This window comes from Melospiza melodia, chromosome 17 (assembly GCF_035770615.1).
Source record: "Melospiza melodia melodia isolate bMelMel2 chromosome 17, bMelMel2.pri, whole genome shotgun sequence".
NCBI lineage: Eukaryota > Metazoa > Chordata > Aves > Passeriformes > Passerellidae > Melospiza > Melospiza melodia.
Window position 1 is genome coordinate 5,864,390 of NC_086210.1, and position 71,892 is coordinate 5,936,281.

The window sequence follows — 71,892 nt, forward strand, 5'->3', positions numbered from 1 at the left end:
TGGGGACCCTGCCTGGGCGCTGCCAGCCCTTGTGGCTCCACTCAGGAGATCCGGGAGGGGCGAATGCAGAGAGGGCTGGGGGATCCCAGGAGTTTCATCACTGGGAGGGAGTGAGCTGTACTGGGATCATACTGTGATCATATAGACAGTGACTGGATTTACCCTGGGTTTGTGTTGACATCATACTGGGATCATACTGGGAGCAGCTGGACTCCTGCTGGTGGAGACTGTGATCACAATGGTGATCACACTGTGAGGTGAATGGGATCATAGTGGATCATACTGGGACTGAGTAGGGGCCTGCTGGGTGCAATTGTGGCCCTGTTGAGGCAAATGGGATATACTGGGAGCAAGTGGGATCATGCCAGGAGCGAGTGGGAGGAACTGGGATCATGCTGGGTGCACACTGGGGGTCATTAGAAGCAACTGGCCTTCCACTGGCATGAACTCAGATTGTGCCAGGAGTGACTGGGAATATGCTGGAAGGAACTGGGATATATTGGGAGAGACTGGAACAAAAGTCAGGCTGAAAGGGAGAAACTGGAACCATGTGGGGCACAAGTGGTTCATACTGGCAGCAACTGGGACCACAGTGGGCTCATCTCTGCATTGTACTGGGACTGACTGGATTAACACTGGGAGTTTCTGAGAGTGACTGGGAACACTCCATGCACATCATCCCTGGACTGGGGGTGACTGGGAGCAACTGGGAGCACACTGGGAGCAACTGGCATAATCCTGGGACTGACTGGGTTGATCTAGCTGCAGGTAACTGGGACCATCCTGGGAGTGCTTGAAAGTAACTGGGATTATTCTGGGACCATACTGGGAATGCTGGCATGTCACAAAGATCATACTAATACATAAAATTTCAATAGTCAATGCGAATTTTATTTCTATATCTTTGATTTGAAAGAAGGTGAGCAAGCAGCCTGGGGTAGCCGAGGAGTCACTGCTCCACTCATGGCACACACTACTTACAAATTCAGTAAAGTATATATACTGTTTTTAAGCTTATAAAGCATTTTCCAATGTGCTTGGTTAATACAAATGAGTTAATATCAGTAAGCTGGAATCAGCAATTTCATCATCTTTCCAGGTGGTTGTTGGCTTCCTGTCCTTCTTGTGCTCGTCTGGAGGGAGGCCCCTTCACCACTGACCACTACAATATTTTGTTAAGCTTTTTATTATACATAAGAATTTAGACACATTGCAGTCCCCTTAGCTTTACAACAAGTTCCTCTATTTTATTCTAAGCATCAGCCATCTTTCTACCTCATCTCTTTACAATACTTCCCCTATTTCAAAGCTTTATTTGGCCATAGAAAGTTTCAAAACCCTTCCTTGTATCTATCCCAAGGAATGCATCCATTTTCCACACAGCAGATACAAGCATTTGCTGATTCCATTGCAGATTGACACAAATCACAAAAACATTTTTCACAATATTTGCTCACCAAATTGACGATGTGGCGATCTGCTTCCCTTTGCTCTAGGGCATGTAGAATGTGCTGCTGGCTTATGGTGTCAAAAGCCTTGGTGATGTCCACAAATACAACACCACACCCAGGGTGTTCTCCTTTTGTGACCGAATAATGATTTGCGGGAGTTTCAGGTTTTCAGAGCATCCCACTGCTCTTATAAAGCCTCTTTGCCTTGGACTGAGGGTCAAGCCTTGGTAAGTGTGGCTGTTAAAATCCTGGAGAACAGTCTTAACAAGATGGAACTGATTGGGATAAGTCTCCAGTTATTAATTTCCTTGAGGCGATCTGGTTTGGTTGACTTAGGAATCAAAAGAGTCCTGCAATCCCTCACTGTTGTGTTGGGTCTGTATAAGTTGGACTGTTCTGTTCCCCCCTATCTTGTAATGGTTCTGCCCTGGTTCTCCCCTCCCTCCCTTGTGCTGCCAGTTATCCCAGCTCCTCCCCTGTCGCCTTGGAGATAAATGTACCCTGTCTCAAATCCCTCCCCGGTGCCCTGTCCGTCACTTGGTGCTCCCACCCTTCTCTCTGGAACTCTCTAGAAACATCTAACTAGAGCGTCAAGTGATTGGCTCAGGGGCCGAGGCTCCACCCTCAAGTTATTCCCATTGGTGTTCTCCCTAAGTCAATCTTTGGTATCCCACTCCCCTCTGAAACCATATTCATCCAAGGACTGACTCCTCCCCTGTGTCCCTCCCTCCTTATAAGCTGTTGCAACTTCCACCTCTTCCTCTTCGGTTGTCGGTTTCCCCTGGGATTCAATAAACCTGCATTCTCCACAGCTGGAGAGTGCTCTCTTCTTATTTCTGCTGACTGTAGCCATAAGCCATGCCATGTCCTACCACAAGGTACTGCTACTGTTATAGCACAGAGCGTTTGACTTAGGTGCTGTCCTGAACCACGGAGATTGGGATAGTGCCCACCTACTGCTAGCGGTGCTGGAAAGCTGGCTGGGACATCCAAGAAGGACCATTTTTCTCCAGCTGGACCACTTCAGTTGTGGTGCCCAACGTTCCCCACTGCCTCTGTGCTGGGGCAGAGATCGATTGGGTTACATTACACAGGGTATCCAGCAGGACCATGAGGAGGTGCAATCTCTGCAGCAATGCCCAGTTTGTAACTATACTCTCAAAAACTGCCTTAGGAGAGTCATAGTCGCACCTGCCATTTGCTTGCACTTCATTGAATTTCTTCACTTCGATATTCAGAGAACTCGGCAGAAATCACATTGCATCAACACCCACCTCAGGCCTTTGTGATGTTTTGTTTCAATTAAACAGTCGGATTCCCCTGGTTTGCACCAGTTCTAAGCTGGCTGCTGGATGCTGGCCCAGGTGGGGCACCCACCTGGGGACCCCCCTGGTGACCTTCCCCATGTGAACCACTCAGCCGACACCTTTTCACAGCAGTTGACAGCAGGACATGGAGCGACAGATACGGCTTGATGGTAGCCAGGTGTTCCACAGCAGCTGGGAGTCTCACAGCCAGGGATAGCTTGGCAACAGGCACGGGCAGCTCCATAGCAGCCAGGAATGGCTCCACAGCCAGGCCCCCCCATACAGTGCCAGCTTGCTCTCCCGCCGGGGCCCGGCACTGTCTCGCCGTGGCTGGGCACAGCTGTAGGGGCGCTTCCAGTCACAGCAAAGCACAGAGAGGTGGTTCCACCGCAGGCAGAGATGGCTACAGGGGCAGCCGCATGGCACAGAGGAGCTGGAATCTCACAGGGGCTGGGCACTGCTTCTGCGATCTCAGCTAGCTGGTACGGCAGGCCTGGTGGAGGGGCAGCAAACGCCGCTCCATGGCCAGGCACTGTCCTGCAGGAGCAAGGCATCTCACAGTGGTGGCAGCTGGGTGCCTTGCAGCGGCTGCAGGGGCAAAGAGCCTCCCTGCTGCTACCAAGTGCTGCTTCTGGGGTTCCAGCTGTGGCAGCAGGGCACAGCAGAGTGGCAGAGTACCTGTTCAATGTGACTCTGCAGCATGACATCTCTCCACCCTCTGGATCGGCAGCAGCGCGCTCCATTGACCACCCGCGCTGCTCTTGGGCGGTTGCGGCAGTTTCTGCCAGCAGGGCAGAACAAGGGGCAGCAGAGGGCACAGCTGCACAGCAGCCAGTCCTTTCAGGAGTCTTGGCAGCCACGGCAGGGCACAGAGGGGCTGCAGGGTGCTCATTTAACACAGCCAGGCTGCTCGGGGCACCTCCAGCACTGAGCCCAGAGACGGCACACTCAGCTGACATCGCCCTCCTGCCTGGGGCAGTGGCACGGCCCCGGGTGACCAGGGGACATCCCGCTGGGCAATAACCTCGGCCAAGGGTGGCAGCACAGTCCTGGGTGGCAGCAGGGCACACCCCGGGCAGGTCACCCTCACCTGGGGAGGCTCCACGGCTCTGCCTGGTGGCCTCCTGGTGGGCTGTGCCTTCTGCATTCATCCTCTTCCCTCGTTCACCCAGCACAGCGTCTGCTCTCCCTGCTGCCTCCCCCAGTGCCCTGCTTTCACCGTTAGCCTTGGTGGAGAGCCAGTGAATGCCCCATCCTTGGAAACATTCCAGCTTGGATGGGCTCTGAGCAACATAATGGAGTGAAAGATGCCTCTGCCCGCACCCCACAGGAGGCTCTGTGGTGTCAGCTACTGGAGTGGTTGGGGTCTCCTGTAGGATGCAATTCCCCCAGAGAGCACAGAGAGAACACAAAGCACCATAGCTGGCAAGAAAACCCTCCATGGAGATGGGAATATTCTGGATCAACAGGCTCAAGCTGCAGAGTTTTGCCCCCTTGTAGATGGACACAAGTTTCAGAAGTGACTGAGAGCCAGGAGGCCCCACAGTGTCTCTGAGTCCTCTTGGTTTCCTGAGATCACACAGTGTCCCAGTGTCCCTTTGGTTCCATGAGGCCCCACAATGTCACAAGGATCCCTGGACACCACAAGGTTCTGGGAGATCCCAATGGATTGTTGGTTCCAACTGGCCTCACTGAGTCACAAGGGCCTCTGGATTCCATGAGACACCACAGTGTCACAGTGTGCCTTTGGTTCCACAAGCCACAGTGTCACAACGGTTCCTGAGCATCTTTAGGCACCAGAGTCTCAGAGCATCCCCTCAGTTTCATGAACTCCACAGTGTCACAATGTCCCCTTGGTTCCATTTATTTCTGCAGTGTCACAAGGATTCCTGGAAAGAATGAGGCCCTGAGGTATCACAATGTACGGTTCCATGAAGTCCCAGAGTTTCAGTCTCCTCTTGGTTCCATGGATTCTACAAGACCCTGGAGTGTCACAGGGCCCCTATAGTCCCATTGTCACAATGTGACAATGTCCCCAGGAGGCACTGCAGTGTCACAGAGGAGCAGCACTGGAGTGGGCACAGCACCAGGGGAGGTTTGGCAGTGTTCCCATATCTGTGACACAACAGTGGTGGCAACACCAACGTTCCCCTCTCTATGATACCACAGATGTTCAAGATCGAGCATTGCCCTGTCAGTGACATCCCAGTGGTGGCAACCTCAAAGTTCCCCTGTCTGTGACATGACAGCAGTGGCAATACCAATGTCCCCCTGTCTATGACACCAAAGAAATTGCAACCCCAGCGTTCCCCTCTCTGTGACACCACAGAGGTGGCACCCGCATCGTTTTCCTCTCTATGACAGCACCACAGTGGCAACCCCTATATTGCCCTCTCAGTAACACCACAGGGGTGGCAGCCCCAAATGCTCCCCTTGTGACACCACAGTAGTGACTCCCCCACATTCCCCTCTCTGTGATACCACTGAGTTGGCAGTTCCAACATTGACTTCTGTAGGAAACCACAGGGGTAGCAGCCCCAAGATTACCCTGTCTTTGAGCCCACAAGGATGGCAGCCCAAACATTCCCCTCTCTATGATACCGCAGCAGTGGGAGCTCCAGAAATCCCCTGTCTGTGGAACCCTAGCAGTGTCAGCCCCAACATTTCCCTCTCTGTGACACCATAGTTGTGGCAGCCCCAAGTCCCCCTCTCTGTGACACCACAGCAGTGGAAGTCCCAGAGTCCCCTGTCTGTGACACCGCAGCTTTGGCAGCCCCAACATTCTCCTCTCTATAACTCTACAGCAGAGGCAGCCCCAATGTTCTCCTCTCTATGACTCCACAGCAGAGGCAGCCCCAGCATTCTCATGTGTATGATACCACTGTGGTGGCAGCCACAATGTTCCCCTCACTGTGACACCTCAGTGGTGGCAGCCCCAGTTGTACCTTCTATGACACTACAGCAGCAGCCGCCCCAACATTCCCCTCTCCATGACACCAATGCTGTGGCAGTCCTGTTGTCCCAGTCTCTGTGACACCACAGTGGTTGCTACCCGAAGATCCCCTCTCTGTGACACCACAGCTGTGGCAGCAGCGCTAGAACACAAGCAGCAGCCGTGGAACAGCAGGGGAGCAGGGGAGGAGCAGAGAAGGAGCAGTGGAACAGTGGTAGATGAGCAGTGTTGGAGCAGCAGTGGAGCAGTGGTGCAGGAGCTGAGGAACCATGCTGAAACAGCACAGCACAGCTTTTGAGCAGCAGTGGAGTGAGCATGGAAAAAGCAGAACAGTGGTGGTACAGGAGCTCCAGCCATGGAAGAGTGGTGGCACAGGAGCTACAGCCATGGAACAGTGGTGGCACAGGAGCTACAGCCACGGAGGAGTGGTGGCACAGGAGCTACAGCCATGGAACAGTGGTGGCACAGGTGCTACAGCCATGGAACAGTGGTGGCACAGGAGCTACAGCCATGGAACACCGTGGCACAGGAGCTACAGCCGTGGAACCGTGGTGGCACAGGAACTGCAGCCATGCAACAGTGGTGGCACAGCCCCGCAGCTGTGGAGCGGCGCCTGAGATGCCGAAGCTGTGGGACACAGAGCAGCTCCCAGCGCTGTGTCCTGCAGGAGCCGGCCCCGCACACACCAGAGCGATGCCCCTCAGGCTGAGCCAGAGCTGAGGGCAGAGGCAGGAATTGCTTCCGGGCTGTGGAAGGCGTGGATCGAGTGCATTTAATGGTGACCTGGGGATTTGATTCTGCTCATTGCGGCTGCTTTTGTGCTGTTGGGACCATTCCAGTTCATGTGAAGTCATGAACTCAGGAGAAACTTGGGACAAAAGGAATCAAAGTGCCTTCTGTCCTGCTGTCTTGGTTTGGAAAGACAGGTGCCTGCTAAGGAAGTCAGGAGCCTCCCATAAAATGGAGAATGTGAACCCTCCCCCTCTGAATTGTTATGATTTTAAATTAAGGGGCTCTCAGGCAAAAAATAAAAAGTATGGGAGCAGGAAATAACCGTTATTTCATAGGGAAGAAAATAAAAGGATAAAATAAACAATGCAGTTAATTAAAACAACACTGACAGAGTCAGAACACAACCTGACACCCTGTTGGTCAGGGTGCTGGTAGCAATCCAACTGGAAATGTGGCTGCAGTCCTCCTTGAGTGTCAGGTTCTGTTGGAGCAGGGCTCCTGTAGAAAAGGGTGTAGTCTTTCTCTGAAGATCCAGTGGAAAAAGAGGCAGCTGCTGTTCCTCTGGGAAATCCAGGGGAGAAGTTGTGCTGCTATTCCAGAATCTCCAGGTTCTATCTGGCTAGAATGCTTAGCTGTTCCCTCTGGGCGGAGCATCTCCCAATGGGATGCTGTAGTTCTTATCAGCCATGCAGTGACATTCAATAGCCTGTTATCAGCAGGTGTCCCCCCAGGAGGGAGGAGTGGTTGTGGAAGAGATAAGGAAAACTGCCATACAGATGGCAAATAGAATCCATCTTGCCTTGCAGTCTGGGACACCTGCAGAGGAAGACAACTTGGTAGAAGTTGAATGATTTCTGATTTGGGAAATAATTAAAAAAAAAGTGGGTCAGTTATTGGCCTGTGGTTTGTTCTCATCCAGAAAAATGTTCCAAAGTACTGCAATTTGGCATTAAAAACCAGGAACGTGCCTCTTCATCTGGATATTGCGCATGGACTACAGAGCTATTTGTGGTCATTGTGATAGGAAAACAACTGGAGATCCTTTCCCAATGTAACTCTTTCTTCCTGTCTCTGGGATTAGGCCTCCAACACCCGATGTTAGAGTCTTCTTTCCATAATCTGCTCCTTTGGAGTTGGGATGTGACAAATCAGTGGGAGGAGGGAGAGACCTTTACAACTGCAAACTTTGTTTTTATAGTCTCTGGATTTCCAATGCTTAGAAACTGTCATGTTTTCAACTGTCTGAACAAATCCCACATTTGTCACTTTTTCCCTGGCAGAAAACCTTCCTTTGGCCCTATTTAGGAACTGACCCTGGGAAACACCTCATTCCAGATGCTTTTTTGTTGGTTTTACTAAAAGATGCCAAGAAAATCAGCAAACGGGGCAGGGATGAGAGAAAGGGAAGAAACAATTCCTTTGTTTTCCTTGTGGGAACTCTCCTCTAGAGGTTGTGCTTCAGCCAGAGACTTCCCAGGCCAAGGGCTGAAGGAAGCAATTCAGCTGAGGCAGTTGAGGCATCTCCTCCCTGGTCTGTAGCCTTGGGGCTGGGTAGGGACACGGTGCCCCCCTTGCACCGCCTGGAATGGGGGATTCCTCCTGCCTCTGCCAGGTGCTCCTGATCCTGGCATTAGCCCTGGCCTGGCTGCTCCTGCTCTGAGCTCCCTGCCTCGGGCATTGCTGGTGCTGGAGGGCAGGAGGGAGAGATTCAGTGCAAACCTGGGAGGTGCCAGTGGGCTCAGAGATGTGTGGAGGTGACAGTGACAGAGTGACACAGGGAGGAGCCGAGGGACACAGGGACAAGACAAAACCCCAGGGAAAACCTCTTGGAAATCTGGGGGACTTTGAGTGTAAAATGCACACAGACACAGAGACACAGAATGCTGCAAAGCATTTTCCAGCTGTCTTAGGTTGGACATGGGGCGTGTATTCTATTCCTATCTGATGGGGCAGTTACCTTCTGTGAATTGGGCAGTTTTCTTTATCTCTTCCACAACCCATCCTCCCTCCTGGGAGATATCTTCTGTTAAGGGGCCATTGAGTGCCACTGCATGACTGATAAAATTCCATCATCCCATTGTGAGAAGCTCCGCCCAGAGGGAGGAGCCAAGCATTCCTACCTGGATACAATCAGAGGGCTGGAAGACCAGAGTCAGCCTTTTCCACTGGATTCCCGGAGGAAGATCAGGCCCAATACCACCACCACTAGATCTTCAGAGGAACACTCCACCCTCCTACAGGATCCCTGCATCAACAGAGCCACACCAGTCACTGCAGGCGGACTGTAGCCACCGTTTATTGGGACTGCCACCACCACTGTGCCCCACATGGTGTCAGGTCGTATTCTGAATATGTCAGTGTTTTTTCTTTGTACTATTGCATTTATATTTTAATTTTCCTGCTACAGAACTGTTATTCCTAGTCCCATATCTTTTGCACTAGAGCCCCATAATTTCAAAATTATAAGAGTTCGGAAGGAGGTTGTTTACATTTTTCCATTTTAAGGGAGGTTCTTGCCTTCCTTTGCAGACACCTGTCTATTCAAACTGAGACAATATCCCCAGACACCCAAGTGAGGAGGAAGTCAGTGCCCCTTTCCCCCTCTCTTCTGCTCCATCTCCCAGCCCAGCATGGCCCCCGGCTGCAGGACAACCCCACTGCCAACGCCATCCTGCCGGGGATGCACTGGGGGAATCTCCTTCCCCCTCCCTGTGGCACAGAGGCAAAACTCATCCAGTCCTTGTCCTTCCACCCGCAGGCAAGAAGCTGAGGATGGAGACCAGGGAGGAGAAATCCCCACAGCAGAACCTCATGGAAGAGGCCACTTTGAGCGGCTCTACTGTGCAGCAATCCAATGGAGTGGAAAAGTCCCAGAGGTCCCTCAGGAGGAGGGGCACCAAACTCAGCCTGGATTGCTATGAGGAGGAAAGACCCACCCTGGGCCAGGATGGTGGACAGAGCTTCAGCCACATCTTGGAGCTGGTGGTGCATGAGCAGCTTCACAATGGGGAGAATCCCTACAAGTGCTTGGAGTGTAGGAAGGTCTTCAGGTGCAGGTCTGAGCTCGTCACCCACCAACGCATCCACACCAGGGAACGGCCTTACAAGTGCCTTGAGTGTCCAGAAATGTTTCACACCACCTCCATTCTCGTCAGGCACCAGTGGATTCACACAGAGGAGAGGCCCTTCAACTGCCCTGAGTGCTGGAAGGGCTTTAGAGAAAACATCAGCCTTGTTACCCACTGGTGCATCCACACCAGGGTGAGGCCCTACGAGTGTCCCAAGTGTGGGAAGAGCTTCAACCAGAGCTCTCATTTGACCAAACACCAACTGAGGCACTGGTAAGGGAAGCCCTGCAAATGCCCCCACTGCAGAAAAAGCTTCTTGCACTGCTCCAGCTTTATCCCCCATTGGAGGATCCCCTTTGGGAAGAGCCCTGGTTATCCATGTTCCCTGTCATTAATGCTTGGAAGACACCTGTCCCTCTTCCTGGCCCTGCCAGTAAACTGACCAGAGCAACAGGGGGCTGGGGAGGGTTGCCATGGAAACTGTCCAGAGCAATGGGTTCTGGTGATGGGTGCCTGCTAAGGAACTGAGTTGCCACAGGCACTCAGAGGGGTTCCATGGGAGGCGCCCTGATGTTTTAAGATTTTCTAAGATATTGACATTCTTGTAGCGAACTTTCTCACACACTTGCTGTAAATAACTCATTGTTTTGCATTCCTTTATGGAGGAGGAGAAAGTTGATGGAGTCTTGGTTTGTCCAGGGTCATTGGAGAGGTGGCACTGTCACCCTCCAATCCACTGTCACTCTTGGGAAACTATAAATGTTGGAGTCAGAAAATTAACTTCCCTTTTTTTTTCACCATGACAACAGCGATGTGTGCTTGTGTTCTTTCATGTCCCATAGCAACACATGGGTGTCGCAGACATTTTTCCACAGAAATCCTTTCTTTCAGATTTCTGTGTCTTCTGGAAGGCAGAGGCCTCAGAAGGGAAGGGAAACAATTGTTATCAGCTGCTGTGGAATGCAATAGGATTCACCTTGATTGGCTCATTTTCTATGTTTATAATTAAGGGCCAATCACCAGTGCAAGTTAGGGGACTGAGTCCCTGGACACAACTTTGTTTGGGATTCTTTCTATCTATTCTTAGCTTAGCTAGCAGCTCTGCAAACCTCTCTCTATATTCTATTTAGTATAGTCATAATGTATTATATATCATATCTTAATAAATCAAGCCTTCTGATCAAGATACAAGATTCACCGTCTCTCTATCACCAGCTGCGACCCACACAGGCGTGGCAATACATGGGGACATTCCAAGAGTCTCCAGGATGTTCAAGACCTGGAATGTCCCACACAGAGACAGGAGCTCCATGGAGACCTCCCAGGGCTTTCTGGGGATGGTAAAGAGCCCTGTGGTCAGAGGCAGTCACAGCCATTCCATGGTGACATCCCAGGGCACCTTGGGCTGCAAAGGCACCGATCTGTCACAGGAACTCACGGGGGCTCCACGGTGACATCCCAGGAGTCCCCAGGCTGCCAAAGAGCCAGGATGTCCTGGACACTCACAGGGGTTCCTGTCATGGGCACAGTGGGAGCTGCAGGCAAAAGCTTTGTTTCTTTCTTGAAGAAACTCCTGCTGAGTCATGGGATGGAGAAATGACCCACAGCAGCCACCATAGAACCCATAAAACACTCCAGAACCCCTAGACTTCTAAAATTTCTTCTCAGAGAGGAGACTGGGAGTGGCTGGATCCAATCCCAGCCCCAGACATTGAGAAAGGTGCAAAAGATTGGACAGGGGGAATTGAACTTGTCCCACAGGATTCATGATGGAATACCTGAGAGATTTCTAGAAATACAGCTCTGATTGATTCTGATCATGATTAGACAGAAAGATCTTGATCAGAGTTATTTCCTCCACAGCACTGGAGCTCTAACAATTAGAATATTCTGCTCTAGGCAGCAATTTTGAAGTCAACAGGGCCTTGCTGGAGTTGTTGGAGCCCATTGCAGGCAGAGCCTCCTGCTCCAGCAGGAGCTGCCTTTCCTGTGCCATGAGCAGGGCAGGTCCCGCTGCAGGAAAAGCCCCGGGTCAGCCCCAGCACAGGGAAGGGCTCGGGCACAAGGGCAGAGCGCCGTGCTGGGAGCTGTGCCAGGGAGAGCCTGAGGCACCAAAGGCACCTTGGCAGCAGCAGCTGCTTGCAGGCCATGGCCAGAAGCCTCCCTTGGCAGCCTGGCCTGGTGGCCACCACTGCAGAGCTGCTGCCTCAGGGCTCATTCCTGGCTGGGCTTGAAAAGCCACTTCTGCTCCAGAAGCCTGAATGGGAAGCCATTGGCCCCAGCACCTTGAGGACAAGATATTAATGACAAAACTCTTCATGCCAGCAGAGCCAAGGCAGGGGCAGAGGAAAGGGGATAGCCAGGCCCAGGGGACACGGCTGCCATGGTGATGGCTGTGAGGCCACTGCCCCTGCAGCAGCCTGGCTGCCCTCAGCAAACATTCTGGCCAGAAGCCTTGTGAGGGCACCCAGCACAGCAGAGAACACACACTACGGGAATTCTGTTCTTGGGGTGGGGAGGGTTTCACTGGGTCAGGCTGCACAAAGCTCCTGCTCTTGGACAATTCCTGGGATAGGGCATCCAATTCTCTAGAAAAACAGCTGCAGTTTCATGCCACTTTCATAATTGTAGAATATTTCTTCCTTCTAACAAATGTAAATCCACCCTCATTCAGTTTAAAGATATTGACCCTTTTTCTGTCATGGCATGGCAAGATTTGGGAGAAAATAACTTTGACCACAATTTTTCCATTTTCACAGACCTTATTTTTTTTCCAAAAATCTCCCAGGATGGGGTTTTGGAGGCCTCACCACAAAACCAGCAGGGGTAGTCTGCAGGCTCTGGGCTCAGTGGTGTGGAGACTGAGGAGAGAACAGGAGTAGCCTGGGAGGGATGGAAGGCTGGTTTCAGAGGGGCTGGAGCTTTTCTTCATAGTGGGAATGAGCCTGAAAAAGACATAATAGCACCAAGAGCAGCTGGGGAGGTGCAGAGTGGACACCAGGAGAAAGGAATTTCCCTCTCAGGGCAGGGCTGTGGTGCAACACGTCCCCAGCTGTAGCCTGGAGCAGCCCAAGGCTCTGTGTGGGCAGGCAGGGGCAGGCAGGAGGCAGAGCTGTCAGCAAAGGAAGGGCCCAGCCAGGTGGGGCAGCCGGGGGATGCCGACAGCCTGCAGGGACAGAGGTGCAGGGCAGGGACAACCTGGGCTGCACAGGGATGGGCAGCAGCTGCAAGACAGCCCTGCCAGAGCCAACTCCTGCAGCACTTTGGCCATGGCTGCTGGCCCTGGGCCTGAGGCCATGTGAGAGTCTGTCCAAAATATCCTTCATTTTTGCCTCACGGTTGCCATGAAGAGAGACCACCGAAAAATTAAAAACTGCTGAACCAGTGGGGAGGGAAAATCATGTGCCTCTCAGCTCACTGTTCCTAGAGGTGTTGTTTTCTATACGCGACACTGAACTCGAAGGAGCACCATGCCCTTTTTCCTGAACAATGGTCCTGGAATTTCTCTCTGCCTCCTGGCCTGGCTGGTTTGAGCTTTAGCGTGGTCCCTCCTCTAAGAGAAGACCCCTCTAGCCTGTTCCCAACCATCGTGATAGACAAGTAGAGATGTAGGCCTCTTCATCAAGGACCCGAGACATGAAACCCCTGTGTGAGAAGGCCCCCTCTCACCTTCTTCCAGAGACTGGGACTGAAACCCTCCCAACTTGGGGGAGATGTGCAGGAGGCGGGGAGGAAAGCTGCCCAGAGCAAGCACAGGTGCAGGCACTGGGCCATGAAAACAATGGTTCTCGCTTGCTGCCTGGCTCAATTTTGTGTACCCCTGAACAAATACTATTCTTTCCCCCTGAAGACCTTTGTTTCGCTTGTGAAATTCATTCCCCCTTCCCCCAACGAAAAATAGTATAACTTGGGGTTCAGATGAACTGTGCCTCCAAGATCTCCCTGGATGTGGCCTGGCAGACTCCATCGACTGGATCCCGAAGGATAACGCAGCACCATGTTTGGTAGCTATAACGCACCCCTCCTCTTTCTCCCTCTTTTCCTTATTTTCTCCTTTGTTCCCCTGGCTCCCCTCACCAATGCTTTTCTGTTGTGGTTATTTCAATAAAATTGCACTTGTTGATTGTTACTGCAAATCCCCTGTGCCGTGTTGGTGTTTTTTGCACCCTGAGATCACCCCTACGAACCATCACATCATCCATTCACTAGGACGGATCATGACAAATGGTCTCCATGATTCCATGGGGCCTTGCAATGTCACAATGATCTCCATGGATCCATGGTGTCCCTCAGGATCACAACGGCTCTTTGGCTCCACGAGGCCCTGAAATGCAGCAATGGCCTCTTGGTTCCACAAAGCCCCGCTGCTTCACACTGGCCCCTTGGGACCATGCAGCCCAACAGAGCCGCAATGATGTCCTTGTTTCCACGAGGCCCCACAGTGTCACAATGGTCCCTTGGATCCATGGTACTCTGCAGTGTCACAATTGCCCCTGCATGTCACAAGGCTCAAAAAAGTCACAATGGTCTCCATGTTTCCTCAAGACCCCACAGTGTCACAATGGCCCCATGGATTCCATGGTACTCACAGTGTCACAATGATCTCCTTGGTTCCACAAGTTCCTACAGTGTAACAGGCTCCACAAGGGCTTGCAGTGTCACTATGGCCCTTTGGCTCCACAACGCCCCGCAGTGTCACAATGGTCTCCATAGGAAGGAAACAAGTGAGCCCCAATGTGCAGGGGCAGATGAGAGGCAGTGACCAGAGGCCAAGGCTAGCCAGACTTGACTGTATTAGCAGATTTTATCTGGGAGCAACCCGTGGATATAGGGAATTTTAGAGGTGGAATCCTAATTTCAGCCATGGGAGGCTAGACAAGAAAGACAGTTCTTTTCCATAGGAATAAAAGCACAGAGCCCCAGTGCCTCATGGTCAGATGGGAAGTGGCCCTTGGCATGGCTAATTCAGTGGGACCTGTCAGACAGCCCCCAGGAGGCCAAACCAGGCAGACCTGTTCCATGTTCCCCTGATTTCATGGAGTCCCATACTGTCACAATGGTCCCCTTGATTCCATGAGGTCTTGCAATGTCACAATGGTTTCTTGGTTTCATGAGGCCTACATGGCTCCATGCGGTCCTGCTGTGTCACATTGGCTCCTTGTTCCTATGGGCCCCACAGTTTGATCGTTGACCCTTGCTTCTATAGGGCCTCTGAGGTGTACAATGGTCTCCTTGATTCCATGAGGTTCCATAGTCTCACCGTGGTGATCTTGGACCCACATTGTCACAACTGACCCATGGTTTCATGAGGTTCCGTAGTGTCACCATGGTCGCTGTCAGAGGCTGGATGATGGATTGATGTCCCGAGACACCTTGGGATGCTCGGAATGCCCGTGTGGGGCCAGGGCCGGGTCAGGCCTTGGTTTGTGGTGGGACAGAGCCCCGCTCCCAGCCCTGGCCTGGCAGAGCTGTCAATCACACAGCAGGGGGGGGGTGATGTTGACCCAGCTCTGCTTAGCCCAGCTGTTAATCAATCAATCACACACTAGCAGCTGGTGCTACCCTGGCTCTGATTGGACAAGCAACTGGCAGTCCCACCCCAGGGGCGGGCCCATGAGCGCCCAGGGCCTTAAAAGCCAGCGCACAAGGCCAGGCCAGGATGTGGATCCTGCCTGTTTCTGGGGTTTTCTGTGTTAGTGATGCTGGAACCTGAGCAGTTGGTACCTATGTGCATGTCCTTTACCTTCTATGGATCTTCTGTCTTTCTGTTGTTTCCTATTTCTTTTTCTAATCCTACTTAGCTGGAACATTTTTGGGTAACTTAACATCTTAAGGGATAAAGGTTTTTAGATTCAATTTGCTAAGTTATTGAATTTAATGCTATGATAAGGGTTTCATATTGAAGTGGATGTTGTATTAAACCCTTTGCAAAAGTTCCTTGATTGTCTATATTTTGCCAGTAAAATTTTGGGTCCTTTTGACCTCTTAGCTCTATTGATCAGAGCACTGTGCTGGTGTCAGTGAGGCTGTGGGTTCAACCCTGTGTGGGCCATTCACTTATGAGCTGGACTTGATGATCCTTCTGGGTCCCTTCCTATCAAGAATATTCTTTGCATCTGGCCATGTTGATAATATCTGGTTGGTGTTTCTCCTGTGCACCAAACTCGAGTCAAGGAACCTTTGGTTACCCCCAGCATTTCAGTGTTCTGGGGTGTTGCAGCCCTGCAGGCTCACAATGGCCTCTTGTTTCCATGAGGCCCCACAGCGTCACACTGGCCCCTTGGTTCCATGGGCCCCAACAGTGCCACAGTGATCCTCTTGGTTCCACAACTTCCCACAGTGTCCCACTGGCCCCTTGGTTCCACGGGCCCCAACAGTGCCACAGTGATCCTCTTGGTTCCACAACTTCCCACAGTGTCCCACTGGCCCCTTGGTTCCACGGGCCCCAACAGTGCCACAGTGATCCTCTTGGTTCCACAACTTCCCACAGTGTCCCACTGGCCCCTCAGTTCCATGAGGATCTGGAGTGTCACATAGGTTTATGGCATTTGTCCTTGCTGCCCTTCACATCCCCCTGGCCCACAAACAGCCCTGAGCCAGCCGTGAGGGACAGGCCCTGCTGTTCCAGGCTGGGCTCAGGGCTTGGCCTTTCTGCTTCCCCCAACCAGCCCAGGCCTTGCTCAGCACTGCAGTTCCCTGCTCAGAGCCTTGGGCTCCCTGCAATCCTGGCCTCAAGGATCTGCTCTCAGCAGTCCCTGGGCAGCCTTTGGCACTCCCTGCCCTCAGTGGGGCCCAGCCGTGCTCCAAGGCACTTGGAGTTTTGCTGCTGACTCCTTGAGCAGCTTCTTCATCCTTCTCTCAGTGCCTGGGGGTCATGGACTCAGCCACAAACCCACCATGGGGATCATGAAAATACAGAATGCCCTCAGGGGGTCTTTGTCTCCTTTCCATTGTCTTTGAGTCTCCAGGGCTTGTGCAGTGATTGGAGTCAGTTTGGAGTTCTGTTCAGGAGGATGATTTCAAAGTGCACCTCATGATTTTTAGTTTTTTAATCATGAGTACTGTTTTTTATTTTTCAGTTCATTGAAGAGCTGATAGACGTATTCCCCAAGTGATCTTGATGCTGAATGTCTCCTTAGGAGGTCTGGGCACAGAGAAGAATGACACCCTTGCAAGCTGACTCTGTTTGGACAACCTGCTCCTCATCCCCAGCCTCACCATGTCTGACATCATCCACCTGCAACTAACATCCAAAAATATAAAAAAATTAATGGAATTTATTCTTTATTTTTAATATTTTTTCAATTAAATGTATTTATTGTATTTATTTCTTATTTGTAATAATAGTTGTTTCATTTTTATTACCTAATTTTATATTTATATCAAAAATCTATGCGTGTTTAGCAACCAATAAAATTAATGGTAACTGGTTCTAAGTATCACAATTCCCTTCATTCACTAATTCACGTCTATTAGTTATTAATTTTTACCCTCTTTCTGCTACTTCACCCTATGTTTAGTCATTTTGTAATCTTTTAATCATGTTTTTCTCACGCATGGTTCAAGGGGGCACTTGGGCTTACTCAGAGATAATTTTGGGGCACATTTGGGGCAGTTTTGGGTCTGGGGAGGGAATTCAGAGAGAACTTGAGCATCGGGAGAACACTTGGGGGAGCCGGGTGGGAAATGGGGGGTGGGGGAAGGCACTCAGGGATGCTGAGGGACAATTCGGGGTCCAGGGGACCCCTTGGGGATGCAGGGGGGCCCTTGGAGGTCAGGGAGGGGAATTTGGGGCCCTTCGGGGTCCGGGCGGGCCCTTGGGGGGCTCTAACGGGGCTCTCTGGGCGCGGGGGTGAAGGCGGAGCGCTAATGGCGCCCTGCAGAGCGCGGGGTGTGACGGGAAATGAAGTCTCGGCTGCATTCAACCGCCACGAGCGCCGCGGAGCATGATGGGAGCTGTAGTCCCGGAAGTAGCTCCACTGCAGCACTTGGGGGTCCGGGGAGCCAGTTGTGGGTGCTGGCGGCCACTTCGGGCCTCAGGGGACACCTGCGAGGAACCTATGGTGCCAGGAAGCCCTTGGGGGACACCTGGAGAGTCGTTATGGGTCCCTTTGGGGCACGGAACATGACGGGACTTGTACGGCCGGAATGGGTTATGTCGGGGCTCTGGGGTCGCAGGGCATATTGAAGATGGTGGTCCGGCTACAAAGACGCTCTACGGTGCGCAGAGCATCACGGGAGATGAAGTCTCGGCTGCAATGGCGCTCAGTGGATGCCGCGGTGCATGATGGGAGCTGTAGTCCCGAAAGGACCCATTGCTCGCTGTCATCCTCCCCAGCCCATTCCATCATTCCAGAGGCTGGTCCATCACAGGGGATGTCCTAAATCCACTCGGTGCCTGCTTCTTCCCCAGGTGTCTGTAAGGTTGCTTTGGCAATGAGTACCACACTCTGATTAAATTCTTTCATGGGGCACCTGTGCCCATAGCACCCATTTCCAAGCTCAGGACAGTGTCCCAGGCAGTGACATGGGACACAGGGTCTGTCTGCAGTCATCCAGGGGTTGTTCTCGCCACCACAGGCACACAGCACTTGTCGTGGTGGGTTTGGGGTATAGTCAGTCTGCCAGGACTCCCCACACTTATATTCCAGCCCTCAGGAGCAAAACCCTCCCCAAAAAGGTTTTTTATTTGGGAGGTCAAAAACTCTTTATTTGATATTTCGGAGCCCAAATCCTCCCTAAATGAGTGTTTCTTAGCTCCCTAAACTGGTATTTCAGACACCAAAATATCCTTAAATTGATGTTTCTCAGCCCAAAATCTCTCTAAATTGCTGCTTCTGAGCTAAAAATAGCCCTAAATTGCTTTCGTTGACACTCGGAGCTCCCTAAATATTTTTTTTTCCCCGAGCCAAAAGCCTCCCAAAATCAGTGTTCTGGAGCCCCAAGGCCCCCCAGAATTGCTCATTCTCGGCCCCAAAGCTCCTGAGCTCACCATTCTGGCCCCGAAGCTCCTGACACAGGGGTTTCTAAGCCATGAAGTTCCCAGATCAGTGTTCCAGAGCCCTGACGCCCCTCACTCACGCCCTGTGCCTGGTGTGCCATCAGCCCGTGGGGTTGATCCCAGCCAGGGAGGCTCCGGGAGCGATGGGCGGGGAGCGCTGGCTGTGCCCATTTCCCACCCCCAGCCAAGGAACCGCTCCCTGACCGGAGCGGGGAAACCTCATTTAGGGGAAATCGGTGTAAAACTGGGAAAGGAGCTGCGGGGAGAGAGGGAGGAGCCCGTGGGGGCGGGAACGGGTCGGGCACAGTGAGCTAGTGAGCTGTATATATCCCTGTATATATTCCTTTTTTAAGCAGTGCTCCCAGCGCGGAGCGGCTCCTTCCCAGACCTGCCCCAGGCAAGCGCCTGCCTCTTGCTCCCGTGTTTCCTCAGGGCTTGCTCCTTCTGCTCCCGAAATTGATGTTTCTCAGCCCAAAAGTTCCATAAATCGCTGTTTTGGAGCTCCAAAGCTCCCTAAGTAGGGACTACAGAGCCCAAAATCGGCTTAAATTGGTTGTTTTGGAGCCCAAAAGCTCTCTAAATTGTTGGTTTTGCTCTGAAAACATCCCCAAATCACTCTCCCTGATTCCCAAAGCTCCCAACATGATTTTTTCTCAGCCTTGAACTCCCCAAATCAGGGTTTCATAGGCCTGTGTGTCCCTAAATTGGTGTTTAAGAGCCCCAGTGCTCCCTAAATCAGTATTTCTGAACCCAAATGCTGTTTCAGGTCCCAAAAACGTTGCCAGGTGGGTGAGCCCCAATGCTCCTGAGACTCCTGTATTCTCAGCTGTGAACGTCCCCAAATACCAATTTTTGAGGCCAAAAGTGCCCTGAAATGATATTACTGAGCCCCAAAGTATCCTCAATTGCTGCTTTTGAGCCCCAAGTGTCTGGAGACTGAATTTCTGAGCTCTGAAGTTCATTAAATTGGTGTTCCTGAGCCCTGAAGCTCCCCAAGTTGCTTTTCCTGACCCGCAGAGCTTCCTGAGTTCCCTTCATCCTGAGCTCCAGGTGAAAAGGCAGCGCTTGGGAGAGGGAGCACACGGGCCAGCAGCCAAACAAGGCAGCAGCACCCGGGGCTGTGTGAGCAGGAGCCCAGCCAGGGGAAGGGCTGATCCCTGCCCAGCACATTGACACCACACCTGCCCAGCCGCAGGGGGCTGTGGCACTCAGGAACCACTGCCCTGGAGGTCCCTGGGGTGGCAATCCTCCTCCAGCTGTCCTTCAGTCCCGGTGGAATTTCCTAAAGAATATCAGTGTCTGCAACAACAGAAGCGTGACCCTGCCCAAACAGAACTGTCTGCAGCAGAGCAATCAGCAATCTGCAGCCGCCCCTCTGGGCAAGGCCAGTGCAATCACTGTTGGCCATGCACAGCAGTGACACCCCCTCCTCACAAGGCCTTTCGGGCAGTGACCGTCCCTGGGCTGGGCACTGCTGAGGGCCCTCAAGTGCTGAGATCACTTCTGCCAGAGGGGATTGAGTGGGAAAAGCTCCCTGGACCATCCTCGGGCCTTCACTGAGTTTTGCTGAGGCCTGAAGGAGCCCTGCTGCCCTCCAGGGCCCCCACGGCTTTCAGTGTCTTTGTCTCATCAAGGCCTAGCAGTGCAGCAGAGGGTGGGGGACCAGTCAGGAAGGGTTGGAGGGAGACCACAAAGTTAATATTTCATAGAATTCCCATTCAAAGTCGATTGTCCCTTCCTGCCCTCAGTCTACAGACACTAATCCAGTTCCTAATTCATTCCTACATAGAGAAAAAATTGTCAATTCAGGCCTTATTTATTTATTTAATGTTATTTTTGATCAATAGCAAAAATTGTTGCTATGACTCTTGCTACACATTAAATGGGAGAAAAGTAAAAAGTAAGTACCATGTTGATTAGGCCCAGCCTGGATGCCATGAATACATTATGGCCTAATGTTTGTTTCTTTGATCTTGGGTGATCAGGAAAAATTTTTAGTCTGAATATGTAAAAAATAATTATTTCATGGAGTGAGTAGAACTTAAAAATATAAAATATAAATATTAAAACAATAGCTCACCTTAGCACCCCAGACAAAGCATAATGAGATTTCACCACCACTCATACAATGCTCCTGGATTTAACTCACATGCTGCTATTAATGTTGTATTAGACTCAATGCATAACTCAAAATGTCTAATTTTTTGGGCCTCTGTTGGTGGACCAGACTCTGTTGGTCTCTGGGCAAGAGACATCACTGACAATGCAGAAGAGAGAGTTTTTTGTGAGTTTTTTTGTTTTCTTTTGGCTTGGTTTCTTTCTTTTTGTTGGTTTTGTTTGTTTACCTTTCTCCTCTCTCCCTGCAGTGCCTCATTTTCTTTTCCTTTATCCTCTCCTCTTCTGTCTTTCCTCCTTCATTTTCTTTTTCCACCTCAAAGCTTCCACTTTGGCTCAGGATTGCAGCTCTAGCCCTGCTGAAAATAATTCTCCTGTCTAAAGCAGTTGTCAGGGCTCCTTCCAAATATGAGAGACAGAGAGGACAATGTGTCTCTGTCTGTGAGAAGTGGGGTGACCCATCCCTGGAAGCACAACCATCTTTCCATGAGCGGTGATCTGAGCTAATGTCTGTGCTCATCAGTGATCAGTGGCAGAGGCACATCCAGGACAGCTCCACGTGCACATCATCTACTCATTGTTACTGTTTGAGAAGCCATCACGCTATTGCTCTGCTTTCAGGAGAAAACCCCTCAAACTCTGAGCATTTTTTGCCATTTATATGCTTTCCCTCCTTTCAGACCAGAGCAAAACAGCAAAATGTAGTGGAAGGAGATGGAGCAGGGTTCATTTCTGGGAAATCACCCCTGGCATTTCCTGTCTGATACCTTCAGTTAGACCCGTGGGACAGCCATGGGCCCTGGGGCTGTGACTTCTCTTGGGTCCCTGCCGCCATTTCTCTATTTCTAATCCTCCCCTCTTTTCCTCACCTGGGTCTATCCTCTCCTTGAGCACCACGAAAGCTTTCTTACATGCAGCAGCTTTTGGCAAGGGGTCCCTTAATTCAGTCCAGGTCCTCCTTCTCTGGAACATGGCCAAAGAAAACAGAAAGTCCCAAGGAGCAGACAGCCCAGGGAAATGGAGTGCAAGAAAGAGGGAGAGCAGAGCACAGCAGTGAGTTGTGCCCTGAGCAGACCTTTCCTCACTCTTGAGCAGTCCCTGTTTCTGCCTTCACCTCGTCCCTGCTGCTCTGATGGATGTGCTCAGAAGGGACAGGCGGCTTTGTTGGAAGGGTCAGCAGGGCCCTGCTTTCTGCAGCCAGCTGTGCAGAAGAGGATATTTAGGAAACTTCCCAGTCTGACCCTTCCCAAGGCTCTCTGGCCATCACACTCCGGCCACCAAAGGTGTTCAATGTTGGGAGGAGCCCCTCCACAGCAGTGGCTGCAGTGCCCCAATGGGCCCTGCTGGACTCCCCACACCCAGCCCCTGTGTCCTGCCTGGTTCCAGCCCAGGCTTCCCAGAGCAGTCTCAGCTGTCTGATTCCATAAAGCCATTTATTCCCAGTGCAGTGACACAGGAATAGCCTGAGATGTTGCTCCAACAGCCTGAGATGTTCCTCCAAGCCCCTCAGTTTTATCCCCTCAGTCTGGATGCCCAAGGCTCGAGTCTGGCTCTTCCTCCCGGGCCCTCAGCTCCTGCTGGGTCTCTCGGTGTCCCTTCCCCAGCGGTGCCACCACTCTTGGTGCCCTTTGTTGGGCTCTGTTGGCCATTCATGAGCTCCTGTCTCGGGCTCCCACCTGGAGCTCAGCTTGCATCAGGCACTGCAGCTGCCCCAGCCACCTGCACCAGGTGTGTTCACAGGCACGAGAGGGGAGAGTGGGAGTGAGGTGATTTCAGTTTTGTCTTTGTTACCCAGCTTGCTGCTCTATTGGGAATTGCTGAGAAAGCAAAGCAATCGACCCCAAGTGGAGTCTGGTTTGCCCATGGTGGCAGCTGGAGAGGGATGTCCCAAGCTTTATGTGAGCTCTTCAGTTGTATTTTTTCCTCCTATCCAGTTGAGGAGGGGGAGTGAGAGAAGTTTGATGGGCATTTGGCAGCCAGCCTGTAAATATTCTCAGTTCAGTCAAAGAATGAACAGAGACAATTTCTCACAAACTGAACCTAACAATCCTAGGAAAAAAAAAATCAAACCATTATTATCTCTCTTTCTATAACCATTGTTTATAAAAATGGTTTGCTAGAGTGTACTAATCATAATGCATCACTAGTGTGAGAGGTTTTCACCTTAAGACCAATCAGGTCTTAGGTCCACTACTGTTCCTATAGGAACTGTATATTTCTTAATACTGTACACAAATAATAAAGTGTCTTTCATGCGTTCTGCATCATGGAATGAGTGGTAATTACTCTCTGGTCGGGACACTTCCTGCGTCGACTCCAGCCAAGGTCACTTGTCCTTTCACCATAGATTTCTTCATAGCTGGTCAGGATAACCTCCAGGATTTGAGTCTGAAGGAATGGAAAATGGTCCCTTGCCTCTGAGGAAAATATGACTGGGGTTGAACACCAGGTTCTGCACTCTGCAAAAGCAGAAGGTCTTAATTTTTACCAAGGAAGATGAAGTGTGTGTCTGTGAGAATTCTCAGAGCTCCAGGGCAGACAAGATGGGTTAGGGACCAGCTGGGAGTGCAACAGAACATCTTATCAACTGCCTTGTCTTCTCTAGTGCTGAGATGTTGCTCACCACAGAGATTTTGCCCCTCTTTTCCCTTGCATTGCAGAGTGAACCTAGAGAAAATGATACGGGAGACCACAAGCAAGGACTGAGTATCTTGGAAAGAGCTGTATTCCGTTTGGACAGTGATGGAAGGGAAAATCGGTAAATTAAAAAACCCTGAGTAGATCAGAGGTTTGAGTAGTATATTTTGAGGGATCTATGTGTATTTTGAGGGATCTATGTGTCACAAAAAAGCTCTTAAATGCATTTCTAAAACCTAAGGGGAAATATCATAGCGAAGCTTCCTCGTTTTCATTTTTCTTTTTCTTTTCAGGTGAACCTAATGGCCACAAAAAAAGGGAGTTCATGGCGGCATGACCAAGGAGGCCAATTTGAGTCCATAAGTAAGTGTGGACTCATGGCTCCCATTGCTCTTGCCTGTGCCCATCCTTGGGAACCTTGGATGGGATGTGGTATCCCTTAGAGAAGTGAGGCCAATGGAGATCTCAACCCTGAGCACGTTGCCTGCAGAACCCCTTCCAGAGCCCAGCTGAAGGCCTGGCCTTTGGGCTGGGATCAGTTTGGTCAGAGGGGTGACCTCCTTTGACCAGAGACACATCCTACTCTAGCGGGGGATGTTGCTGAGCAGGGCTTTGAGGGTCAGGCTGAAATGAATGTGCCAAGGGACAGTGAAGGGGCCTGGGAGGTTCCTTTCCACTCCTGGTGTGTGGCAGAAGAGTCTCACCCTCTTGTGGGTGGCTGTGCTCTGGTGGGACTGAGGCACCTGTGTGGTGCCCGAGTGCTGTGGCAGCTGAGGCAGCTCCCTGGCCCAGGAGAGCCTCAGTGGGCCCGAGGGTCAGGAACTCCCCAGCACTGCATGGGGCTCCTGGGCCAGCTGTGGGATGTGTTCTGCCCCAGAACCTGCTCAGTGCAGCCCTGGAGTTCCTTGGGGAAAGGTCCTTGTTAAATGTCCTGGTTTTCTTTTTTATTTTATTTTCATATCTACTTCAAGTTCAGGATATGTGGTTCATGACTGTCTGGTTGGGAAAGTCCTAAACCTGATATTCGACACAGTCGTTAAGTGTGCTGGATCCCATTCCTCTTGTCTGTGGCCATCCTGGGAACCCTTGGGATGGGATGGGATGGGATGTGTTATCCCTGAGAGAAGTGAGGGCAGTGGAGGTCTCTCCCCTGAGCACATTGCCTGCAGAACCCCTTCCGGAGCCCAGCAGAAGGCCTGGCCTTTGGGCTGGGATCAGTTTGGTCAGAAGGGTGACCTTCTTTGATCAGGGACACATCCTACTTTAGCAGGGGTGTTCCTCACAATTGGTAATGATTTCAAAGACAGAGCACATCCCTTCTGGGATTTCCTTTCCTTTCTTTGAGCACTAAAGGAGGAATCTCACCCTGGGTTTAGCTACAGGGACAAAAGGCAGAAGCCTTTCTGTGCAGGTGAGTGCCAGTCCTTGCCCACACTCCCTGGAAACGGAACCCTGCCAAGCAGGAAAGAGATCTAGAGGTGAGGGCCTGGTGCAGTCAGATTGAGCAGTCCCACCTGTCCATAAATTCCCATTTCCAAAGGCCTCCACAGTCCTTTTTTATGTTGCCCATCCCCATGCAGATGCCCAGGACCCTGGGATCCCAGGGTGCACAGATGTCCCTGCAGTGGGCTTTTCCCAGCACAGGCCAGGACAGCCTGGAGGAGAGGAAACAAAAAACCAACCTGTAGAAGACCCAAGAAGAGACCCTCAAAAAGAGACTTTACAACAGAGGAGTTCATCATCCTCAGGCAGGATGGGTGGGCTCCCCTTCAAACAAGCAATGTCAGTTTCCCACTGACACCAATCCTTTTCTACAGGATGGACAAATAAGGAGTAAATAAAAACCCACGGAATGTGACATAGATGAAGACTTCCAGGAGCCCAGTTGCGAGGTGCGGATGTTCAGGGACATCACACCATGACCAGTATGATCAAGTGAAGCCAAATTTATTATCCCTAAAAAGACTAGATTTATAAGAAGTTTCTACTGCCCACGCTTCTCTAGCTAATACATGATTGGTTAATCCTAGCTGTTTACACATCTAAATTAAATGCTGATTGGATCATCTAATTTTTCGTGCATCTTGCTGTGGTTGTCTGGCCCACCCATTGCTTTCTCTTTTTTCTCACTCTCCCAAGCTTGCTGACAAACTTGCTGAGTCCTGATGACTCTTCTTCTTGTATCTTTCTCAAGGATATACTGACCCCATTTCTGAATATGTCCATTATCCATTGTTTGTGAATGTGTTCATTGTCCATTAGTACAAGCAGGCTGGATTGTGCATCGGCCGAATATGGCCATTGTCTAGCAAGAACTCCTCAACCTACAAAAAATCCTCAACACCCCAGAGCCTGACCACGCCCCACAGCCCACCTCAGAAATGAACCACCCAGATTGGGTGGGGGGTCTGATGAAGGAGATGTGTGAGATGGGCCAGATGCTGAAGGAATACACTTCCCCAGCTGGTGAGGAAACCTCCCCCTGCCTCAAAGAGGGAGAGTCTGATGGTGCAGCAGCGGAACCCACAGATGTTACAACTGTCCAGGTTTCCAGCTGAACTGCAGAGGCAGTCACAGCCAGCAGCAGTTGCCCTGTGGAAACGAGGAGGTCTAAGATGAAATCAGAGCACCCAGACAAGGATAAGAATGGAGGGCCCTCACAACTCACAGGGGAGCCAATGGTTGAGATCATCACTGAGTCCCTGATGTACAAAAGTCTCTGTAATCTGCACACAGACATTGTACGGACAGGGACGTGAGGCTTATACAACCTGGTTACTCTGGGTCTGGGATCTTATGGGTACAGGTGTCCAGCTGGATGGTGGTGAGGCAAGGAATTTGGGACGCTTGACCCAGGACTCAGGTATCAATCAGATTTTTGTAAGGGAGCCAGGGCTTTTAATAAGTGTCAGAGAGAGGTTTGTTCACAGGGAGAGAATGCAGGAGCAGCACCATAGAATGTGCTGGAAGACTCGAGGATGGGATCCAACAGCTGAGAGAAGTGACAGTATTGGAGGTACTCTTTGGGAGGGATAGACAGCATGATAATGACCCCAACAAGGTCAGGTGCACAGGGCAAATGTTGTGGAGCCTGGCAAATCTGGGGCCATCTCAATACGCCACCTTTATTGCAACAATTAATGCCGATACCGGCTGAGAGACAGTGGGTCATGGGGAGATGTTCAAAGGGGAGACAGTGACAAGTCAGGGCAGACTTTGCTGAGCTCTGTGCAAGCCCTTTCTCCCAGCCCTGCCCCTGTTGCTCTGTGCCCCCCAGTTTTCCTTTTCTCAGAGCTCTTCCTTCAGCCCCGTGCCTGGAATTTTGCTGGGATCTGGCCCCATTGCTGTGATGAGCAGGGGCTCTGCCCATGGACACCAAGGGGTCAGCTCTGCTCTGAAGCAGTGGGATCATGGAATGGGGACAGGGGCAAGTCCTGGGGTTAGATTCCATCAGCTCAAACAGCTCCTGAGGCTGAGGAGCTCAGCAGCATCTCCTGTCCCAGGACTAAGGGAGGGTGATGGCCAAAGGCAGTTTGAGAGGGTTTCCTGCTTCACCCAGGGAGAGCAGAGACAGCTGTGCAAGGCAAGAGCAGTGGCTGGAACTCAGTGAAGGGCTAGGGGAGCTGCTCTGTCACTCCGTCGGTCCCCAGCTGCCCTTTTCTGCAATCCAGGGCAGTCCCTGTGTTCCCCTGGAAATCAGCCTGACACAACTGAGAGCAGAGGGACCCACAGCAAAGCAAACTGGTTTAGCCTTTCTCAGAGTCCCAGCCCCACTCTGGCCAAGGACACTCCTGTCCCCCAGTGTACCCTGGAGGCAGCTGACAGCTTGGATGGCATCCTGAGGACACACCAAGGATCCTGTCCATGGCAGTGCTTGAGGAGAGTGGGCTCATTGCCAGGGTCCCAGGCTGCCCTGCCCAGAGCTCCCCGGGCACAGGGAGCTGGGACACCCCATTGCTGTGCTCAGCCTGCACAGGAGGAGCCCAAGGGCTGGGCCTGGCCCTGCAGCTGGAACTGCCATTGCAGAGAGCCCCTCAGCAATGCCAGCAGCACCTGGGCAAGGCAAGGAGAGAGAGAGAGCTGGGCCTGAGGAAAAGCCTTTCCCTGGCCAGCCCTGCCCAGCCCCTGCCAGGCAGCAGCAGGGCAGGACAGTGGCCCTCAGGCCCTGGTCAGCAGGGAATGGGCACATGGCCGCAGAGATGCCCTTCATCTCTGGGGCTGCTCTGCTGGCCCAGGAGGGACTGAGGGCCCTGAGCCCCCGGGCTGAGGGCTGTGCTGGCTGCGAGGGGACACAAGAGCTGTGCTGCTCAGGGTAGTGTCTGCCCTGCAGGGCAGGCCCAGCAGGTGCCACATCTGCCCTGCAGCAGGGCTGCCCTCAGCACTGCCTCCCTCCCTCGCTGCCCATGGCTCTGCTGCTGGAGCTGCCCCAGCCCCAGCTGCTCCTGTGGCCCCGGGCTCCTTCCCTGCCAGAGCTGCCAAAGCCCAGCCCAGCCCCTGGGCCAGCCCTGCCCTGCAGCTGCTCGGCCCTGCAGGGATTAAAGAACAGCTCCCCCAGCCTGTGCACCAGGGAAAGGTGATGCTGCATGGATCTGGAGGCTAGGCAGGTGTAGGCTCTTGCTGAGGTTCCCAGGAAAACTCAGTGTGATGGCTGAAGAGCCTCAGCCCCTGCTCTGGCCTGCACAGCTGAGTTTCCATTGCCACCAAGCTGAGCAGGGAAAAGTGGGAGCACAGATTCAGGAAAGCAGAGACCCAAGCAGGAAACCCCTGCCCTGAATGACCCCATGAAAAGTCCCCTCAGGAATGAGCTGGGCATGAACTGGAGCTCTGAGCAGCCCTGGCCCACACAGCACCCTCTTTGCAGCAGCAGGTCCTGCCCTGGCAGGAGTCACTCCATGCACCCACAGCTCACCTGCAGCGTCCATGGGGAGCTGCCAGGCAGGCTGAGAGCTGCCCCTGGCAGGTGGCACATGCCCTGGGCTGGCCAAGAGCCCTGAGGGCTGCAGGAGCTGCTCTGCAGGAAAGCCCTGGGCAGCCCTGACTGCAGCCCCAGCTTCACCCCATGCAGCCGTCCCTGGCAGCAGGAGCTGTCCTGCCCTGTCCCTCTGACGGTGCCCAGGGCAACCCCACTCTGCAGCACATCCTCCCCCAAAGCAGAAAGGGCAGCAGAGCCATCCTTACAGTCACATCAGTCCTGCCATCTCCAGCTTTAGGAGATCCCTGCAGCCAGAAACTGACTGTGTCAAAAACTGGGAAGATTTCTCCATGAATGAGCTTAAAATTGTCCTTCCAGTTCCTTTAAGTCTCTCTCTGCTTCACTGCTCTCAGGTACCTGCAAGCAGTGCCCTCAGCCCTGCTGGACTGAGAGAAAAGCTGCTCATCAGGAGAAATGACTTTTTGTGTTCTTCTTGGTTTCCAAGAGCTCCTGTGGCAGAAGCCCAGCCCAGCTCAGCAGCACAGACACAGCACAAGGACTTTAATGACCCTCTCAGGGCTTTGCTGCTGTTTACATAAGACTCAGTCCCAGAGAGTGTTCAAAGAACTTCTCAGGAACTAAAAATTAAATTTAAACTCCAAAGTTTCTACAAGTTTTAATGGGTCCCACTGAGGGACACAACTGAGGAAGTTCTCCAGGCAGAGCAGAACATTGGAGGCAGTGATGACACGTGGGGACAAGCAAGGGAAAGGTGTCTCTGGTGCTGAGCAAGGCTGGATGTGTTTGAGGAATGCAAAGGGCCAAGGCCTGAGCCCCAGCCCCTGGCCAGGCAAATCCTGTCCCTCCCTCCTTGCTCAGGGCTCTTCCTGGGATGGGCACTGGCATGCGGGGATGTGCAATGCCAGGGGCAGGAGCATGGGGCGGCATCTGCCAGGCTGCTGAGCAGGGACAAGGAGACAATGAGGCCCCAGGCCTGCAAGGGTCACTTGTCCCCTCCTGGCCCCAGGGCCAGCAGCCATGGCCAAAGTGCTGCCCAAGTTGGCTCTGGCAGGGCTGTCTTGCAGCTGCTGCCCATCCCTGTGCCCTGTGCAGCCCAGGCTGTCCCACGGAGTCCCTGCCCTGTGCCTCTGTCCCTGCAGGCTGTCGGCATCCCCTGGCTGCCCCACCTGGCTGGGCCCTTCCTTTGCTGACAGCTCTGCCTCCTGCCTCCCTCTGCCTGCCCACACAAAGCCTTTGGCTCATTATCAAAAGGGTTAATTAATTTTTACTGTGCCTGTGAGCTTTTAGCACAGGAACAAGGCATGCAGGGGCTGCCTTCCCAGCAGGAATGGTTGGAAGACAAGAAGACATCTGGCTCAAGAATGCAGTGATAGAAAAAAGGACTAAATCTGGGAACTTGGGGTGAGTTTTACGGTAATGGATAAATTCTAATACACATTTAGTGACATTGGGAGAATTACATGTTCACATAATGTTAGGAGTTATCCCTTGCTAGACCTCAGGCCTGAATAAATGATGCCCTCTTAAACTGCAAATGTGGGAGATTAGGGACCGATCGGAAGATCTCGTGATGTTACGGGTAGACAGAACCCCTCCCCTTTACTGTTAAAGTTACTTAGCCCCCCATTTTTTTGGCCGTTAACCCCCGTTATATATAACCCTGTGTAACCGTTAATAAATGCCATTTGCCGTCCACCACATTGGTGTCTGCGAGTACGTGGCCTGAGTGGCAGGGGCATTGTCACTGTGCCATTCCCGAATCAGGTCGTCACGCCTCAAGCGGAGGCAACAAAGTGATGCCAAAACCTGGGACATTGCCCGGGGGATGGGGATCGCCTGGTCGGGTGAACAACGGCTGCAGCAGCTGGCCCGGCTCAGCGGGGATGATACTCCCGGACCAGCGAGAGGAATGGAGGCCCTTGCGAAGGTCATTTTTCATGTTCACAGGCAGTGGGGTATTGACTGCAAGCCAGGGGATTTTGCCCTCATAGTATCAAGGCTATTGCGGATTGGGGTTATTGGGCAGCCGGTGGATATTCTCCACACAGAAATGTGGTATAGGTGTACCAAGGCCCTAGCCGAGGAGGCCATATCCTCAGGCTCGGGGCGGAATCTCAAATTATGGGGGAGAGTCGTGCGGGCTCTACGGAAAACACGGCAGGAGCAAGAAACGTGGAAAGCCGCGCAGAACTGTTTTCCTGTGGTGCCCTGGCTGGGTGCTGGGGCGGCTACGCAGACTGTGGGTGATTGTGATTTTGCTGAGTGCAGGGATTCACAGCCGCGGGGACGCTCTTTGCGGCTCCCAAGCCCAGGCGCGCCGGCTGACGGAAAAGACCAGGCGCAGTCATTTTGGGACGGGCTGTTGGAGAAAGCACGAGGCACCACCGTTTAACTCGGAGGCGCAAGGCACCGTCATTAACTCAGAGTCTGAGAGCCTGGGCGGAGCCTCCGCCTTCCGCGCCGCAGGGTGGCGAACCCCGGGGTGGGGGGACGTGGATGTGGTCGGCGGGAACAGAGAGGGTTTGCAGGACACCGCACACGCAGGCAGGAAAGAGGGGAGGGTTTTTCCCCAGTTCTCAGACGTGGCACGGACACCACCAAGCGGGAACGGAGCCAGATCGGGATTGGGACAGCGCAGGTGTTGGTCACAGGCAGAGAGGATGTTCCCAAGACCGCGCCTGCGCCGAGACGAGCGCAGGGGAAGTGTGATCAGAGTGGGAACGCCTGCACTCCCGTGATGGCATAGGCAGAGATGGGGCATGGTCAAGGTGCAGAGGGTGCCCAAGGTACCAGCCCTGCTCCGGTCCCGCAGCAGTGGGCACGCAGCCAACCCCAACAGCCAGCTTTCATGTGTTTCACTATCTCTTTGTGTGATCATCTACAAGACATGTGTCTCTTCAGAATCTTGTCTTTTTGTTTCTTAACTACTCATGTTTTTTAGGTTTCTTTTAAATCCAGATTGCCAGTTTCGTGTTTTTCTTCATTTATTATTTCTTCAGTTATTATACAGTACCTCAGCTGAGAATTCAAGAGGTTTGCTGTGTTTGAAGAATTTCTCTCCTGACAGAAGTTTTGGAGGGATTCAATTATTTAATGGTTTGATTGATCTTTAATTGTAAGGTTTCCTATTCATAATTGCTGTTTTTAAGAGTCTTGTTTTAAAATATATTAAGTAATGTCCATCAATTAGAGTTTGAACTCTTGCCAAGTTCTAGCTCTACTTGAATGGAATGATTGAGAATCAGCCCAGATGTTTTCTGCAAGAAAAAGTATTCAAGTCCTTTTGGCTTGGCAATTTGACCATATATGATAGCTGAGCCTGATTTCAAAGGGAGTTTGGAGAAACATGAATCTGGACATGAGTTCTCCAGTTCTCTGTTGTTTCAAGGTTCATCAGCTGTCGCAGACTCTGGGATGACAGTTCAGTGTTGTAGTGACTGATAATTGTATGATTTCAGATGTGTTATTGGTTATGTGTATTATCTGATTGATTGCTAATTGTTGTTATCTTACATTTCCCTATGCAATATTGCATAGAGACTGAAACAGAACAGATCAATGTTTTATTTTCACATCAGGACCCATTCTTCACCTCCAAGATTTTGAGATAATCCTCCAGTCCCTGTGGGGACATGGATTTGTTTGTGTTTTAGCAGGTGCAAAAGTCCAGGTAGAACTCAGTAAATAATGTGAAACTTGATCAAGTGCATGAGAATGCTGACAAGAAGCATGGGCAAGAAAATGCAGACCATTCCACAAGCAAAAAAAAAAAAAAAAAAAGAAGAAGCACAGATGTTGACTGCACAGAGATTCCAACCCTTGTGCTTCACCCACAGAAGATTGTAGACTTTACGTTGCTTCATAGATGAGAGCCACGCAGTGATACCTACTAGTGTCACTAGAACTTTGCCCAAAAGACAAGACATTTTAATAATTAGTAAAGACAGAAGCAGCATCCTTAGACTTGTCATTTATCCTTCGATTGTTTCAGCAAATCAGAATGAAGAGCTGACAGACTTAGCCAAAGCTCTTCAACCACTACTGACTGTTCCAGAGAACACCCCAGGAGCCAAAGCTACCGCTTTGCCACCACATGCAGCAGAACAATCATGCTAGTGTTTGATCAGCAAGACTTTCCCTCTAGAGACCACGTCCATAGAATTCTCCAGTGTTCGGCATTCAGAAGAAAACTTCAGGCTCATAGAGACTGCTGCACAACCTCAAGAAGATCAATGAAGTCATTGAGGACATAGAACTGCTTCAGCAAAGACTTCCTTCACTCTCAATGATTAGCCACTTGTGATCATTGATCTCAAAAACTGTTTCTTCAGCTTCCTCCTCCATCCAGATGATGCTCCTCCAGTTGCATTCTACATCCCAAACATCAACAAAGAAAAGCCTCTACAAAAGTACCAACACAACAAGAGCTGCAAAAAGCTTGTGACCATCCTGCAGAACAGACAAGAACTGAACCTCCTGTTCATGCAACAAAGAAGCCTGTGTGCTGCCTTGAAAGAACAATGTTGTTTTTACACAGACCATACCGAAGTCGTAAGAGACTCCATAGGCAAACTGAAAGAAAGGCTAGCACAGAGAAAGACTGAGAGAAAAGCCCAGCAAAGATAGTTTGAGTCATAGTTTGACTAGTCCCCATAGCTGACCACCCTTGTTTCCTCCTTATTAGGCCCAGTTGCTATGATACTCCTCACATTGATTTTTAGACCTTGCATTTTAAACAAGTTAGTACTGTTTGTTAAAAACCAGTTAGAAAAAGTTAACATTTTATTTGTTGATCACCAACAGTTGCTTTGAAGCGTGTTAATTGCAGACATGTTGCATTGTTTTTTACCAGTTTGTATTGTTTTTTACCAGTGGTCAGTTTTGCCATGTATCAGTTTGATAGCCTTTGTATTTTTATAACCTTTACACTTTCTGTGGTTTTAATTAATCATAAAGGGAGGGGGCAAATCTGGGAGATTAGGTGCCGATAAGAAGATCTCGCGATGTTATGGGTAGACAGAACCCCTCCCCTTTACTGTTAAAGTTCCTTAGCCCCCCGTTTTGTTGACCGTTAACCGCCATTATATAACCCTGTGTACCCATTAATAAACGCCATTTGCCATCTATCACATTGGTGTCTGTGTGGCCCGAGCAGCAGGGGGATTGTCGCCGTGCTGTTCCTGAATCAGGTCATCACACCTCAAGCGGAGGCAACATGCAAATTAGTGTTAATGAGTCTTATTCTGATATTTTTGAGATTTGGTGTTGGCAAGGCCTCACAGAACCAAGGACTCAGTTGTGACACGGTGCAAACTCATGGAACAAAGGGTCCATGGTGACACAGCAGAACAGAACTCCATGGAACCAAAATCCATTCTGGCACATTGGAGCCACATTGAACCAATGTGATACTGCAGCTCCAAGGAGACCATTGTGACTCTGAGAAACCTCTTGGAAAAAAGGGTCCATTCTGACACAGCAAGGCCTGGTGGAACCATGCGTCCATTGTGACATTTCAGAACCTCACGGAACCAAGGTGACCGTATTCTACTATGGAACCTCATGGAACAAATGGGCCATGCTGACACTGCAGAACCAAGGAGAATGCTGCTGGCAGTGTGAGAGCTCATGGAACTAGAAGTCCATTGTGACACAGCAAGGCCTTGTGGAACTAAGGGTCTGTTGTTAAACAGTGTGGCCTCATGGAACCATGAGCCATGGTGACACAGCGTGGCCACACAGAGCCAAGGGGCCACTGTGACACTGTGGATCCAAGGAGACCATTATGACTCAGGAGCCTCATGGAACCAAGAGTCCATTGTTCCACTGTGGGGCCCTGTGGAATCAAGGGGATGACAGTGACATTGTGGGGCCTCATGGAACAATGGAGACTGTGCTGACACTTTGGGACCCACTGGAACCAAGGGGCCATTATAGCATGGCAGGGCCTCATGGAATCAAGGGGACTCCAGTGAACACCATGGGTCTCCATGGGATGAAGGGTCCAACAGAACCAAGGAGGCCGTTGTGACACACTGGGGCATCATGGAACCAAAGGTCCATTGTGACACAGCAAGGCCTCATGAAATCATGGAGGCCATTTTTACACTTTGAGGCCTTGTGAAACCAAAGGGCCATTGTGACACTCCAGAGCCTTGTGGAGCCAAGGGGACCACAGTGACACTGTGGGGCTCAGTGAAACCAATGGCCTGTTGTGACACTGCAAGGCCTTAGGGAATCATGGAGACCATTGTGACACTGAAGGCATCATTGAACCAAGGGGCCATTGTGACACTACAAGACCTCATGGAAGCAAGGAACCATTGTGATACTATGGAGTGTTGGCAGGCCAAGGGGCAGTTGTCACACTGTGTGGCATCATGGAACCAAGGAGTCCATTGTGACACTAGAGGGCCCATGGAACTAAGGATTCATGGAACAGTGTGGGACCCCATGGGACCAAAGGTCCATTGTGACATTGTGGGGCCTCATGGAATCCTGGAGGCTATGATGACACTTGGAGGCCTTGCTGAATCAAGGGGCTCTGCATGGCCTCATGGAACCAAGGACACCCTTCTGACACTGTGAGTCCGCATGGAACCAAGGGTCCATTGTGACACCATGGAACCAAGGAGACCCCAGTGACACTGCAAGGCCTCATGGAAGCAAGGGACCATTGTGACACTGCAGGGCCCCATGGATCCAAGGGAACAGGTAACAGCTCTGGTTGGCTTGGCCTGACTGGTCCAACTGCCCTTGGTATGTTGAGGGTCTCTTCTCCTGGACCCCCGAGACACTGGGGCTCTGGACTTCCCTTCAGATAGAAAAGAACTATCCATCTCATTCAAACATCCATGGCCAAAATGGGATTTCCCCTTCAAAATTCTCAACATCCAGGGATTGCTCCCAGATAAAGCTGCCATTACCAAAAAGTCTGCCTGACCTTTACTTCCTGAGAGCTGTCTCTCACCTGCCTTCAAACACTTTAAGGCTCAGTGCTTTCCTTCCTATGGAAAAGAGCCCTCCCTCCTGCACAGGCACCCCTGGCCAAAATGAGTACTTTTCTTCCAAAATTCCCTATATGCAAGGGTTTCACTCAGACAAAAGCTGCCAGGACAGACTGCTCTAGCTGGCCTTGGCCTCTGGTGGTCACCTCTGTTCTGCCCTGAAACACTGGCCCTTTCCTTCCCATGGAAAAGAACCATCCTTCTTCTCCAGGTGCCCATGGCCAAAATTGGGATTCCACCTCCAAAAGTCCTATATCCAAAGATTGCTCCTACACAAAAGCTGCCATTACAGACCGGTCTGTCTGGCCTTGGCCTCCTTAGGGCCAGCTCTCATCTGCCTTCCAAACACAGAGGCTCCATGCTTTCCTTCCTATGAAAAAGAACTGCCCTTCTCCTCCAGGCAAAAAGGGCTGAAATTGGGATTCAACATTCAAAGCTTCAAATATCCAAGGATTGCTCCAGGAAAAACTTGCCAGGACAGACAGACAGGCCTGGCCTTGGCCTCTGGTGACTGCAGTTCATCAGCCCCTCAAACACAGGGGCTCTGTGCTTTCCTTTCTGTGGAGACATTGGTGACACCGTGGGGCCTCATGGAACCAACATCTTTGTGGCTCTGTTGGACTGTATGGTCCCACGGGGCCAGTGTGAAGCAGCAGGGCTTTGTGGAACCAAGAGGCAATTGCTGCATTTCAGGGCCTCATGGAATCAAAGGGCCACTGTGATCCTGAGAGGCACTGTGGATCCATGGAGGTCATTGTGGCATTGCAAGGCCCCATGGAAGCACGGGGCCATTGTGACACTTCAGAAGCAAGGAGAACATTGGGACACTGCAGATCACTGTGAAACCAAGAGAACATGGAACAGATCTTGCTGGCTTGGCCAGACAGGTGACAGGTCCAGCTGATCTTGGAATGTTGAGGGCTGCCTCTTATCAGCCCCTGGAGAACTGGGGCTCCATGCTTTCCTTCCTATGAAAAAGAATCCTCCGTCTTTCCAGGTGCCCACGGCTAAAATTGAGACTCCCTCTGAAAAATTCCCTATATGCAAGGGTTCTCCCAGACAAAACCTGCCAGGACAGAGAGCTCTGGCTGGCCTTGGCCTCTGGTGGTCACCTCTCATCTCGTGGAAGCCCTGAGGAAAGTATTTGAACAGGTTTGACTGTTGGAACATCAATGAGTCTCTGGTCCTCTGAAAAACTCAGATGCTCTTCTAATCACATGTGGGGTTTTTTTCTCATTGTGTATTATACATGAAATATTATTTTCAGCTAAAAAAATATTATTCTTACCACTCTACCAATGTTATCTGGCACAAAACTCCTCCTCTGTTAATGGATCCAGGTCACCTGTATAAGCAAACACAATAAAAAATCCAGCAGGAATTATTTGTGTCTGCTCCCATCTGTCCCATCTCCTCTAAAGCTGGAGGTGCAGCCCCAGCACTTGGGAAGGCTCAAGGGCTCACAAGCTCAGCTCCCACACAGAGAATGTGCAGACCCTGGCTGCTCTTCTTGGCCCCTGCACGCTCAGCCAGGCTGAGATGGACACCGATGGTTTCTGGGCCAGGCTCTCGGAGCCCAGCCCAGCTCCCTGCAAGTTCTGCCAGCTGCCCTGAGCTCTGGGCAGCACCAAGGGCCTCTCCCCAGCCCAGCCCGGCTGGCTCTGGCCCCACAGCTCTGCTGAGGCCAGGCTGCTCTGGGCACTGCCCCACCGCCTCAGCCCCTGGCAAGGGCACAGCAGCAGCTGCAGCTGCCACAGGACGCAGCCCCACCATGGGGGAAGGTGCTTGGCCAAGGCCAAAGGAGGCTCCCTGGCTGCCCTGCTCCCCTCGGGCTGAGGTGCTGAGAGCTCTGCAGCCCCTGCTGCCATCCCATCTGCCCAGGGCAGCACAAGAGCCCTGGCCTTGGGGCCCTCAAGAGCTGCTCCTGCTCCAGGCCCAGGGCCCATGCCAAAGCTGGGGCAGCCACAAAGCTGTGCCCATTTCTGTTCATTGCTGCTGTCATGGGGATGGATCGTCAGCCTCTTGGATGTTGCTGATGAATTTTATTACTCCAGAGGCCTCTTCTTTCTTGAGCTCTACAGTTCAGGAATTCACTGAAAAAGGCTCATAAGCATTTGTTCAAAAGGCCCTGGAAATATCTTAAATTTTTCAATTCTTCTGTGGTTAATTAGGAATATTTCAGAAATGTATTCAAAGTGAATATACTATTTTGAAAACAATGCAGACATTCCACTATCATATTTTCTGAAAAATCCCTTTGTTAGAATTTCTTCCCCTGGGAAGCTGAGAAGCATCAGAAAAGAATGAAAAGACATAATTATCTGATTGCTTCTCCTGCGTTTGCTGCTTTGGAATGTGGTCTGGAGATTGTTTAACAACATGTGCATATTTGATTCGTTTCCTGGGAATTGTTTTTACTTAATGACCAATCACCATCAGCTCTGTCGGACTCTGAGGATTCAGTCACGAATTTTCATTATCATTCTTGTTAAGCCTTCTGTCTGTATCCTTTCTTATTCTTTAGTATACTTTTAATACAGCATAATGTAATGTAATGTAATGTAATGTAATGTAATGTAATGTAATGTAATGTAATATAATATAATAAAATATAATATAATATAATATAATGTATCAGCCTTCTGAGAACATGGAGTCAGATTCTCATCTCTCACCTCATCCTGGGAACCCTCAAAAAAGACAGAATTGTTTTACCTGCTTTCGTTTCCTGTTTATAGATTGATATCAGCAATGTCTAATTGATACTGACCACCAGCACCTTCAAATTCAGTCTGAACAGATATGAAAATCAAGGCTGACAAACAATATCACTTTGTCCCCATCCCCAGCATTTCTCTCATCCAACCCTTGGCACCCCTATGGATCAGGAATGGTGTGGCCAGCAGGAGCAGGGCAGGGATTCTTCCCCTGTGCTCGGCACTGCTTGGGCAGCACCTCGAGTGCTGTTTGTAGTTCTGGGTCCTCCAAATCAGGAAGGACATGGAAGGGCTGGAGCATGTCCAGAGAAGGGTAACAAGACTGGGGAGGGGTCTGGAACACAAGTCCTGTGAAGAGTGGCTGAGAGAGCTGGGGCTGTTTATCCTGGAGATGAGGAGGCTCAGGGGAGACAAGGCAGTGTCAGGGCACAGGTTGGACTTGATGATCTCCAAGGTCTTTTCCAACCTTGCTGATTCTGTGATTCTCTGAAGCCACCCTTGGAGCAGTTGAAGGATGATCCCTGGTTCTCCTCTTCAGAAGCTCCAGCAGCCCAGGTGCCTCAGCTTCTCCTGCCAGCTCCAAAGCCCATCCTGTCAGTCCTGCAGAGCCTCTGCAGCTCCTCCTCACTGCCCAGCACAGGGAGCCCCAGAGCCAGACACAGCAGCCCAGATGTGCCCCCCTGGCCTGGGGTGCCTCTGGCAAGGGAGCAGCACCAGGCACTGCAGGAGCCTGCAGACAATTCCTGCAGCACTTGTAGGATGATCCTGCTGCCCAAGGGACGTTCCCATGGGGCCAAGTCAGGAACTTCAATGGGGAGTGGGGCCAGAGAGGAAAGGGCAAACAGGGATGGGCTGTTTGCAGGCAAGGGAACAGGGGTGGGCCATAGGAAGAAATTTGTACCAGGGAAGAGTAAAGAAAGCAAAGGTGAACCAAAGGAAATGCTGAGGGCAGTTTGGGGGTGGCTGCCAGGCAGCCCTGGCTCTGAGCAACAGCGTCTGCAGTGGGACAGGAATGTCCCAGCTGATGGGAACAAACTTTCTGGCTGACTGCAGAGGCCAGGACAAAGCTGAGTGGTTTCCCTGCTGCTCACGGGGCTTTTCTGTGCTGAGCATTGGCCTGGGCGTGTTCTTGAGAGAGCCTGGGCAAGGAGCTTGGTGCCCCCAGGGCCTGGCCAGAGGCGTCAGCGCTGCCCCAGCAGTGCCCATGGCCTGTCCCTGCTGCAGCCCCGGCACTGCCACCCCAGGGCTGCGCCCGGCCCCGAGAGCACTCAGGCCCTGCAGCAACACCAGGGCCACCAGGGCAGCAGGGCAGGGCCACGGCAGCAGCACTGGCAACACCAAGTGATGCTGCTGCTGCTGGGCACAGCTGCTGGGCCAGCACTGATCTGCCCCAGCTCTGCACACAGACATTGCCGCTGCAGCTCCAGAGAGGGCAACAAAAGGGGGAGCTTCAGTGAAAACTTTGCTGGGAGATCCTTTACTTCCCTTAAAGCCACCGACAACGCAACCCCTCATTGACACAGTGTGTGGCCACAGGGAAGGTGGAGAGAAATAAAATGAGAAATGGCACAAGGAGTGGCTTTTCTTTGTGGCCAATATGAAAAAACTAAAACAAAGAAAAAGAACCTCCAAAATGAAACTATCAAAAAGTATCAAAGGTTATTACAAGTGATTTGCAGAAACTGGCCAGCAGTTTAATGTTCCAGAAACCATCCAGTCATCAGTGTCCACACTGCAGCCTTGAGCTCCTGGTTTCTTAGGCTGTAGATGAGGGGGTTCAGGGCTGGAGGCCCCACTGAGTACAAAACTGACAGGGTCAGATCCAGGGATAGGGAGGAGATCAAGGGGGCCTTCAGGTGAGCAATCATGACAGTGCTGAGGAACAGGGAGAGCACGGGCAGGTGAGGAAGGCAGGTGGAAAAGGCTTTGTGCCATCCCTGCTCAGAGGGGATCCTCAGCACGGCCCTAAAGATCTGCACATAGGAGAAAACAATGAACACAAACCAGCCAAGTCCTAAACAGGCACAAACTTCAAGTTTGTGCCTTGTTTAGAGCCCAAGTTCCCTGTGGTTTTAGTGTGAGCAGTAGACCTTGAGGATTTGGGGGATTTCACAGAAGAACTGGTCCAGGGCATTGGCCTGCCACAGGGGCAGGGAAAATGTATTGGCTGTGTGCATGAGAGCGTTGAGAAAGGCACTGGCCCAGGCAGCTGCTGCCATGTGGGCACAAGCTCTGCTGCCCAGGAGGGTCCCGTAGTGCAGGGGTTTGCAGATGGACACGTAGTGGTCACAGCACATGATGGTCAGGAGGGAAAACTCTGCTGAAATGAAAAAGATAAAACAAATGAGTTGGACTGCACACCCTTTGTAGGAGATGGTGCTGGTGTCCCAGAGGGAATTGTGCATGGCTTTGGGGACAGTGGTGCAGATGAAGCCCAAGTCACTGAGGGCCAGGTTGAGCAGGCAGAAGAACATGGGCATGTGCAGGTGGTGGCCGCAGGCTACGGCGCTGATGATGAGACCGTTGCCCAGGAGGGCAGCCAGGGAGATGCCCAGCAAGAGGCAGAAGTGCAGGAGCTGCAGCTGCCCCGTGCTGCCAATGGCAGCAGGAGGAAGTGGCTGATGGAGCTGCTGTTGGACATTTGCTGTGGCTGCACTTGGGCAGACATGGAGGCCTGGTTCTAGATAAGAGGAATAGGCTTTCAGGTTAGGGTGAGATGCTTTCTTCTCATATTGACCTTTGCAGACACATGCTGATTTATGTTACGTTAGGTTACCCCATTGGCCCATTGGCCTGATTACCCTAGTTCAACTCCTATTGCCCACGTTTGTTTGGCCCTAGAATGTTCTCTCTCTGTCCCTCCATTTGCCCTAGTTTGCTGTATTCCTCCACCCTTGTTTCCTATTGGCTGACCTGAGATCTGACCCCCTCCTCTGCACCATTTTCCCCCACATCCATTGGACCCTGACCCTCAGCTCCACCCTCACTACCCCATATAAGACCCTGATCCCTCAGCCTACACCCTGTCTTCGTCCCTGGACCCTGTTCAGCTGTGTAGCCTGTTCCTGTACCAATAAACCCAGTTTGCTGGAGATCATATGAAAACCCATCCTGCTCATTCTGTCAGCTTTCTAAGGTAGCAGTGAGGTTTGGGCTTATGAGTGCCGGACGTTCCAAGGGCCTCAGTAGTGCCATGATGCTACACATGGCGCCCAAAGAGGAACCAGATTCCTTAAGGTCCCTGTGAGCGTCTCCAGCAGTGATCCTGCCAGCCAGATGTCACTGGAAGCTGTACCCCTTCGGGTCAGCCACAACACTGAAGTGAGACTCCAGTTTTATCTAATCTCGCTAAAGAAGAAGTTGATAATCCCCTCAACATCTATGGCACCTGCTTCTCTGACAGCCCCATAAGCCCCACTTTGGCTGGAGATTGTGCCTGTGAGACTGAGAGTGAGAGACTGAGTGGCAAAGAGCTCCCAGCGGTTTGGGCTTCTGATTTTCTGTTCCTGTGGGTAGGCATTCCCTCTTCCACTGGGGGCAGCTATGGGAAATACTCATTCCCAAGCTGAAAAGGATGTTTTTGTTAAGTTTTGGAGAATTTTAAATTTAGAGGGGAGTTAATTTTCTGAAGGGAGTTTAAAAGGTATTGTTCATGGTTATTTGAGGAGCTTCCTGATATCTCTGTTGATTCGCTCTATCAGTTATAGTTTTGGGATGCTGTTGGGGATAAGCTTTATATTTTACAAAAACAAGGGGTTTTAAAAGTTGAGAAATTTTATCTGTTGTTTCATTCAATTTATAGGATCATTTAATGAGTGCATGGTTCCAACCCTTTGCCCTGGTTTATTCAACCCACCCTTCACGTTCCCGAACCCAGGTTCCCTGAGAACAGGATGGGAGATGGAGCCTGCCCTTCGGCACAGACAAGCCATCTGCTGTCTGCCGTCTCCCCTCCTTTTCTGTCCTCTCCTCAGGGTGGCAGTGGCCATGCTGCCTTGAGATACTCCCTCACCCATATTCCTGCATTCCCTACTTCTAATCCTCCTTCCTATAAATCACAAGATGGCAATACTCCTGTTAGAGAGACCGCCATTTTTGATTCCCTCCCACCTTCATCCCCATTTCCCGCCTTCGCTCCAGGTGCCTCCTCTGTGTCGGGTCTCACCTTAATGTTGAATTCCACTGCCGCATTAGTCCCTCCCCTATCATCAGAAAGGTTCTCCCCAATGCGGGCTGCACCTCTCCACTTCCAGGCCCCTTCTCCAGTCCAGCCTCTTCCAGTTGCCACATCACTGGAACCAGACATGGGGCCAACTAGAAGGAAGCCATTTTGGCTACCAAAGGCCTTCAACGCCAGGCATTGCCGGTCGGCACAAAGGCCTGCGCCTCTGCCAGCAGACCTGCCTCCTCTACAGAGGAAAAGAGTGATAGCTTATCTGAGAGTGAGGATGAGCCCAAGGATTCTTGGCAGAGGATGCGGAGAAAAGCTGCAAAGGAGGGGGACTTGGAGGTGGTATCCAAGATTCAGGTGGCACCTGTGCAGTATAAGCTGGGGCCAAAACCTAAATGGGAATCCATAGGGAATAGATTCCCATTTAGGTTTTGGCTCCTGGGAATCCATAGGGAATAGATTCCCATTTAGGTTTTGGCCCCTGCTTATACTGCACAGGTGCCACCTGAATCTTGGATTCCCTACCTCCATAGGGAAATGAAGGACTTAGTAAAGCTGCCAAGGATTATGGGAGGGGTTCTCCCGTTTTTAAAAATTTGCTGGACATTCCATTTACTGCCCACACAATGGTACCACAAAATGTAAAATGGTGTATGAAAATTGTATTGTCATCTGATGAATTTATTTTCTGGAAAGGAGTTTGGATAAATAAAGTTCATGAGTTACCAAAAGGTTATGTTGAGGAAGAAGGGCGACAACACCTCACAATGGACCACATTACCAGGGAAGGAGACTATACTAGACTGCAGTATCAGGCTGAAATCATCCCCCAGTCAATACTGGAAGATCTCAAAGGTGCTGCATGGTCTACCCTCCTCCAAACACCTGATGCTTCTACACCCCACACTGACTTCACTTAGATTCACCAGGGCTCAGATGAGAGCTATATCAAGTTCATAAAGCACCTTATGAAAGCCCTGGAAAAACAGGTAGTTGATCAAAAGGTCCAGGATTATCTTAGTAGCAAATTAGCTTTCTGTAATGCCAGTATTGACTGCAGAAAGGTTCTTCACAGCCTCCCCCTTGACCCTGAACCAACCATTGCTCAGATGGTTGATGCTTGCATTTGCCAGGCGATCTTAGAGTGTGACTCCAGCCTAGCCAAGGCCACCAGCCAGGGTGCAGTTTAAATGCCAGTTGCAGCAAACGTGCTTCCCTACAATACAGAATGTAATAAAGGCAGTGGAAACTGTTATAACTGCAGGAAAACTGGACATGTAGCAAAAGACTGTAAATAGAAGAATACTGTTCTGGTTTTTTACCCAGCCCTCAGTCCCACAGCCATTACCCAAACTGTTCTTGAAGCCAACAGCACTACCAGCCCTCAGGAAACTCCCAGCAGAGCATGAAATGACACCAAATATGAAGTTATTCTGTCTCACCCTTCCATTGGTGAGAGATGTCCTAGGTTAAAATATAAAGATGTATTCTATTCCCATCCTCAAGAGCTGTTGAAACAGGAGGGGCATTGTTTTATTCCTTATCTCCTCTTAATAAACCCATCAATACCTTTCTGCATGACTCAGAGATAATGCCCTCCAGGAGCCATTTCTGTTTAATGGACCCACCTCATGACTCATAGAATGATATCAGCCCATTGTGAGATGCTTCACCCAGGGGGGAAGAGCTAAGCATGCCCCCCTGGATATTATCTGCGGTTTGGGACAAAACAAGCTGCCTTTCCACTGGATTCCCCAGAGCAACAGCTGCCCTGGATTTTCGGAGGTAGGCTACACCCTATGTGGTGGTTTGATGAGAAAGAAGTGGGAATTCTGAAATGCTGTGGTCAAACCAATGGGTGGTTGGATTTTGATATTGGCACCTGGTGTAGCCAGTGGGGTTTGGACACACCTCTGAGAACACACAGGGGTTAAAAGCAGAGCTTCGGCCCTGGGAGGCTCTCTTGGGACTTCGAGGGAAAGAGGTTGGATCGCCCTACCTCGTCCAGCTGTGGCTGCTGGGCGGGGGAGTGGCAGCCATGTGGTAGGCCTGGGCCTGGACAGAGATGGGGGTGAGGAGGCCCTTGAGGATGGAAGGGTGGAGGAGCCCCAAGAGACATCGGGCAGCCATCCCCCCCCCCAGGAGAGAGAGAGGGAGAGCCAGCGACGACGAATGTGATAGCAGCTGGCCCAGGAGGAGAAGGAAGGGGAGGAAGTGCAGCGAGGAGGTGCCCGGCCGGAGCAGCAGCGTGTGTGGGAGTGCTGGAGATCTGGGACAGGCAGAGACTGAAATTTTTAACCCCTTTCTTTCATGATTGGGACCTTGCAAAAATGCTGATCCTCCTCAGAGCTGAATAAGAAGAGAGATAAGAGATGAGATAACAAGGACTTGGCCTGGGGGAAGTGGAGAAGACTGGCTGAGTGGAGAGAGAGATGATTGGAGTGGCCTTTTGGCTGGACTTTTCTTGTGTAGCCATAGTTTTATTCCTGTGACACAGAGACTGCACTTAGGGGGAGGCAGTGCCTCAGAACCAGGAGGGTCCATTGTGGGGACCCCTTGGCCCCAGGGGGTTGGAAAAAAATGGGGGGGACAGATGTCCCAAAGCAGAGACTGTGCCTTTTTGGAGTGAGACAAGGCATCCTTAAAAGACAACCCTAAAAGCAGCTCTGGTCCATGCACAGTGGTGAGAGCACTGGGCATGGAAGGAAGATGTCACAAATGGCAAAAGGACTTTCCGGGTGGTGCCGAGTGACATGGAAGCACACGAGGTTTCAGCGTGTTTCCAGGGGAAGCCTATGGAGCAAGAAGGACTCCTCTCCTCTTCATGGACTGAAGTTTGAGTATTCTAAAGGGTGGTGCCAGACTGGGCAATTGGTGATTTGGGGGAATGTATCGGATTGGGAAATTTTGGTGGTGGGGAGGAGGAAAGTGTTTTTCGTAAGGTTTTCAATTTTTTCCCTTATAGTTTTTTTCCTTCTTTTCTTGTAGTTTAGGTAATAAAGTTTTATTTATTTCTAAGCTGGAGCCTGCTTTGCTTATTCCTGGTCACATCTCACAGCAGACACTAGGGAGAGGGTATACTCATGGGGGCACTGGCTCTGGGCCAGGCCCAAACCATGACACCCTACTACAGGATCGCTGCTCCAACATAACCACATCTGCCACTCCAGGAGGACTGCAGCCACCATTCCAACTGGACTGCTACCAACACCCTGACCAGCAGAGTGACAGGTTATATTCTGACTTTATCAGTGTTTTTTATTTTGTATTATTGCATGATTTTTTTTTCCTAATAAATTGTATTTCTGACTTTGAGTCTCTCTCTGGTTTTGTTTTCAAACCAGAGCAAATGGAAAAGCCTGAGTGGGTTTCCTGATAAACAAACCCACCTCAGAAACCACCTGCTCAGTCCAGGCTGCCTGGAATGATGTCACCCTTCTACAAGGGACAGTGTGAGCATGAATGATCTCTGGGAGCAGAATTTTCTGAGTCTTGCAGCTGAATTCTCTGTCCCTGTCCTTTCCCTGGATCTGTGTTGCAGATGAAGCTACTGGTGCCATCCTCACCTTTTACCTCTCTCTTGAATGCAAACAGATGTTCCCAGGTGTATTAAGCACGATTTTTCAAAGTTGCTACAAAACTTTTGTGTTCCTCATGGAACGAAGGGGCCATTTTGACACTGAGGAGGTGACGTGGAAGCAAGGAGTCAGTTGTGACCCATGGAACTAAGGGGCCATGGTGACACAGCTGGGCCACATGGATCCAGTGGTCCATTGTGACACTGTGGATCCAAGGAGACAATGGAGACACCCCCAGAACCTCATGGAACCAAAGAGTCCATGGTGACCCTGCAGGGCTGCATGGAGCCAATGGTCCATGGTGGCACTGCCCATCCAAGAAGGCCATTGTGACACTGAAGAACTTCATGACACCAAATATCCATGGTGACACAGCAGGGCATCATGGGAACCAAGGAACGGCTGTTGGCGGTATGGAAACTCATGGAACCAGGAGCCGTTGTGGCACTGCAGAACCAACAGAGCTGCTGGACCTTGTCCACTAGCCCTGCACAGATCCTTGGGAGGCACGGCAGGAGCAGCACCCTGGGAGCCTCTCTGGGATCCATGGCACACACTCCCAGGGGCGGGAATTCCAGTTCCCAAAGACAGCAAAAGGTGTTCCTGCCCTGGAAGGCAAAGCTCTTAAGAAGGAGAAAAAGGCCAAGTGGAGCAAGATCTTAGAGTGACATTTCACTGCCAGCCTTCATAGCTTCATAGCCCGTGGTTGTTGTAGCTCCTGGATTGGGAAATAAATCAGGCAGGGTCTTTGGTGGGAGCTGCCCATGGTCAAGAGAGACACTGAGAGAGAAACAGAGCAGGCAAAGAAAGGCAGGAGAGAAAGAAGGGCACAAACGCAATCAGCTGCGAAGGTGGCACTCTGAAAAACAAACTGGAACTGACAAAAAATGCATGGGACAGAAGTCAGTAATTCTGAAAGTTTTATTTACTATCAAAATACAGGCCACACATCCAGCCCCACACAATCCCAATCCCACACCCTCAAATTTGGATGCCACTTCTCCCAATCTCCTTCCAACCCCATCTCACCCTGGACATTGTGGAATCAAGTAGATTTGTCATGGGACTGAGTTTTTCTTAGGTGGGAATAAGGCATTTTGACATGGATTGGTCAATTTTGGGGTAAAATGGAGGTGTTTTCAATGGGATTGAATCATTTTGAGGTGACAGACCAATCTATCTGGAATTCTGGAGTGCAAAGATATGGAGAACACTTGCTGAAATCCCCCAAGAACCCACAAATCCTACACAACAAATGTTCACAAACCATAAATTCCACCTCAAATACCTGTTAAATGGCGGGACTTTAGATATCCGTGATCAATTACTTTCATTTTAGTCCTATTTCAGGTGTTTTTAAGTGATAAAGAGAAATCAGAAGAAAATTAGGGCCAAAAGGATAACCAGCCAGGTGTCCTCCCAACATGGATCACTGGGAATGTGGGTCACCAGTGTTCTGACCAATGTGGGTCCTCCCATGGGGATGAAGCTGCACCAGTGCACAAAGCTCCTCCTGCAGGGGAGGACACACACGCAGGGCTTCCCTTACCGGTGCCTGCGTTGGTGTCGGGTCAAGGTAGAGCTGTGTGAGCTCTTCCCACACTGGGGACACTCGTAGGGCCTCTCCCCGGTGTGGATGCGCTGGTGGATGATGAGGTGGCAGTTGCGTTGGAATCCCTTCCCGCAGTCAGGGCAGCGGAAGGGCCTCTCCTCAGTGTGAATCTGCTCATGCAGGATGAGATGGGAGCTGATCCGAAATCTCTTCCCACACTGGAGACACTTGTAGGGCGTCTCCCCAGTGTGGATGCGTTGGTGCCTGATGAGTTCTGAGCTGCAGCTGAAGCCCTTCCCACATTCCTCACACTCGTAGGGCCATTGCCCGGTGTGGATCATCTGGTGGCGGATCAGGGTGCTGCTCTGGCTGAAGCTCTTCCCACACTCCAAGCACTTGTAGGGCTTCTCCCCATCGTGAAGCTGCTCATGCACCACCAGCTCCGAGCCCTGGCTGAAGCTCTGTCCACCTTCCTGGCCCAGGGTGGGCCTCCCTCCTCAGAGCACCCTGGGCTGGGTTTGGAGCCCCTCCTTCTGAGGGACCTCTGGGACTTTTCCTCCCCATTGGATTCTTGTGCCATGGAGCTGCTCAAAACAGCCTCTTCCATGAAGTTCTGCTGTGGGGATTTGTCCGCCCTGGTCTCCATCCACACCTCCTTGTCTGGGGGAGGAAGGACAAAGAGAGGATGAGATTTGCCTCTGTGACAGAGGGAAGGGGAAGGAGATCTCCCTAGTGCTTCCCCGGCAGGACGGCATTGGCAGTGGGGTCGTCCTGCAGCCAGGGGCCATGCTGGGCTGGGTGATGGAGCGGGAGAGAGGGGGAACGGGGCACTGACTTCCTCCTCACCTGCCTGGGTATCCTGGGGAATTGTCTCAGTTTGAATAGACAGGTATCTGCTAAGGAAGGCAGGAGCCTCCCTTGAAATGGAAAATGTAAACAACCTCCTTCTGAACAGTTATAATTTTGAAATTATGGGGCTCTAAGGCAACAGATATGGGAAAGGGAATAACAGTTCTATAGCAGGAAAATTAAAATATAAATGCAATAGTACGAAGAAAAAATACTGACAGATTCAGAATACGACCTGACACCGTATGGGTTACGGTGGTGGTGGCAGTCCCAATAAACGGTGGCTGCAGTCCTCCTGCAGTGACAGGTGTGGCTCTGTTGATGCAGGGATCCTGTAGAACAGTGGGGTTTTCCTCTGAAGATCCAGTGGTGGTGGTGTTGGGCATGGTCTTCCTCCGGGAATCCAGTGGAAAAGGCTGACTCTGGTCTTCCCGCTGTCTGATTATATCCAGGTAGGAATGCTTGGCTCCTCCCTCTGGGCGGAGCTTCTCACAATGGGATGATGGAATTTTATCTGTCCTGCAGTGGCACTCAATGGCCCCTTAACAGAAGACATCTCCTGGGAGGGAGGATGGGTTGTGGAAGAGATAAAGAAAACTGCCCAATTAACAGAAGGTAACTGCCCCATCAGATAGGAATAGAATACACGCCCCATATCCAACCTAAGACAGCTGGGAAATGCTTAGCAGCATTCTGCGTCTGTGTGTCTGTGTTCATGTGTATTTTACACTCAAAGTCCCCCAAATTTCCAATAGGTTTTCCCTGGGGTGCTGTCTTGTCCCTGTGTCCCTCTGCACCTCCCTGTGTCACTCTGTCACTGTCACCTCCACACATCTCTGAGCCCACTGGCACCTCCCAGGTTTGCACTGAATCCCTCCCTCCTGCCCTCCAGCACCAGCAATGACCGCGGCAGGGAGCTCAGAGCAGGAGCAGCCAGGCCAGGGCTAATGCCAGGATCAGGAGCACCTGGCAGAGGCAGGAGGAATCCCCCATTCGAGGCGGTGCAAGGGGGGCACCCGTGTCCCCTCCCAGCCCCAGGGTTACAGACCAGGGAGGAGATGCCTCAGCTGCCTCAGCTGAATTGCTTCCCTCAGGCCTTGGCCCGGGAAGTCTCTGTCTGGAGCACAACCTCTAGAGGAGAGTTTCCGCAAAGAAGAGAAAAGAAAGGAATTGTTTCTTCCCTTTCTCTCATCCCTGCCCCTTGTGCTGATTTTCTTGTCATCTTTAGCAAAACCAACAAAAAAGCATCTGGAATGAGGTTTTTCCCAGGGTCAGTTCCCAAATAGGGCCAAAGGAAGGTTTTCTGCCAGGGAAAAAGGGACAAATGTGGGATTTGTTTAGACAGTTGAAAACATGACAGTTTCTAAGCACTGGAAATCCAGAGACTATAAAAATCAGAGTTTGCAGTTGTAATGGTCCATTGTCCTCCCTTTTCCCACTGCTGATTTGTCACATCCCAACTCCAGAGGAGCAGATTATGGAAAGAAGACCTGCAAGGAATGTTGGAGGCCTAATCCAAGAGACTAGAAGAAAGACTGAAATCAGGAAAAGATTTCCAGTTGGTTTCTTACCATATTGACCACAAATAGCTCTGCAGTCCATATGCAATATCCAGATGAGGAGGCACATTCCTGGTTTTTAATACCAAATTGCAGTATTTTGGCAATTCTTTCTGGATGAGAACAAACCACAGGCCAATAATTGACCCACTTCAGTTCCCAAATCAGAAATCATTCAACTGCTACCAAGATGTCTTTCTCTGCAGATGTCCCAGACTGCAAGGCAAGATGGATTCTATTTGCCATCTGTATGGCAGTTTTCCTTATCTCTTCCACAACCACTCCTCCCTCCTGGGGGGACATCTGCTGATAACAGGCTATTGAAAGTCACTGCATGGCTGGTAAGAACTACAGCATCCCATTGGGAGATGCTCCACCCAGAGGGAACAGCTAAGCATTCCTAACTGGATAAAATATGGAGATTCTGGAATAGCAGCACAGTTTCTCCCCTGGATTTCCCAGAGGAACAGCAGCTGCCTCTTCTTCCACTGGATCCTCAGAGAAAGACTACACCCTTTTCTACAGGACCCCCTGATCTAACAGAACCACACCTGACACTCCAGGAGGACTGCAGCCACATTTCCAGTTGGATTGCTACCAACAGGGTGTCAGGTTGTGTTCTGACTCTGCCATAGCTGTTTTAGTTTACTGCATTGTTTATTTTATCCTTTTATTTTCTTCCCTATGAAATAACTGTTATTTCCTGCTCCCACATTTTTTGCCTGAGAGCCCCTTAATTTAAAATATGTAGCAATTTGGAGGCAGGGAGGTTTGCATTCTCCATTTCATGTGAGGCTGCTGCCTTCCTTAGTAGACTCCTGTCTTTCCAAACCAAGACAGCAGGACTGAAGGCACTTTGATTCCTTTTGTCCCAAGTTTCTCCTGAGTTCCTGACTTCACATGAACTGGAATGTCCCAAAAGCACAAAAAAAGCCACAATTAGCAGATCCTAACCCCAGGTCACCATTAAATGCACTCGATCCACGCCTTCCACAGCCCAGCAGCAATTCCTGCCTCTGCCCCCAAGCTCTGGCTCAGCCTGAGTGGCATCGCTCTGGTGTGTGTGGGGCGGCTCTGCAGGACACAGCGCTGGGAGCCACTCTGTGTCCCACAGCTTCGGCATCTCAGGCGCCACTCCACAGCTGCGGGACTGTGCCACCACTGCTCCATGGCTGTAGTTCCTGTGCCACAACTTCTCCATGGCTGTAGTTCCTGTGCCACCACGGTTCCACGGCTGTAGTTCCTGTGCCACCACTGTTCCATGGCTGTAGCTCCTGTGCCACCACTGTTCCATGGCTGTAGCTCCTGTGCCACCACTTCTCCATGGCTGTAGCACCTGTGCCACCACTGTTCCATGGCTGTAGCTCCTGTGCCACCACTCCTCCATGGCTGTAGTTCCTGTGCCACCACCATTCCATGGCTGTAGCACCTGTGCCACCACTGTTCCATGGCTGTAGCTCCTGTGCCACCACTGTTCCGCCTTTTCCATGCTCACTCCACTGCTGCTCAAAAGCTGTGCTGTGCTGTTTCAGCACGGTTCCTCAGCTCCTGCACCACTGCTCCACTGCTGCTCCAACACTGCTCATCTACCACTGTTCCACTGCTCCTTCTCTGCTCCTCCCCTGCTCCCCTGTTGTTCCTCAGCTGCTGCTTCTGTTCTAGCGCTGCTGCCACAGCTGTGGTGTCACAGAGAGAGGAACTTCAGGCAGCAACCACTGTGGTGTCACAGAGACTGGGACAACAGGACTGCCACAGCTCTGGTGTTGTGGAGAGAGGAATGTTGGGGCGGCTGCTGCTGTAGTGTCATAGAAGCTGCAACTGGGGCTGCCACCACTGAGGTGTCACAGTGAGGGGAACGTTGTGGCTGCCACCACAGTGGTCTCATACACATGAGAATGCTGGGGCTGCCTCTGCTGTGGAGTCATAGAGAGGAGAACATTGGGGCTGCCTCTGCTGTGGAATCACAGAGAGGAGAATGTTGGGGCTGCCAAAGCTGCGGTGTCACAGACAGGGGACTCTGGGCCTTCCACTGCTGTGGTGTCACAGAGAGGGGGACTTGGGACTGCCACAACTATGATGTCACAGAGAGGGAAATGTTGGGGCTGACACTGCTAGGGTTCCACAGACAGGATTTCTGGAGCTCCCACCGCTGTGGTATCATAGAGAGGGGAATGTTTGGGCTGCCATCCTTGTGGGCTCAAAGACAGGGTAATCTTGGGGCTGCTACCCCTGTGGTTTCCTACAGAAGTCAATGTTGGAACTCAGTGGTATCACAGAGAGGGGAATGTGAGGGAGCCACTGCTGTGGTGTCACAGGGGAGCATTTGGGGCTGCCACCCCTGTGGTGTCACTGAGAGGGCAATATAGGGGTTGCCACTGTGGTGCTGTCATAGAGAGGAGAACGCTGCGGGTGCCACCTCTGTGGTGTCACAGAGAGGGGAATGCTGGGGTTGCAATTGCTTTGGTGTCATAGACAGGGGGACATTGGTATTGCCACTGCTGTCATGTCACAGACAGGGGAACTTTGAGGTTGCCACCACTGGGATGTCACTGACAGGGCAATGCTCGATCTTGAACATCTGTGGTATCATAGAGAGGGGAACGTTGGTGTTGCCACCACTGTTTTGTCACAGATATGGGAACACTGCCAAACCTCCCCTGGTGCTGTGCCCACTCCAGTGCTGCTCCTCTGTGACACTGCAGGTACTCCTGGGGACATTGTCACACTGCAGTGCCTCCTGGGGACATTGTCACATTGTGACAATGGGACTATAGGGGCCCTGTGACACTCCAGAGTCTTGTAGAATCCATGGAACCAAGAGGAGACTGAAACTCTGGGACTTCATGGAACCGTACATTGTGCTACCTCAGGGCCTCATTCTTTCCAGGAATCCTTGTGACACTGCAGAAATAAATGGAACCAAGGGGACATTGTGACACTGTGGAGTTCATGAAACTGAGGGGATGCTCTGAGACTCTGGTGCCTAAAGATGCTCAGGAACCATTGTGACACTGTGGCTTGTGGAACCAAAGGCACACTGTGACACTGTGGGGTCTCATGGAATCCAGAGGCCCTTGTGACTCAGTGAGGCCAGTTGGAACCAACAATCCATTGGGATCTCCCAGAACCTTGTGGTGTCCAGAGATCCTTGTGACATTGTAGGGCCTCATGGAACCAAAGGGACACTGGGACACTGTGTGATCTCAGGGAACCAAGGGGACTCAGAGACACTGTGGGGCCTCCTGGCTCTCAGTCACTTCTGAAACTTGTGTCCATCTACAAGGGGGCAAAACTCAGCAGCTTGAGCCTGTTGATCCAGAATATTCCCATCTCCATGGAGGGTGTTCTTGCCAGCTGTGGTGCTTTGTGTTCTCTCTGTGCTCTCTGGGGGAATTGCATCCTACAGGAGACCCCAACAACTCCAGTAGCTGACACCACAGAGCCTCCTGTGGGGTGCGGGCAGAGGCATCTTTCACTCCATTATGTTGCTCAGAGCCCATCCAAGCTGGAATGTTTCCAAGGATGGGGCATTCACTGGCTCTCCACCAAGGCTAACAGTGAAAGCAGGGTTCTGGGGTAGGCAGCAGGGAGAGCAGGTGCTGTGCTGGGTGAGCGAGGGAAGAGGATGAGTGCAGAAGGCACAGCCCACCAGGAGGCCAACAGGCAGAGCCGTGGAGCCTCCCCAGGTGAGGGTGACCTGCCCAGGGAGTGCCCTGCTGCCCCCGAGGACTGTGCTGCCACCCTTGGCAGAGGTGTTTGCCCAGCAGGATGTCCCCTGGTCACCAAGCAGCCTGGCTGTGTTAAATGAGCACCCTGCAGCCCCTCTGTGCCCTGCCGTGGCTGCCAAGACTCCTGAAAGCACTGGCTGCTGTGCAGCTGTGCCCTCTGCTGCCCCTTGTTCTGCCCTGCTGGCAGAAACTGCCGCAACCGCCCAAGAGCAGCGCGGGTGGTCAATGGAGCGCTGCTGCTGATCCAGAGGGTGGAGAGATGTCATGCTGCAGAGTCACATTGAACAGGTACTCTGCCACTCTGCTGTGCCCTGCTGCCACAGCTGGAACCCCAGAAGCAGCACTTGGTAGCAGCAGGGAGGCTCTTTGCCCCTGCAGCCGCTGCAAGGCACCCAGCTGCCACCACTGTGAGATGCCTTGCTCCTGCAGGACAGTGCCTGGCCATGGAGCGAGGTTTGCTGCCCCTCCACCAGGCCTGCCATACCAGCTGAGATCTCAGAAGCAGTGCCTGGCCCCTGTGAGATTCCAGCTCCTCTGTGCCATGCGGCTGCCCCTGTAGTCATCTCTGCCTGCGGTGGAACCACCTCTCTGTGCTTTGCTGTGACTGGAAGCGCCCCTACAGCTGTGCCCAGCCACGGCGAGTCAGTGCCGGGCCCCGGCGGGAGAGCGCCCTGGCACAGTAAGGGGGCACCTGGCTGAGGAGCCATTCCTGGCTGCTATGGAGCTGCCCATGCCTGTTGCCAAGCTGTACCTGGCTGCTGTGAGACTCCCAGCTCCTGTGGAACACCGGGCTACCATCAAGCCGTATCTGTCGCTCCATGTCCTGCTGTCAACTGCTGTGAAAAGGCGTCTGCTGAGCAGTTCACACGGAGGAGGTCACCAGGGGGGTCCCCAGGCAGGTGTCCCGCCTTGGCCATCACCCAGCAGCCAGCTTAGAACTGGTGCAAACCAGGGGAATCCGACTGTTTAATTAAAACAAAGCATCACAAAGGCCTGAGGTGGGTGTTGATGCAATGTGATTTCTGCCCAGTGCTCTGAATGTCAAAGTGAAGAAATTCATTGAAATGTAGGCAAATGGCAGGAGCGACTATGACTCTCCTAAGGCAGTTTTTGAGAGTATAGTTACAAACTGGGCATTGCTGCAGAGATTGCACCCCCTCATGGACCTGCTGGATACCCTGTGTAATGTAACCCAATTGATCTCTGCCCCAGCACAGAGGCAGTGGGGAACGTTGGGCACCACAACTGAAGTGGTCCAGCTGGAGAATAATGGTCCTTCTCGGACGTCCCGGCCAGCTTTCCAGCACGGCTAGCAGTAGGTGGGCACTATCCCAATCTCCGTGGTTCGGGACAGCACCTAAGGCAAACGCTCTGTGCTATGACAGTAGCAGTACCTTGTGGTAGCACGTGGCATGGCTTATGGCTACAGTCAGCAGAAATAAGAAGAGAGCACTCTCCAGCTGTGGTGAATCCAGGTTTATTGAACCCCAGGGGAAACCAACAACCGAAGAGGAAGAGGGGGAAGTTGCAACAGCTTATAAGGAGGGAAGGACACAGGGGAGGAGTCAGTCCTTGGATGAATAGGGTTGCAGAGGGGAGTGGGATACCAAAGATTGACTTAGGGAGAACACCAATGGGAATAACTTGAGGGTGGAGCTTCGGCCCCTGAGCCAATCACTCGACGCTCTAGTTAGATGTTTCTAGAGAGTTCCAGAGAGAAGGGTGGGAGCGCCAAGTGACGGACAGGGCACCGGGGAGGGATTTGAGACAGGGTACATTTATCTCCAAGGCGACAGGGAAGGAGCTGGGATAACTGGCAGCACAAGGGAGGGAAGGGAGAACCAGGGCAGAACCATTACAAGATAGGGGGGAACAGAACAGTCCAACTTATACAGACCCAACACAACAGTGAGGGATTGCAGGACTGTTTTGATTCCTAAGTCAACCAAACCAGATCGCCTCAAGGAAATTAACAACTGGAGACCTATCCCAATCATTTCCATCTTGCTAAGACTGTTCTCCAGGATTTTAACAGCCAAACTGACCAAGGCTTGACCCTCAATCCAAGGCAAACAGGCTTCATAAGAGCAGTGGGATGCTCTGAAAACCTGAAACTCCTGCAAATCATTATTTGGTCACAAAAGGAGAACACAAACCCCCTGGGTGTTGTATTTGTGGACATCACCAAGGCTTTTGACACCATAAGCCAGCAGCACATTCTACATGCCCTAGAGCAAAGGGAAGCAGATCGCCACATCGTCAATTTGTTGAGCAATATTGTGAAAAATGTTTTTGTGATTTGTGTCAATCTGCAATGGAATCAGCAAATGCTTGTATCTGCTGTGTGGAAAATGGATGCATTCCTTGGGATAGATACAAGGAAGGGTTTTGAAACTTTCTATAGCCAAATAAAGCTTTGAAATAGGGGAATTATGGTAAAGTAAAGAGATGAGGTAGAAAGATGGCTGATGCTTAGAATAAAATAGAGGAACTTGTTGTAAAGCTAAAGGGACTGCAATGTGACTAAATGCTTATATATAATAAAAAGCTTAACAAAATATTGTAGCAGACAGCGGTGAAGGGGCCTCCCTCGAGACGAGTACAAGAAGGACAGGAAGCCAACAACCACCTGGAAAGATGATGAAATTGCTGATTCCAGCTTACTGATATTTACTCATTTGTACTAACCAAGCACATTGGAAAATGCTTTATAAGCTTAAAAACAGTATATATACTTTACTGAATTTGTAAGTAGTGTGTGCCGTGAGTGGAGCGGTGACTCCTCGGCCACCCAGCGCTGCTTGCTCACCTTCTTTCAAATCAAAGATATAGAAATAAAATTCGCATTGACTATTGAAATTTTATGTATTAGTATGATCTTTGTGACATGCCAGCATTCCCAGTATGGTCCCAGAATAATCCCAGTTACTTTCAAGCACTCCCAGGATGGTCCCAGTTACCTGCAGCTAGATCAACCCAGTCAGTCCCAGGATTATGCCAGTTGCTCCCAGTGTGCTCCCAGTTGCTCCCAGTCACCCCCAGTCCAGGGATGATGTGCATGGTGTGTTCCCAGTCACTCCAGAAACTCCCAGTGTTAATCCAGTCAGTCCCAGTACAATGCAGAGATGAGCCCACTGTGGTCCCAGTTGCTGCCAGTATGAACCACTTGTGCCCCACATGGTTCCAGTTTCTCCCTTTCAGCCTGACTTTTGTTCCAGTCTCTCCCAATATATCCCAGTTCCTTCCAGCATATTCCCAGTCACTCCTGGCACAATCTGAGTTCATGCCAGTGGAAGGCCAGTTGCTTCTAATGACCCCCAGTGTGCACCCAGCATGATCCCAGTTCCTCCCACTTGCTCCTGGCATGATCCCACTTGCTCCCAGTATATCCCATTTGCCTCAACAGGGCCACAATTGCACCCAGCAGGCTCCTACTCAGTCCCGGTATGATCCACTATGATCCCATTCACCTCATTGTGATCACAGTCTCCACCAGCAGGGGTCCAGCTGCTCCCAGTATGATCCCAGTATGATGTCAGTACAAACCCAGTACAATTCCAGTCACTGCCCGTATGATCACAGTATGATCCCAGTACAGCTCACTCCCTCCCAGTGATGAAACTCCTGGGATCCCCCAGCCCTCTCTGCATTTGCCCCTCCCAGATCTCCTGAGTGGAGCCACAAGGGCTGGCAGCGCCCAGGCAGGGTCCCCAGCAAGACCCAGTATGGATGTTCAGCGCCCAGTTTTCCCAGTTTGCCCCTCCTTTGGCCCAGGCTGGGTTCCCCCCACCCGCAGTGGCTGGGAGCAGCCGAGAGCCCCGCGCTGCCCATCCCGACCTGTCCTGGCTCTATCCCCGCTCCTGCCGCAGGCTGCGAGGGCTGTGGGAACGGGGCACCGATATTACAGCGACCTGAGTGGGTCGCTGCTGGTGAGAGAGAGACGAGAATCTTGTTTCTTGATCAGAAGGCTGAATTTATTGATATATGATATCTAATACATTATAGCTATACTAAAAAGAAATAAAAGAGAACGTTGCAGAGCTGCTGCTAGCTAGCTAAGAATAGAAAAAAAAGAATCTCTAACAAAGTTTTGTCCAAGGACTCTGTCCCAAGCTTGCACTTTGTGATTTGGCCCCTAATTATAAACATAGGAACATGAGCCAATCAAGGTGCCCCTGTTGCATTTCACAGCAGCTGATAATAATTGTTTATGTTCTCTTCTGAGGCCTCTGCCTTCCAGAAGACACAGAAATCTGAAAGAAAGTATTTCTGTGAAGAGATGTCTGCGATACACCGAGGGTGTGGCTGCTGCTGGGGGAGGAGGAGGGAGGGAATGGGAGGAAGAGGAAGATGAGGGACAAAGGAGGATCAGAGAAAGCAGAAGGAACCACAAGGTCTTGCACTCCGTGAATTCGCATCCCCACCCATGGGATCTTCACCCCCGCCATCACGCAGGTGACCGGTGATGGGGGGAGCTTGGCCCAGATATCCTGGGGGGTTCCCTGGGCGGGTTTTTTTTGAGGGGATGTTTGGAAAATGTAGAACTCCAAGGCTGTGCGGAAAAGGCCCCATGGAGGGACATTGGAGGGTCCCAGTGGCAACTGCTGGCAGAGGCAGCCTGGAGGAGCAGAGCCCTGTGTCCCCCAGGAGCCCAGAGTCGGGAGCCCAGAGAGGGGGGAGTAGTGCCATTGGCAGGAGCCTCAAGACCCTGGAGAGGGGAAGGAGGGACTCCTGGGATCCCCTGCACTCCAAAGCAGAGAATTAGGAAAGTAGGGACTCTAGGATCCCAAAACCCCCCAGCATCCCTAAATGAGGAGATGGAAAAAGGGGAAACGTTTTGCTTCTTGGGACTTCCAGCAGCGGAGGGCGGGGACCAAGTAGACAGGGGACCCCCAATCCAAGTGTGACCCACACCAGCTGGGACAGGGGGCAACCCTGAAACACCAAAGGGGAGAGACCAGAGACAGGCAGCTCCTGGGAAGCATTTTCAGGGCTGAACCTTGATGTTTGGGAGGTTTTTATGGAGCACAGATGGCCGGTTACTTCTAGAGATGGACTTGGGCAGAGGGACATTCAATCTCAATCTGTGCTAAACCCTTGTTTCTCCAGAACCAGGATTTCCCATTCCCAATCGTGGCATGGAGGAGAAGGCTGTGAGGAAGATGGAGATGCCTGTCTTAGGTTGCAAGATGTAGCTGGGGGTTTGTCAATTCCCATCTATTAGAAGTGGGGCAGGTATCATCTGTTAATTGAGCAGTTTTCTTTATCTCTTCTACAACCAATGCCCCCTCTGGGAAATATCTTCTCTTAATGGGCCATTGAGTGTCACTATATGACTGATAAAAATTCCATCATCCCATTGTGAGATGCTCTGCCTAGGGGGAGGAGCAAAGCATTCCTACCTGGATATAAGCTCGGCCTTGGGACTCTACAGCCAGCTTTTCCCACTGGATTCTCACAGAAGCAGCTTTCTTATCCACAGAATTCCCAGAGGAAGAAGCAGCTTTCTTCTCCACAGAATTCCCAGAGGAAGACCAGACCCAACAACACCACCACTGACCTTCAGAGGAAAACTCCACCCTTCTACAGGATCCCAACAGAACCACATCTGTAACTGCAGGAGCTCTGCAGCCACCATATAATGGGACTGCTACCAGCACCCTGACGCACATGGTGTAAGGTTATACTCTGATTCAGTTAGTGGGGTTTTTTTGTACAGCTGCATTTGTATTTTTAAATTTTTTCTAGTCAATAACTGTTTTAACTAGTCCCATATTTTTGCCTGAGACCCCCTTAATTTTAAACATATAACAATTCAGAGGGAGCGGATTAATATTTTCCATTTCAAGGGAGGTTCCTGCCTTCCTTAGCAGACACCTGTCTTTTCAAACTGAGACTATGCCCCCGGACACCCAGGCGGGTGAGGAGGAAGTCAGTGCCCCGTTCCCCCCCTCTCCTGCTCCATCTCCCAGCCCAACATGGCCCCGAGCTGCACAACAACGCCGCTGGCAAGGCCTTCCTGCCAGGGATGCACTGGGGGGATCTCCTTCCCCTTCCCTGTAGCACAGAGGCAAATCCCATCCTGACCTTGCCTTTCCACCTGCAGGCAAGAAGCTGAGGATGGAGACCAGGGAGGACAAATTCCCACAGCAGAACCTTGTGGAAGAGGCCACTTTGAGAGGCTCTACTGCACAAGACTTCAATGGAGAGGAAAAGCCCTGGAGATCCTACAGGAGGAGGGGCTCCAAACCCAGCCCAGGGTGCTCTGAGGAGGAAAGACCCACCCTGGGCCAGGAAGGTGGACAGAGCTTCAGCCAGGGCTCAGAGCTGGTGGTGCATGAGCAGCTTCACGATGGGGAGAAGCCCTATAAGTGCTTGGAGTGTGGGAAGAGCTTCAGGCAGAGCAGCACCCTGATCTGCCACCAGATGATCCACGCTGGGCAATGGCCCTACAAGTGCTTGGAGTGTGTGAAGGGCTTCAGGTGCAGCTCCACACTCGTCACCCACCAACGCATCCATGAGGAGAAGCCTTACGAGTGTTCTGAGTGTCAGAAAAGGTTTCACACCAGCTTCCATCTCTTTCTGCATGAGCGGATTCACACAGAGGGGACGCCCTTCCGCTGCCCTGACTGCAGGAAGGGCTTCATCCGCAACTCCCAGCTCATCACCCACTGGCGCATCCACACTGGGGAGACGCCCTATGAGTCTCCCAAGTGTAGAAAGAGCTTCACCCAGAGATCTCACTTGATCAAACAACAACAGAGGCACCAGTAAGGGAAGCCCTGTAAATGCCCCAACTTCAGGAAAAGCTTCTTGTACTGCTCCAGCTTCATCTCCCATTGGACAACCCCCATTGGGATGAACCCTTGTGATCCATGTTCCCTGTCATCAATGCTGGGAAGACACCTGTCCCTCTTCCTGTCCCTGCAAATGACATGATGTGGGTCCAAGAACATGAGGGTCTGGCCATGGTTGTGTCATTATATTCTCTCCTACATCAGGTCATTGCTAGGGGTAGGTAGGGACTGTCTCTCCCCCTCCCCTGAGGAGAAGGGTGTCCTTTCCAGGCAGGAGTGAATATGTGGCTGGGAAGAGACAGTGGTGTTGTAGTTTTCCCTGCAAATAGATTTTCTTATCCCTTCTGTTATCAGTGTTGTTGCTGTTCCTATTTGTTCCTTATCTGTTTGCTGTTCCCAGTAAATTGTTCTTATCCCACACTGGGATCTTTGTCTTTTGTGCTTTCCATGGGAGGTAGGAGGGCAGCAAATGGCAGTGCGCTTTTAGCCGGAGCAGGAAATTGGGAAATCCCATTCCTATACTCTGGCTCATGGAGACCGGAGCATCCCAGCTTGTCCCAGTCTGGGTTGCCATGGCAAGGGCCTTGGGAGCTGGTCCCTGGCTGAGGCTCTGGTGAGAGAGAGTAGAAATTCTCCAGACTCGAAATTCATTTTGATTTAGGTGCATGTTTGAAATGTACATCTTTGAAATGTACATCTTTGAGTTAAGTCTGTAGTTTGAAAACATAGCTATTTAGTCTGACTGCCTGTTCTCATAAGAAGCCTAGGCTCAGAAAAACTGCTTCAGTGAAGGACAGAGATAAGGGGGGGGAGACAGAAAGACTGCTGTGAGAGCAGGTCAACCTGACCCGGGAATTCTTTCTGATAAAGAAGAACTAGCGGCAAATGTGGAAATGGCGAAATTTGTGAAAATGAATATGTATGAACCTATTGTAAAATTGTATGCATATATATTTGCGAGGGGGATAAAAAGGGACCTGAAATTCCCAGAAGTATGCATGTCTTTTAAGGAGAGTAATCTCCACATGCATCCAGCGCTGTAATAAACATACCGGCTTTACAACTTTCACAAAATTGTGGAGTTTGGTTTATCTCCACAAAACAGGCACTGGTGAGCCAGGTAGGAGGAATCATCTCTGTCCCCACAGGGGCAGAGAGGCATAGACGGACCTCCAAAGCTCACCCTGGGATTTTCCCAGAGGAGCTCTCCTTGTCTCGGTTTGCCTCCTGCGGAGACAGAAAAGGACCTGCTGGTGTGCGGAGGATACTGTATGTATTGAGGGGCCCTCAAGGGAAAAGAGAGATAGGATGGCTGATTGAGTCACTAAGAGATGTCTGAGTGCTCAGCCTCATTCCTGTGCCTGAGGCAGACCGGTCGATAGAGCAACTGGGAGACGGGGGTTCACTATCCAATAGAGTGGCTGCTAGTGACCCCGGGGGTGGGCGCCAGAAGGAAGAGCCCCCCTTGGGGTTTGCCACCCCACCTCACCGGGTAAGTGAAAACACAATCAGAGTAGTGGTATTTCACCGATGGCCAGAACACTGGTAGGCGGGTCGCACTGCCGAGCACATGCCCGGCCTCCCACTTATTCTACACCTCTCATGTCTCTTCACAGCGCCAGACTAGAGTCAAGCTCAACAGGGTCTTCTTTCCCCACTGATTCCACCAAGCCCGTTCCCTTTGCTGTGGTTTCACTGGATAGTAGGTAGAGACAGTGGGAATCTCATTCATCCATTCATGCATGTCACTAAATTAGATGACAAGGCATGTGGCTATTTTTCAAACACATATAAATAATATATGTTCTTTTTCCGGGTTAAATAAAGATGGCTCGTCCACCTTGGACAAATCCGGTAAATTGGTTCAAATACAGTAAATTGGTCTGAATCAGGTGCTAATTGATGTGTTATGAATTAAAGTCTTTGTCCCTACTCACTATGAGCCACCTTACTGTCTTGTGGCTTCCTTATGAACCTAGCTACTCTAGTTTATTAAAATATAAAAGTGATCCAAAATAAAAAATTGCATACAAAAATCAACATATAAAAACAGCAATAAAAATCTACAAAACATTACAAAGTACAAAAAATGCAAAAATTCACTACCCTGAATCATTTAATCTTCTGGCCCTGCTGGTGAACATATGTACAATGTCCACAGACGATAGGAGCGCTTCTGTGGATAAAGTCTTTGCAACCATTGCTTGCCTCGATTTGGAGAGGCCAAGTGTACTCAAATGTTCAACGTTCCCCTCGTACCATTTCCCCCACGCTCCAAGGGGAAAGCCCATAAAAACAATGTCCTTTGCATTGGTGAGGCTTTGCACCTCAGTTTCCAAATGTTTTTACATGTTTACTTTCTCTGCAGTGGCTTCTTCCGGACATGTTTTGGAGGCTTCGTATCGTACTGTCACTTCCACGACAAATGCACGTCCGTCCTTAACAAATATCAGATCTGGTTTGTACAGCTTCTTGATGGTTTCCCTTGTGTGTGGTTCTTTGAACACTACCCAGTCCCTCTTCTTTGCCTCCTCGATAAGCCTTTCACAGATGTGATTGTGCCTCTTGATTTGAGAGTCCTGAGTGACTGGGCAGTAGCCAATGATGTGGGTGCGGGTTTCGTTGTCCGCATCATGGTGCCTACAGGCCTTGATGTAATTTTCCTCTCTACCCCGGGAGAGAAATTCTCTCGTGGGGTAGAGGTTGGCCCTAAGTTGTAGCGCAGTGAGGAGTTTCCTGTGAGGTATGCGTCTATAGTATTGGAGCCAATCACTACTAATTTTATCACCTTTAAAGCTTTTAATTTCATGGCCTTGGGACACTAATTTGGTCCATTTCTGGAATTCTTTTCTCCGCCAATCACAAGGCTTAGGAAATTTAGTTTTCAGGGTCGGTGCTTCCCACTCTGAGGTTGTGTCTGCACTGTTGGATGGTTCATTCACCAGTAGTGCTTCCCAAATTGAGGGTATCTTCTCGCTTTCCCCTCCAGCTTGAATCCACAATTTCTTATACAGTTGTTCCATTTGATCTTTCTCTAGGAACTCCTTCATTGTTTCATCTGAGGACTGCACAATCCGGTGCAGTCTCTGGGTGTGTACACTGGGGATCAGTCCCGCCAACTTGGTGACGCCCAAACCGCCGTCCTTCGTGCTCAAGTACAAGATGGCATTGCACATGCACGGAGGTAGTTGCAACCAGTTCTTGACCACTGTTCAGATCTTCTGGTCAAGGGCTTCAAGGGCCCCTGTTTCATTTCTGCATGGTCAGACAGGTAGGTCAGTCGAGGGATGGTGTATATTTTGAGGATATCAAGTTTTTGCAAGGTTTAAATGGAGCTTGATCAATTCATTTGAGCCAGAATTCTAGTTTTGTGGAGAGGTTGGTTTCTGCTATCCCAGTCCAGGGGTCAAACTGTAGGCCAAGGTATTTCTCATATTCCCCGGGGTTGATCATGTTCAGGGGTGTGCCGTTGATGGTCCATGCAGCGCAGTTATTGAAGGTGTAAGAGTCTTTTGTGGGCTTGATGTAGAAGCCGTGGCACTTTTCCCCTTGTGTTCTGAGACTGGTGAGATTGCAGAGGTCTCTAATATCTTGATGTTTGTTTTCCTGTTTTCCCAGGAGTCGCTCAACAAGACCAGATCATCGGCGAATGCCATTGCAGTTATACTACTCTGTCTCGGTGGAATCCTTTACCACTCTCTTCCAGCTTGCACAACAGGGGGTCCATTGCCAGGTTAAATAAAAGGGGTGACAGTGGGTCACCCTGCTTTACTCCAACCCGGATCTGGATTTTGTCTGTGCGTGTGTTCATTTTTGTGGTGACATACATACTGAAGTCTTTGTACATATTGTTCATCAGGCCGATGATGTGGGGATCCACTCCCCTCTGCTGCAAAGCATGTATGATGTGATGGTGGCCCACAGTGTCAAAAGTCTTGGCGATGTCCACAAATACAACACCCAGTGGTCTGTGCTCACTTTTGGCAGTCCGAACCATAGTTTGCAGGAGTTGCACGTTTTCAGAGCATCCTGCTGCTCTAATAAAGCCTCTTTGCCTTGCGTTGAGGGGGCACGCTTTGCTCAGCCTTGCTGTTACAATCCTGGAGAACAATCTCAACAAGATGGAATTGATTGTGATAGGCCTCCAGTTATTAATGTCCTTCAAACGTTCCGGTTTTGTAGATTTAGGAGTCAAAGCAGTTCTGCACCCCCTCACCATGTCCGGGATCTCCCCAGATGTTAACCATAAGTTGAAGAGCTGAGCCGTCTGGGAATACCTGGGATCCATCTTTTTGATGTCCCCAAGAGTAATCCCATCTGGACCTGGAGCCCAGCCCTTTCTTGTTTCCTGCACATTTCTTTCAATTTCTTGGGCCGTAATTAAGTCTCTGAAGGTGCTGTTGTCTGCCTTCCCATTAAATTCAAATTCCCCGATGCCAGGAAAATTACCAGGTGTTTCCCATCTGGCTTTAACTACTGCGTAAATTTCACTGGGTGATATATCCCAGGACAAACACTCTACGTCATCCAAAACAATTTTTGCTAGTTTCCCCCTGTCAAGATGGAATAAACGCTGAAAGTGAAGGTAATTACCGTTTTTGATCACTCTGTTTTTCATCCAGTTCTGAAACAGCTTTCTTGGTTGCTTCTCCTGGGTCTCCTTCCCATTTTTTCCACGTGTAACATTTCTTATTTGGCTTATTGATTCTAGGCATTCAAAGCCGTCCTGCACTGCCTGATTAATTATTCTGAGCATCTCCTGGCCGTCCATCAATTGCTTGAATGCTCTGGGGAAGTGGTTAATGGCTCCAGCTGAGAAATGTTCCATGATTGTCTTTTGGTAATGAGCCTGCAACTGCCCCACCCTCTGCTGGTTTCTGGTGACTGTTATCCTTATCAGGGTGTTGTCTTAACTTATCCATTGTTTTGCCTGTGGCAGCTGGCCTCGCTGGCAGATGGTTCTCCCCAGGTCCATTGTCCACGGTTCTTGCCTGGGATTGCTGACTCAACCCAGGTTCCATTCCCATGCCCTCAGCTGCTCTCCTGGTGCGATGACTCATCACAGGTCCTCTGTCAGCTCCATCTGTTGGTTTCCTAGGCAGCAATCTTCTTTTGTCACTAATTTGCTTAGCTGTTTTGGTTGTTATGTGTTCAGCGATAAGTTTATTAATGTTTTTGTTTCCCTCGAACTGTGCCTCCAGTCTTATCAGCAGTTCTTCCTCCTCTTTTGTCCAGCATCTTTTGTGGGCTCCTCGATTTGATGTTTCTTTCAGCTGGGAAGCAATGATCCTTTCTTGGTTTCTTATCAACGGGTGTGCCAATCTTTTGTGTTGCCCCAGGCCAATTTTGGTTGTGAAGTCTCTGCCGCATACCTCACAGATCCACTCTCCAGCTGGAACCCTTTCAGTTTCTGGACCCCTGCATTTTGCAAAATGACAAATAACACTATGATAGTTAATATTTTCCTTTCCACACTTGGCACACCGAAAGCAAACCCTCCTTTTCCTGTGCGACTCCTTTAGATGTTCAATCAGGCTTGACACAGAGTTTACCTGGGTACCACAGCAGGGACAAGGTGGATTTTTGTCAGGAACAGTCACCTTCACGATGTTATCCGGTGACTGCCCTCCATGTTCCCCAGGCACTGGAGGCAATGCCTCTGGTGTGCTTTCACTCACCTTTTTGCTGCTTCCCTCACCAAGCACAAATGGTTCACTGTCTCGTAGGAGGCTAGGATCTAAGTCTGAGTGCCCACCAATACCCTGGACAGGCCTACTGGCAGCCCCCAAACCGCCCTCCCTCCAAAGGACAAAATCCGGATTTTGAGCCATCGAATTAGGACCACATTTATTTAGGTGAGAATGGAGTGGGTGGTCACTCCACTTGGGAGCTCTTTGCCCCTGTCTGCAACCGGGGGGCCAGGTTTCAGGCAATAAGCCACACGGCCTTTACCGAGGAATTTGTTTCACCGAATTTGGTAGGAGTTCATTGGTGTCTTGGCTTGGAAAGACAGGAGTCTGCTAAGGAAGGCAGGAGGATCCCCTGAAATGGAGAATGTAAACCCTCCCCACCCCTCTGAATAGCTATAAATTTCAAATTAAGGGGCTCTCAGGCAAAATTATGGGAGTAAGAAATAACAGTTCTTTAAGGGGGAAAAGAAAAAAAATTTAAAAGATGAAATAAAACAATGCAGTACACCAGACCAACACTGACAGAGTCAGAACCCAACCTGACACCCTGTGGGTCAGGGTGTGGGTGACAGTCCACTTGGAAATGTGGCTGCAGACATCCTGAAGTATCAGGTGTGGTTCTGTTGGAGCGAGGGGGATCTGTAGAGAAGGATGTATTCTTCTTCTGAAGATCCAGTAGGAGTAGAGACAGTGGCTGTTCCTCTGGGGAATCCTGTGGAGAAAGCCGTGCTAGTGTTCCAGAATCTCGCATTATATCTGGGTAGCAATGCTTGGCTCCTCCCTCTGGGCGGAGCATCTCACAATGGGATGGTATAGTTGTTATCAGTCATGCAGTGACCTTCAATAGTTTGTTATCAGCAGATGTCCGCTCCAGAGGGAGGTGTGAATGTGGTCACTCAAAGAGAGAGATAAGGCAAACTGCCCACTTGACAAAGGTAATCTGCCATACAGATGGTAATGGAAAACATCTTGCACGCAATCTTCAACATTATCCACCCCTTTTTCTATTTCCATCTGCACCCCAAAAAAAAAAAAAAAAAAAAAAAAAAAAAAAAGACAAAAAAAAAAAAACAACCTTACACACTGTTCTCACTTAAGACTAGGTCTCCTTGTTGTACACAATGGCTTTCTCCATCTTTCTGCACTACCTAACAAGTGTAAACAGTCATTGAGCAAAAACAATTCCATGGATGCGTTTGTCTTTGCCTGAGGTGGGATCAATCCAAACAGTCCTTCCTAAAATACCTTTCACATTTACAACAGGGACTTTATATCCACCCACTGTGTGCAGGGGTTCAGACTGGGCAGGACCAGCTCGATTTATGGACCCTCTGCTGTTGACCATCTAGGTGGCTTTTGCTAGGTTTGTTAGCGTTCAGAAACACATAATCACGGAACGATTATATGCGGTGCTTTTTATTAAGAGCTCTGGGTGCCAGGGGTATATTCAACCCAAATCTGACTCCGACCATACATCTGAAATGATCATGTTTTATACTCTATCGTTACATAACTTTCATGTTAATTATTAAACTTATATTGTTCTATTGTATACATAAATTTAGCCCCTCTCTGAATTTCCAACATAGTTTCTCACTATTCTTCTATGGTTGTATAATAATTATATTTAATTACTAAACAATCCTCACATCTAACAATTATATAATTTATCATACTGCTTACGCAGGTGCAGTTAATCTGGGAAAGCACAAAGCCTAACATTTTAGATTCTATCTTTAACTTTTTCCAGGGTTCCACTATCAGGTTCATTTCCCAGTTTCTAAAAGTCCCACTCCCACCGCCGAGTGCCTTCAGGGTTGTTTTAAGTAGTCCATTGCACCATTCAACTTTCCCGGCAGCTGGTGCATGGTAGGGGATATGATATATCCATTCAATACCATGTTCCCTGGCCCAGGTGTTGATAAGGCCATTCTTGAAATGGGTCTCATTTTCTGACTCAGTTCTCTCAGGGGTGACATGTCTCCACAGGATTTGCTATTCCAGGCCCAGGATGGTGTACCGGGCAGTGGCGTGAGGCCCAGGGTAGGTCTCCAACCATACTGTGGTGGCTTCCACCATGGTCAGCACGTAGCGCTTGTCCTGGCGTGTCTGGGGCAGTGTGATGGAGTCATCCTGCCAGGCCTCCCCATACTTGTACTTGGACCACCGCCCACCTTACCAGAGCAGCTTCACTCACTTGGCCTGCTTGATGGCAGCACATGTCTCAGTCATGGATAACATGTGATATACTGTCCATGGTTAGATCCACCCCTCGTGCCCACTTATAGGTGGCATCTCTACCCTGATGACCTGAGGCATCATGGGCCCATTGAGCTAGGAACAACTGCCCCTTATGTTTCCAATATAAGTCTATCTTTGACACCTCTATCTTTGCTGCCTGATCTACCTGCTCGTTGTTTCGGTGTTCCTCATTAGCCCGACTCTTGGGGACATGAGCATCCACATGGTGGACTTTCACAGGTAGCATCTCTAACCGAGCGGCAATGTCTTCCCACTCATCAGCAGCCCAGATCGGTTTCCCCCTACGCTGTCAGTTGGCCTTTTTCCACCTTTCCAGACAGCCCCAAAGAGCATTGGCTACTATCCATGAATCAGTATAAAGATAGAGCTTTGGCCATTTCTCTCTCTCAGCAATGTCCAGGGCCAGCTGAAAAGCTTTGAGTTCTGCAGGTTGACTTGATCCACCTTCTCCTTCGGTAGCTTGTGCAACCTGTCGGGTGGGGCTCCATACGGCTACTTTCCACTTCTGGTTCATCCCTATGATGAGACAGGAATCATCAGTGAAAAGAGCATAGTGTGTTTCCTCTGGGGGCAGTTGGTTATATGGAGGAGCTTCTTCAGCACGTGTCACTGATTCTTGATCCTCTTCATCAGTCAGACCAAAGTTCTCACCTTCGGGCCAGTTTGTAATTATCTCCAGAATCCCAGGGCGATTCAGGTTTCCAGCACGAGTGTGCCGTGTGATAAGAGCAATCCATTTACTCCAGGTAGCGTCAGTGGCGTGGTGGGTGGAAGGAACCTTGCCTTTGAACATCCACCCCAGCACCGGTAGTCGAGGTGCCAGGAGTTGTTGTGCTTCCATGCCGATCACCTTTGAGGCAGCCTGGACTCCTTCACAGGCAGCCAAGATTTCCTTCTCTGTGGGAGAGTAGTTGGCTTCGCACCCTCTGTAGCTTCGACTCCAGAATCCCAGTGGTTGGCCTTGAGTCTCCTCAGGCACCTTCTGCCAAAGGCTCCAGGACAAGTCATGGTTCCCAACTGCAGAGTAGAGCACATTCTTCCCCTCTGGTCCTGTCCTGACTGGGCCAAGGGCAACCACATGAGCGATCTCCTGCTTCATCTGGGCAAAGGCTTGTTGCTGTTCAGGACCCCAGTGCAACTCCTTCTTCTTGCAGGTAAAGAGGGCTCACAACCTGGACTGTATTCGGGAATGTGCATTCTCCAAAACCTATGGCACCCAGGAAAGCTTGTGTTTCCTTCTTGCTAGTTGGCGGAGACATTGTGGTGATTTTGTTGATGACCTCAGTGGGAATCTGATGCCGTCTGTCTTGCCACTTCACTCCCAGGAACTGGATCTCTCAGGCAGGTCCCTTGACTTTGCTCTTCTTGATAGCAAAGCTGGCTTCTAGCAGAATCCTGATGATCCTTTCTCAAATACTTCCATTTCCGTGTTCCCCCACACAATGATGTCATCCATGTACTGCAGGTGTTCTGGAACCTCACCCTTTCCCAGTGCAGGCTGGATCAGTCCATGGCAGATGGTGGGGCTGTGCTTCTACCCCTGGGGCAGTCAGTTCCAGGTATACTGCACTCCCCTCCAGGTGAAAGCAAACTGAGGCCTGCATTCTGCTGCCAGAGGAATGGAGAAAAATGTGTTAACAATGTCAATGGTGGCATACCACTTGGCTGCCTTGGACTCCAGCTCGTACTGGAGTTCCAGCATGTCCGGCACAGCAGCGCTCAGTGGTGGAGTCACTTCATTCAAGCCACAATAGTCCACAGTCAATCTCCATTCTCTGCCAGACTTGCGCACAGGCCAAGTGGGGCTGTTGAAGGGTGAGTGGGTCTTGCTGACCACCCCTTAGCTCTCCAGCTCACGGATCATCTTGTGGATGGGGATCATGGCATTTTGATTCATCCGATACTGCCGGTGGTGCACTGTCAAGGTGGCAATTGGTGCTCTTTGCTCTTCCACCTTCAGGAGTCCTACTGCAGATGGGCTTTCTGATAGTCCAGGCAAAGTGTTCAACTACTTGATGTTTTCTGCCTCCACAGCAGCTATGCCAAAAGCCCATCTGAGTCCCTTTGAGTCTTTGTAATAACCATTCAAGAGGAAATCTATGCCCAGAATACACGGGGCCTCTGGGCCAGTCACCATAGGATGTTTTTTCCACTCTTTCCCAGTCAGGCTCATCTCGGCTTCTAACAGGGTCAATTGCTGTGATACCCCCATCAGCCCGGCAATGGAAATAGGTTCTGCCCGCACAGGTCCTGATGGTATTAGGGTACACTGCACAGCAGTATCAACTAAAGCATCGTACTTTTGTGGTTCTGATGTGTCAGGCCATCAGATCCACACCGTCCAGAAAATCCAGTTTTCCCTCCATGGCTTGAGGCAGGGCCCCTCTAACCCTGGGTATACATGGTAGAGGTACCTTCCAGGGGATCTGACAGATCATACTCAGCAGCTCGGTCATGGGATGTTGAGGCTACCTTCACTTCACTGGAGTTCCCTTGATTTGTGTTTCCCTCCTTGAGCTGACACACCCGTGCTGCCAGGACAGAAGTGGGTTTTCCATCCCACCTTCCCATGTCTTCCCCATGGTCACGCAGAAAAACCCTCAGGTCAGCCTGTGGGGTGTACCCCCCATCTCTCTAGCTGGGGAACATTGGGCTCTGACTCTGGCACCTGTGAATTGTACTGGTGCCATGTGGGAACTGTTCCTCCTCACCTCTTCCCTCACCACCTCCCTCATCTCCTCTTTGAGGTCCTTAATCACAGCAGAGACATGAGCCTGCATCAGTCCATTGATCATACTTCCATAATTCCTAAGATTGTTGGCCACAGAACCCACTGTGTCTCAGTTGGTGTCGGCATTAATTGTTGCAATAAAGGTGGTGTATTGAGATGGCCCCAGATTTGCCAGGCTCCACAACATTCTCCCTGTGCACCTGATTTTGTCAGGGTCATTATCATGCTGTCTATCCCTCCCAAAGAGCACCTCCAATACTGCCACTTCTCTCAGCTGTTGGATCCCTTCCTCAAGAGTCTTCCAGCACATTCTATGGTGCTGCTCCTGCATTCTTTCTCTGTGAACAAACCTCTCTCTGACACTTCGTAAAAGCCACACCCAGAGGGAAAGGGACCCTGGCTCCCTTACAAAAATCTGATTGATACCTGAGTCCTGGCAAGGGTCCCAAATTCCTTGCCTCACCACTATCCAGCTGCAGGCCTGTACCCATAAGGTTCCAGACCCGAAGTAGCCAGGTTGTAGAAGTCTCACCTCTCTGTCGTACAATGTCTTTGTGCAGATTACGGAGACTTTCATACGTCAGGGACTCGGGGATGATTGCAACCTCTGGCTCCCCTGTGGGTTGTGAGGGCCCTCCCCTATCTGGGTGCTCTGCTTTCATCTTAGATCTCCTTGTTTCTACAGGGACAACTGCTGCTGGCTGTGACTGCCTTTGCAATTCAGCTGGAAACCTGGACAGTTGTAACATCTGTGGGTTCCGCTGCTGCATTATTAGACTTTCCCTCTTCAAGGCAGGGAGAGGTTTCCTCACCAGCTGGGGAAGTGTATTCCTTCAGCATCTGGCCCATCTCACGTATCTCCTTCACCAGACCCCCCACCCAATCTGGGTAGTTCACATCTGGGGTGGGCTGTGGGGCAGGGTCAGGCTCTGGGGCAGCAGCATCCCTAGACTCTGGTGGCATGTTAGATTCTGGGGTAGGTGTCAGGGTGGTTATCCAAGTAAGTCACCCCTTCTCTCTAAATGCTAAATAGAGCAGGCTTATCAGCAACACT